Here is a 72,089-nt window from a genome sequence, read left to right as displayed (position 1 = left end):
TTTAAAAAGGAGCAAAATGAGGGAGTTCATTTTGTCATAGAAATTATGGTTAGTGCTGTAGAAAGAACAATTAGGACATGTTTTAAGTGAGCTCTCAAATATCCTTCTGTTATATTTCAACAGGAGCAGCCTGTCAGTTGATGCCTTTGTGTTCTACTGCAGCTTCCCAGAGTGCTCTAAAGAACAACTAGAGAGCAAACAGTCTTACTAATGACACAATTATGGCACACCTGAAGCCTTCTTGAATGAAATAAACTGGTAACACTTAAAACATTTAATTTAAAAAGGAACAAAATGAGGGGGTTCATTTTGCCATGGATATTATGGTTAGTGCCGCAGAAAGAAAATTTAGGGCATGTTTTAAGTGAGATCTCAAATCCTCTTCTATTTCATTAGAAAATTCTGACACGCAGACTGAAACAATCACTTTCAATACCAGTAGTAGATTACCAGTTAACTCCCCAGTGAGCAGTAGTTTTACTACAGTGATCTAATGAACAACTAGAGTGCTAACATTCTGAATTTAAGGCAAATGTGTGACACACCTGAATGCCTTCTTGATGGAATCAAAGTAAAAAACTGAAAGCATTTCCTAATGAGGAGACTGCAGTAAATGAGGAAATTAGGAAACTTCATAACAAATAAGTCTCCCAAGATGGCCACCAGAGCAATAAGAGTCCAAATGTAGCACAAATATCACCCAGATGTAACCCACATATAGCCCAATGACAGAAGTGTGCAAAACACCTTTTATTTTTTGTTTTTCTGCAGTTTTATATAGTGCAGACTGGTCAGGTATTGGAGCGTAACATCTTACTTGGACCCCTCATTGCGTATTTTGCACGAAGTACATGAGATTGATCTTGCGAAACATTGAACTCTGTTAACCTGAAGTTGCTCTGAACCGGGCTTTGTAACACCCGTTTTTACCTACCGGTTTTAATTAATTCTCACTGTATTGTATTAGGAAAGAGGATTTACTGTTTTTATGTACACTTTTTTGATCTATGTTTCTAAATCAGATCGAATAAAGTTTAATGAATTCTATGGCAGGACGGAGGCGAGGATTATGCATATCTTTCCTCACTTTGTTTGCATAGCAGTTCAAAGAAAACATAACACAACAATCAGTAAACAAAAGACTACACAATCCATGGACCATTAGGGGGGTAGTCTCCAAGGCAACTATAGTCCAATCATATCACAGTCCATTGTATATAATATCATGACATCCCTTCCGCTTCCTCTTTCTTCACTGCTCGTCCGTTAAGTGCATTCCTTACATTCTTGGCTTAATCTGACGTTGTTGCTGTTTGTATAGTGGTTTCTTGTGCACGTTATTAGCTTTGTTGCCTTGCTATTGTTTCATAGTCCCTGTGCAGCAGGCTCTTGCCTGAGCGCGTTCTCCCCCTCGCAGTTTCTCCCGCTGTGCACTCTGCCCGCGATGAGATCCTGTCAGGCGAGTCTGGTCCGAGCGAGGCAGCTCTGTCAAGCTCTCCCGCTGGTCTTTACGCACGTTTGGGAATCCGATCACTCCTTTAATGTCCGCTTGATTCCCGATCAACCCTCGCCTAATTTTGACACACATTAGTGACCATCGCCACCCGGTGGTGGTAATTGGTATTGCCCCTCAGTCTATTCTTATAACAGCTTTGGGGAAAGCCCAGCTGTTGGAGCACCCGCGAGGGGGCTGCCTTAAGGATTTTAAGGGCACTTGTTCTGTGCTCACACCCTCTGCTATCATGTCTTTTCCAGAAGATCATTTTTACTCCTCCTACCAGGAAGAGGAGGAGGAATGGCCCCCCAACTTCTTCCTCCAGCAGTGGACCAAGCCCTCTCTCTGGCTATTTCTAGGGCACTGGCTCCTCTTAGGGTTCAGGCTGATAAGCTGGCGAAAAGCATCCCTGGGGTGTTCAGTGACCCAGATCAGGTGGTGGCAGGTCCCAGTAGCTCCCAGATGGGGAATAAAAGGGCCGTTAAGCATAACGCGGGGCACTTGGAAGGATTTGATATATTTACGTACGGAGACCTTCCTCAAGAGTGCGCCCTGCCGGAAGGAGGAGGAGGAGCCCAGAGAAAATTGCCACGCTGTCACCACTATTGTACACCCCGACAGCGGGTTTCCCTTGGAGGGAGAGGGTGTATCGGAGGACAATTTCTCCTCTGATGAGCATAAGGACTCCCTGGCATCCAGAGTCCCACTCCTTTCAGTCCCCGGTTGGGGACGTGGTCCACTTGGACATGTTCGAGCCTACCCAAATTTACCTTCCTAGGTCAGCGGAGTGAACCCCTGATGCCAAAGTTGCAGAGTATGTGGTGGCGAAAATCCATCAACCCCTTGTAAGGGAGGTCAGCCATAGGATGAGGTGAGAATGCCCCAGCCCCTCACTGAAGGGGAAGGTGGCACACAAGCCTGAAATTGATGAGAAACTATGTACCTTTTTCTCCAAGTATATGATCGAACCCAAGAAAGGAATTGATAGGTCTTGGGCGTTGCAGGGTCCTTGACCCAAATTATTCAATTGGCGAAGAGTTCAAAAGAGTCAGGACCCACGGAAATTGTGGCTGGTTGGGTGCACTACCCTAAACCCTAAACACTATCCCCTCCACTACCCAAACAACACTGCACTACCCTAAACCCTAAAACACTACCCCCAGCACGACCCTCTTCACTACACAAACACCACTGCACTGCCTTAAACCTTAAAACACTACCCCCAGCAAGACCTCTTACACTACACAAACACCACTGCACTATCCTAAACTCTAAATACCCACAGCATGACCCCCTACACGACACAAACACCACTGCACTACCCTAAATCCTAAAACACTACCCCCAGCACGACCCCTTCACTACCTAAACACAACTGCACTACCCTAAACCCTAAAACACTACCCCCAGCATGACCCCCTACACTACCCAAACACCACTGCACTACCGTAAACCCCAAACACTGCCCCAGCACTACCCCAGACACTGCTCAAACACAGCTGCACTACCCTAAACCCTAAAACACTACCCCCAGGATGACCCCCTAAACTACACAAAAACCACTGCACTACACTAAACACTAAATCTACCCACAGCATGGCCTCCCACACTCCACAAACACCACTGCACTACCATAAACCCTAAAACACTACCCCCCAGCATGCCCCCTACACTACCCAAACACCACTGCACTACCCTGAACCCTACAACACTAACCCCAGCATGACTCCTACACTACCCAAACACCACTGCACTAACCTATACTGTAGTGTAGTTCCTATATTCCCAATAGGCACTGCGCATTGGAATAATATATCCTATAGATTTGAAGTAGGACTTATGTCTACTAGGTCTCTATTGAATATATTAGACTTAATTGTGAGTGCCAGCTAGCTCAGAAGTCACTAGAAACTTTCTCGAATAAACAAGAAGGGATTAGTTTCTGACAACCGCATAAACATGACAACTTTGTTTCCCCAAGAATAAACGTATCTTCAGAGTTGTGGAAACAATAGATAGATATTTTACTTAGTCAATCGTGCATGCTTAGTTTCATCAGAGGTGCAGAGAAATAGAGAGACGGGCGTTTTCAATAAAAAGATTTATTGAACAGTCTTCTTTCTAATGCAAGTAAAGAGAACTGCTACAATCGTAATACAGGCTGTAAAGTATAATGCGTACATCGTGAAGAGTATTATAAAATAATACTGTAAAAGCATTGTATGGTTTCTAGACCATAGATAAATACATAAATGAACAACAAAGGCTAAAAAGACTCAACTGGTGCTTCTAAAATACGCCTACCCCAATGTACCTAACCTAAGTCTAGTACGAGAGAAGAAGTAAGTGTAGTGTAGCATAGGTTTAGTTTCTTTGCCAAGAATCTATCCAAGATTTCTCTTTAGGGTCTAGTCAGCTCCATACCTTAGTTTACAATGAAGGAGGTCTGGTATCTCTGTCTTGGGACTCGAATTCCCAACAGCTGCTCCAAACCACTGTGTGTTTGCTAGAGCAAGTGAAGGCATATTTATACTTTGAAGGTGCCTAGTTTGACATAAAGTCGGGCATAATAACGTCATTAAAGAACCCCAAGGTAATGGTAGTTCTTTGTAAACTCCATAAGTTGTTGGGCAAATCAATATTCAAGCAAGGGGCACTCCCTGACTGCTTTAGCCGATTTTCCAAGAAATCGTTGTGGCTTTCTGGTACGGGTGGAAGTAGCCATGCCTGTATTTGGACTGCATGGGCTATGTCTAAATATGGGTATGATTTCTATGCCTATATCAGGGCAATGTGAATTGTACCTATATAAGGGCATGAATCGGGAAATTTCGCTCGGATCCTAAAACGCCATACAACACCCACTCCACTTTATTATGTTCGGCATTACTAAATTCTAAGCATTTAAAACATATCTAAAGCATGATGTGTAAAAACCCCACCCAAAATACATAAAATGCATTCGAAATGGTTGTACACGAAAATGAGCATTTGTGCTGTACGTATTTTAAAAGCAATGTTTTCATTTAAAGCATACAGTATGATATTGGAAACGCTAACCAAATGAATCATGAAATTACATTTATGAAATGGCTCTTAAATACAGAAGAAAAAAAGGTTGAGACCATTCCCATGACAGAATATATAAATTGTTTTGGTTGTGGACAAGGTCAAATATTGTCTCTTTGAAGTTTTCACAGAAGTCTTGTTCTCTATGAATAGTTTTACTTTAAGCAGATTACTTTGGGCCAGATGTAGGTAAATCTCTTTTCCCGACTCTTAAATACTGACTCATATCGAATCGGTATTCAAGAATCGGAAAACGTGATGTAGCAAAGAATTCGGTACATTTTACCGATTCGGTATCATTTGGAATATCCAATCGGTATTCACCGAATCGGTATTTACCGATATGGAAAATCCCAAATCGGTAAACCACATTCATTCCTATGGACCTTCTGGCCCATAGGAATGAATGGGATTTACCGAATCTGCACATTCCATTTCGGTAAATACCGAATCAGTAAATACCGAATCGGCAGTTTGAAAAAGGACATGTGAGCCTGCCAACCAATCAGGGACACCCTACACTCCCCACAACCAAGGCCCAGAGTATCCAACCAACCAGAATGAAGCACCCCTCCCCAGTACCTGGGAGTGGCCACACCCATGCAGGTGCACAGCAACTGAACAAACAAATGAGCTGAGGTGAGAGGAGCTGACTATCCAGAGCCAAGCTGTTCAACAGAATGGAGTCTCAGGAAGGGCAAAAGGATGGTGGAGAGCGCAAAAGAAAGATCAAGTTCAGCCCAGCAGAACTGTAGGTGCTTGTAGAAGAAATTGTGAGTCACTACAACCAAATTTTTGGAAAACAGTCTCTGCATGTTGCAGAGTCTGTGAAGGGAAACATATGGCTTGGCATACAGGGAAAAGTCAATGCCATTGGCGTGACGCACAGGAAGATCGATGACATAAAGAAATGATGGTATGACCTGCGCATTATAACAAACAAGAAGATTGCTGCCCAAAAAAAGGAGGCTGGTGTGACAGGAGGTGGTAGGAGCAAAGGATCAAAACTGACTGAGATGGAGGAGCTTGCTGAATCAACCCTGGAGCCAGAATGCAAACATGGGATTGGAGACTTGGACAGTACAGCAAGAGCAACTAAGAAACAAGGTAAGATGCTTGGACCCTAATCCACAACCATTACCCTGAACCCGTACCCCACTGTGTATAATCATTACTCTGCAGAACAGCTCATACTTGGGTCCAGCAATGCATCATGGTAGACGTAGTCATGATTACATACATGCAATGCATACACCACAAGATTCAGCAAGGCATGCCACACACATCTCTAAACACACAATGTACACTGGACAAAGGTGTGTAAACAATTTATTTAAGAACTCCACACAGGTGAACAACACCATTGACCCTATGTCCATATGTTTTCACAGGAGATTCCTCACACAGTACAGCACCAGCAAGGGAGGAGAGGGCACCAGCAACTAACAGAAGAGAAAAAGAGAAACAAAGCAAAGGTCATAGCGCTGTAGAAGGAGGCAACAACACAACCCAGGAAGCCTCAACACCAGAGCAAGCCTCAACACCTGTCCAGCTATCACCTCTATTGTTTGGATCACCTGAATTGGAAAGCACACCGCTTACACCAAAACCAATGTCCAGGTCGTCCATGCAGGGAAGGGCAAGTAGGCCTGATGTGCCCCCTCTGAGGATCCTGCAAACCTCAGATGAGGAGGATGAGGATGTAGAAAATCAAACAATTGCACCTGTGGCTGACAAGGCCAGAACACAGATTTCAGCAGGCGCTGCGCGGACCAGTGTCCTTGGCAGGAGGGCACGTGAGGGTGGCGATGGGCAGGAAGGTGGGAGTGTCTTCTGTGGCCTGGAGGCCACAATGTTAAAAGTACAGCGCATGCAGGCCAAGGCACTGTTGGCCGTGCATAGGCAGGTGCACAGCATGAACTATAAAATGTCACACATAGACAAAGGAATAGGCCACATTGCTTGTAGTTTGGAGGCAATTTCCAAGGGGATGTCAGACATCTCTACATACATGTGTGTACTGTCTGATAAGTTGGACAGGGACCAACTAGAGCGTCGCAGGGAGCTGCAGTATATGCGGCAGCAGTCCAAGGCACTGAACAGATTTGCTACAGCTACATCACTACTGTGCCGCCGCTCAATATCCATGCAGGATGCAATTGTGCACTGCTGCACAGACTTGACACGGGGTATGGGAAGAGAGACTTCTGCGATGGAGCAGATGCTCACCACTCAAACAGGCACTGCTGGTGACACGGGTGTAGAGGAGACAGAGGGGTCCACCAGCAGGAGTGGCTCCAGCACACCTGTACCAGAGGTGCGCAGGAGCGTCAGGCGCAGCAATGCTGAGTCAGGCCCCAGCCAAGATATGGAAACCCAGGCACGTAAATCCCGCAATGTAGTTCGTGGGCGTAAGCATTGAACATTGCCTATAATCCACAGGACTGCTCACAGTCACGGTAACTGAGCAACCGCAGTCATGGACATGGACATTGATGGACAATGGCTTTTGTATTTTAATCATGATGTAGTGAATATTTAACTACACTCATCAAACACTATACCGGTCTGTAAGTCATATATTACCTAGAAATATCGACGTGTAATCTCTGTCCGTCTCAATCTTCCATTTGTTGCTGCTGCTCCTGTTGCTTGGAGGTCTGCATGTTCTTGGTCATCATCAATGTCCTCGTGATGTGTCACCTCCACCTCTGTGCCTTCTTTGGTGGCAAGATTGTGCAACATGGCACAGGTCACTATTATCTTGCAACACAGGATGAGGGTGTACTGTTGTGCACCTCCACTCTTGTGGAGGCAGCGGAACCTGCTCTTGAGGAGTCCAAATGTGCGCTCCACTATGTTGCGAGTTGACTTGTGTGCCACATTATAACGCCTTTTGCCTCTGTTAGTTGGATTGAGGTACGGTGTGAGCACAAAGGAACGCAGGGCATATGCACTATCGCCTAGGAGGGAATGAGAGGTCCTAGAGTTACATACACATGACACATACATCTGCCATTCATATCAGGGTGTGTTACACTTATTTACCTAGCAGATATCCATCACCAAAATCTCCAGCAACAAGCCGTGTGTATATTCTGCTGTTCTGGAAAATGTAGGAGTCGTGCGTGCTCCCAGGAAATTTGGCCACTATGTCTGTGACGATGTTGCCAGCATTGCATATCACCTGCACATTGATGCAGTGCGTCGACTTACGATTTCTGTAGATGTGTTCAGTGGCTGCAGGTGGACATAGTGGAATGTGGGTGCCATCTATGCAGCCTATTACATGCGGGAAGTGTGCCAGTTCATAGAAGTCAGTTTTTGTTTTTGAAAGTTCCGCAAGTGTGTCAGGGAACCGTATGTAATGTTCCATTCTCTGCGTCATGGCATCCAGGAACTTCCTGAAAAAACGGGACAGGCAGCTCTGGGACACACCACCTACTGCAGCAATCACACTCTCGTAGCTACCAGAGGCAAGCTGGTGTAGGCTACACAGCACCTGCACATGGGGTGGGATGGCGTGGGCCCTGGGTGTTGGGTGATCCAGGTATGGGTGGAGGTCCCTAATCAAGTCCAGGATGGTTCTGGGGTGTAGCCTGTACCTCTGCAGTATCTCTGGCTCAGTCAGTTGGAATACGGTGATCCTCTGCCTGTACACCTGCTCCTCCCTTCTCCATACCCTCTCTCCTGCTGCCTGTAGCCTTTGCCGCCTTGCAATCACATAGAATGCAGCCATTCTTGCAACACTGTTGCATTTTGGGCCCTTTTTTATAGCCTGCACCTGGTTACCATCTGCTTTCAGTCCATGGTAAATACCGACTCTTAAATACCGAATTTCGTGGAAATCAGTATTTTTGGCCTTTACTACATCTCAATGGGCCTTTGTTGCCATTTCTTAATTACCGAATCGGAAAATAAAAACTCGGTAAATAAGGAATCGGTAAATACCGATTCAGATTTTTACCGATTTTTATTTGCCGATTCGGTACATTTTTTACACCTACATCTCATTTTCCAAATACCAGTCGGTAACTGCCGAAATTACCGATTTTCGGCCATTACCGACCGGAATTTGCCTACCTACATCGGGCCCTTGGTGCCAAAAAAGAGTTCAAATTTGGATGAAAGTCAAAGCGTAGAAAAATAGTTTTAAAGTTAGAAGTTTGGTTTTTGAAAAAGTGAAGGTCGGATACAGAGTCCCATAGTGCTAATTTCACAAGTCAGTCTCATTGTTTGGAGAAAACATAACATCTTCTAAGCTGGTAAAGAATTTTTCTACCACGTCTAGACCGATTGCACAAAAATGTGATCGCCGTCAGCGTTAGCCGCATTAGCAATGTAAAATGGAGATGATGATGGTACCTGTGTGCCTGTCGATCCACGTATCTCACCGTCAACAGATTGCGAATGTGAGACCTCAATGAATGCTGTCATCAGGATTGGCAGCCGCTGGGGACAACACAATGCATTGCCTGCTACCAAACCCAGCAAAGTATCAACATACATTGGCAGGACTGATGGGAGTGTTAGACAGATGTCCAACACGCATTCTTCTCCACATAGAAGGCATCGTAGGACAGGTAAGATGCAATCTTGGCCTGATTGGTCGGAATGATAGAAACCACGTGGTATTCAGATCTCTTAAACGAGCCAAGCCCAGAATCTGTATCATGTGCTAACGCCAGGAGAGTGTTCTCTATGGTTATCTGGGTATCGCTGGTGACATTACTTGCCATATCGGAGCAGAAGGAACAAGAATATTATTCCTGCCACGAGTCCCAAAATGAGAGGCAGGCTGCCAAACACAGAGTGCACGAAGTTTAGAAATATGCTGAGGACTGCTTCAAAAGGTGCTAACAGTCCCGAAAAAACTGTCTTAAATACATGTACCATACCACTGGTATCAGACATGTTTAAGATACGACCTAACATTTCTACTAAATGTACAGGGCAGTTTGTCGATAAAAGGGCATGTATCTCTGCAGAGGACCTCGCAACTTGTAGTTCATACATCTCTTTGGACGAGGTCAGTGGCACAGTTTTTTGAAAAAGAATAGCTTTCATTCTGCTTAAAGTATCAATTTATATAGAAGAGATGTTCAGTGAAGGCCATGGCGGCGACTCCCTGTCTGTCTTAGTTTTAGGAACCAATACTTGCATACAACAGGTGACCCTGGCTGACACAGTTACGAGATAGGCTATTCCTGGCAACATGCCACAGCAGCTGTGATCATTCAACATAATATATCTTCAGTTAGAAAGCTGCCAAAAAATTGGATCTATCACTGCAGCATGAGAACCTTACAGGTGGCAGGATAAGTTGGTCGAAGAACTGTCGCAGTCTCCATGTAAATTAATACCCTGACATAAAAGTGTACCGCTTAGTGCGCTTTTGCAGTATGTACCACTAAGAAATACTTATTTTCCCCCACTTCAACATCTGTGTGTATATGTGTAAGGAGGTAGGGATACATGCCTCGAGTGACTGGTGGGATCCCTACCCTGCTGACCATGCTCCGACTCCTTCCTTACAGTCAGAACGGTGGAAGGAAGGTCGGAGCGTGCCAGACGACGAGGACAACAACAGTGGCTCCTTTAAATGGGCGTTTTCCAAGGAGGAGGAGGACACGCCCCCGAAGGACGTCAGAGTGACCGGATTGGACAAAAGTCGGGAAGTGATGTACAGCATGTGTGCGAGCACCCCGGAGGAGAGACAGGCGGAAGCAAGCGGACGGAGGAGAGAGGCGAAAACGGAGGAAGCGAGGAGAGAGGCAGCCCGAAGGAACATCACGGAGGAGACGGAGAGACGGAGGACGGAGGAAAGCCAGGAGGCCAATGACCCCGTGGACCGCCGTGCCACACTCCCGAGGGAGGAGTGTGGCTGTCACAGGTACGGCGGCGTTGGGCAGCCTGGGTGGGGAGGCGAAGTGATCGCGTGTAAATAGTGTAAACTAGTCCCTGTTTGTTCCTGACCTTTGTAGTTTTCCCTTCCCATCCATAACCCTTTTCCTTCCCAGTTCCTCACATCCAAACCCCCCCCCTTGTTCACCGAGCACTGTACTTAGAGAAATCACGTATCACTGGGTTGTCCTCACCTCCCCCGGACCCCTTGGTGCAACACCCATTGAGGACTGCAAACTAACGGCTTCCCTCTCTGTTGGTCTCTTGCATGCACCGGAGCCGGAGACAGCTGTAAGAACATCCGATCAACCCCCAACTCCTGAAGGAGAAGACCACAGCCACGGACCCCAGCGTGTTCGCCCGAGAGAGACTGACCCTACGAAACAGAAAGACGTTGATGTCAAAACCCCCTAGAGCTATAAAAATAAAACCTTCTTTAACCCCTCTACTTGGTGTCACGGTCGTCCCTACTCCCACGCCCACAATATGGTAATTCTCAGGTTGACTTAATGTATTCTTTACCCAACCTTTCATACATGCCAGCTGGTATACGTTTCAAACAATATTGAAAATGGAAAATTGTGACAGGCAGAGTGATTGTTCTGTGTATTAACTATTCTGTTGCAGGTTTTTCCGAAACAGTTAATGGTAATCTTTCCAGTTTCTCAATGCTCAGCACCGTATAGCCTGCTCCTCTTTGTGGCAAAGTGATTTGTTTATCTGTAAGGTTAAATACAGAAAACAATGACGTGGTGTTGATTACACGACATTGCACATATCCAGAAGAAGATTTTGTAACGTCCAGCCTAAAAGCATTATAGAACGCAATTGTGACTATCCATGCTGTAGCATGATCAAGTCCTGTTCCATTATGTCTAAGGCAGAGGATACTATGCTGTCCAAAGAAAATAATTCTGGATGACAGAGTTGTTAACCCATTGTCAACTACAGAGAGAGCTTTCTCTAAATTAATACGATCAATTTCTCGTATTCAGTCTGCAGTTTCGGCTTGTGTCGCTTTCCAAGCTTCATTATAAATGGCATATATACTAGCGTATATAAAACGTTTAGGACGCTGTTTCGCAGGACCTTGTAGCTGTTGTCTCTGGACATATATTAGATCTGGCCTAGTGAATGTAAACCCTTGCGTCTTATTCAGGAATCTACCTTGACAGTTGTTTGTGTCTGTGGGCCAGGTTAACCATTTCTTCCAATCAAGATCAGTTCTGTTTTTAAGTAAAATTGTTTTTACATCAACCCCTCCTTCTGTAGTGTTTTTACTATCAGGTGTAGGTGTAGGTATGGATGGTTTGTTCAAATCTTTTATCTTGGCTAAACCAAGACAGGATTTCTGTTGCACAGGGTCATTCAAAAACATTATTTGTTCAGGGATAATGAAGGCTCAAAATAAGCTTCTATTCCCTGCACCTGCCAGTCTTTCGTGCACCAGACAGTTTTTGTTTCAATGTTGTCAATCTAAAAGTCATAACCTAATGACGACAGCTGGGCATGCAGAATACATTTGCTTAGTATTAGTCAACATACTTTTCATTCCTGTCTTATTACCATTTTTAAAGTAAAATGTTTCCGGATTTGAGACATTAAAACCTGAGAAGCATGGACATTTTTCATAAAATGTTTTTGAGCTACCCTTTGGTGGCGTTGGACAATGTTCCCATTGATTATAAATATAAACATTTCTAGGGTTTGCAGATTTGTGCAAATAATGATGACCATAGTGATTATAACAGTACATTTGTTCATAATCTGATGAACCTTCTAAGTATTCATGTTTTGTGAATTTTTCAGACATCTTTAAGTCTGACATCATATCATTAACTGTCTCAAAGTCCCAATCATCAGGAAATGTGCTGGGTGAAACAAAGTCACTCAAGGAAACCTTGAATTGATGTGAAATCTTCAACAGCTCTGCAGGGCCGAAAATCTCATATTCAGTTCTGTCCCATGCTATACCACCAGGTATAGGAACGGCTGTGATGTTCACTGATGTCAAGTTTCTTTGTTCACGATGAGATGATTAGTGTGGCTTGAGGAATAAGTTGATGTTCTACTTGCTGTGTCCATTTTACTATATCTTCCATTTATCAGCAATCCCAAACTTAATACGAGTATTAGCTAAAGTAGGAGAAAAAGTATGCCTAGCACAATCCAAAGTCCAACCCGTGGTGAAACCAGATAAGTTTTTTCAAGTTGATGAAAAAGTTCTGTTGCTTGTTTTTTTAAAGTTCTTTTTGCTGGCGTCATTTCAGACTCACTGGGATCCTCAGAAAACGTATCAAAGTTCATGAAATAGCCAGATGCAGTTCTGTCAATTGTAGGTATTGCATCAGGATTACTTGAAATCACTGGAGGTACTGGATCCCTTGTCATATTAGTATAATCCGATGCTATATCATTGTAGACAGGTGTTTGGGGGGGCGTGGCCAGCAGGGCAACATGGTGGACGCAACACCTTAGAGCTCAGTCATGGGGCCCAGACTTCTCCGTAATTTATCCTCAGAGAGGAAACTGTGATTGTCCACGTCGTGCGGAGCAGATGCGGGCCGACTGGGGAACATACCGACCTGAGGTGCGCCCGCTGAGTCGGCTGCGGGACTGCACAATCAGCCGGCGAACTGAGCCAGCCCAGGGGCGCTGAGGAGGCGCAAACCACATCCGGGATCCGGAAGAGACGACGCGACCGGCGCCGGTGTTGAGCGAGCGGAGAGCGGAGGCGGGGCTGCCTCCGGCTACCGGCCTCCTGAGGGAAACCGCGAAATCCGCCGGTGAGCCCGAATCGGGACTGTGGCGGTGCAATACCGGCGTTGAGCGGAGGAGGCGCCGGGCAGCAGAGTGGGCGCGAAACCCTGACCTGGACCTAGCCGCACGGAGTGAAGCGCTGGCCCGGGCCCTTAGTGGGGGACGGGTGTGCTGGGCCACCCTGACGACACGGACCACCGGTTTGGCCTGGAGAGGCGGGGAGATCACTTGGGTGCACACTGGTGAGCAGCGAGGCAGGGCGGACGCCTGACGAGGAGCAGGCTCGGCAGGCGGGCACAGAGTATACCGGTTCAGGGTATAGGGCCCTTCATGACGTTATCTTCCCCTTTTTTATAGAATTTTAATTGAGAAAAAATCTTTCTACACATTATCGGTGGCTCCCCCAGACAACTTAAAGCTGGCATCAACTTGTTAAAGGTAAAAATGACAAAAATTTTAATAACTAATGGCAATTTTATAAGAGATATTAAGTAAAATTTGACTGCAAAAATACTCTTACACCTTACAGTCCCCTAAATCGATGGGATATGCCAGCAGAACGATCTTATTAAATAAAGAATTAAGAAATAGCGCAACAACTCCAGTACATGACTGAGTCTAATACATCCCCCCTGTTTTTAACATTGAGGTACATACCATATTGGAATTATGGTGAACACATTAGAATAAATAGTGTCTTGTACAGATGGAAGATCTACGTCTTTCTCAAGTACAAAGTTAGAGAGAGAGAGGCATTAAAAGGTATTGAACAAAATGTATGTTGGTGGTAAAAGAACACGAAGGAGCATAGCTGTAGCATTAAATCAAGAAAAGAAAACTGCCCCTCGTAATTAATGCTTACTAGATTAAGCATATTGTATTGTTTTTTTTTAAAAAAGAAAAAGGAATCTCTGTGACCAATTATGGTTTGGTAATTTTGTGTTTTTTTTAACAATGCAGAATCTGTCTTGAAGAAGGTGTTTTATTCACAAAAAGCCGAAACACCGCGTCAACACTTGTTTGTTCCTGATTCTTTTTTATCTTTTTGATACCATTTATGTACTCTATGTAATTATGTATTATGTGATTGATTATTACATTTTGTGAATCGTATATACTTATGTTGATTAGCATATGTTTTTAAATACATTACAAATTGCAAACTGTTTCCAGACAGCTATATGTAATAAATATTCACAATATTTTTTTAACTACATTGACAATAGACTGTTTATTAATTCTGGAGCTAATGTGTTGGTCTGATGCAGATGATTACTATACTAAACTTGTAACAATATACCTTTAGTTCTACCATGCCTTTCTCTTAATCTGTATCTCATGTTTGTGTGATTAACTAAGTTGCACTTTGTTGCATTAAGCTTTACAGTAGTTGATAGGATATTACATTTGTGTTACTTTGGGACACCCGTGTGTTTCTCTACCTATCTCCCCTGGTCCCACAAACCAAGATAGGGGGCCTCCTTATCTTTTTTTACATAGTTATGGATAGCAGGACCAGCACCTAGCGCGCAACACACTGCAGACACATAACCGCGGGGGGGAAGGGTGGGGCGCTTTGCGTGCAAGTCGCCAGGGTGACTCACCCATATCAATTTGACATGCACCACTGCTTGGATGCTTCGTATCCACCTCCGCAACCTTAAGGGCCCTGAGAGGGGGAACACCACGATACACGACCGACTGCGCGCTTCCCCACACACACCCATATTGTGGACACGTTGCCTTGAGGAGTAATTGCCTTACTAAGTTTGGATGCTTGCCCCGTTGGGAAGTCGCCCGTCGAGTTACAATGTTACTGTTAGTTTATAAATTACAGAAGCGACACCCAGCGAACACTCTACAACAGCCTGGCCCCCGACCTGGAGGGGTAACCCCCTCAGCTCCCCAGGTGACTGCATTACACCACACGTCATGGCGTCCACCACTATTATGACATGGAACATCCGCAGCATGCAAACACCGTCGCGTAGGTACTCTATCTTCGCCTACATGCATAGGCACAGGGTGGGGATCGCGCTTCTCCAAGAAACTCATATGTCCCAAGTAGAGCTGGAAAGGCTGCGCAGGAGATGGAGGGGGCAGGTACACGGCACGACTTACTCATCGCAGGCGCGGGGTGCTGAAACTCATATGTCCCAAGTAGAGCTGGAAAGGCTGCGCAGGAGATGGAGGGGGCAGGTACACGGCACGACTTACTCATCGCAGGCGCAGGGCGCCCTGATATGGGTGAGAGCTGGCGTTCCCTTTACTTGTTTAGATGCTCACACAGATGCTGAAGGGAGGTACTCCTAAGCATGGGCGAATTTTGCGAATCTGGCGTTCGCGAATTTTGCGAATTTGCGAACTCGCAATCCGCAAAATACGTGAATTCTCGCGAATTTTTTTTTTGTGTGTTCGCAAGGATTTCTGCCAGTTCGCAAGGATTTCTGCCAGTTCGCGAGGGTTTTGTGTAAGTTCGCAATTGCGAACTTACATGTCGGCTCGCAACGGTCACGATTATGTTGTTTCTACGTCTGGTTCATCATCACAGGTTCCCAGAACCCTCTGTTTCACCCCTGCCACCCTCTGTTTTACCCATGCCATCCTCTGGTGCATCAATACCACCCTCTGGTTCATCATCACTGTAGATTATGGGGGGGAAAAGCAAGCACACCTGCCTGCTTTAACTGACATGAATTAATTTGGGGTTGATTTATTAATGTGTCACTGTTTTAAAATTCCAGTCTGGCACCTGCTTCCTTATCTGTAATTTGCTTTCTGTTGCAGTGCAATTTTTTTTTCCAGGACGTTTGTGGCCTACTTGTAGCTATTCTATGAGCCTGCTGTGAGGGTCAGAGCAGGGTCATATAATTGTTGCAACTAGCAACTGAACTCTGGAGGGGCCCTTGTCAGGAAGCACTACAGGGAATGGTTACTAATGATGAGTTTGAACTTTTTAACCTGCTGAATGCTTTTTTTGTGTTCGCAAGGATTTTTGCCAGTTCGCAAGGATTTCTGCCAGTTCGCGAGGGTTTTGTGTAAGTTCGCAATTGCGAACTTACATGTCGGCTCGCAACAGTCACGATTATGTTGTTTCTACGTCTGGTTCATCATCACAGGTTCCCAGAACCCTCTGTTTCACCCCTGCCACCCTCTGTTGTACCCATGCCATCCTCTGGTGCATCAATGCCACCCTCTGGTTCATCATCACTGTAGATTATGGGGGGGGGGGAAGCAAGCACACCTGCCTGCTTCAATTGACATGAATTAATTTGGGGTTGATTTATTAATGTGTCACTGTTTTAAAATTTCAGTCTGGCACCTGCTTCCTTATCTGTAATTTGCTTTCTGTTGCAGTGCAATTTTTTTTTCCAGGACCTTTGTGGCCTACTTGTAGCTATTCCATGAGCCTGCTTTGAGGGTCAGAGCAGGGTCATATAATTGTTGCAACTAGCAATTGAACTCTGGAGGGGCCCTTGTCAGGAAGCACTACAGGGAATGGTTACTAATGAGGAGTTTGAACTTTTGAACCTGCTGAATGCTTTTTTTGTGTTCGCAAGGATTTCTGCCAGTTCGCAAGGATTTCTGCCAGTTCGCGAGGGTTTTGTGTAAGTTCACAATTGCGAACTTACACCACACGCAGCAAAAAATCCGCTGCGTGCGAATTTGCGGATTTTGCGGGAAATTCGCGGATCTCGCGGATTGCGAATTTACCGAAAATCCGCAAACTCCGCGAGCGTAACGGATTTTCCGCCCATGCTTAGGTACTCCTTTGTTAGGGGGAGGCTTAACGGGCAGGAAATACTGCTGGGTTCCATCTATGCCCCCAACACAGACCAAGCCGCTTTTCTGGCGTCCCTGAATCCCATCCTCCATCGATATGTGGGGCTCCCCTGGTTGTTAGGCGGCGACTTTAACATGGTCCTGGACACGCGCCTGGACCGTTCCTTCCCACCCCTACACGCAGCGGCAACGACATCAGCAGCGCAGGCCTTTAGGAACTGGTTACTGCATTGGGACATACATGATCTTTGGCGCACACAACACCCTGCGGATAAGATTTACTCATATTATTCGGCTGTGCATGACCTCCATGTCCGCCTGGACCGTATAGTGGGCTCCCAGTCTTTGCTCCCGTTGCTGTCCAGGATGGAGTACCTGGGCAGGACGCATTCAGACCATAACCCTCTCTGCTTCCATCTCAGCTGGGAGGCGGATAGGCCTCCGATGCCCACGTGGCGACTACAGACTACAGCATTAGAAGATGCTGAATTCCGGTCATCTCTGGGCACAGCCATCCTATCTTACTTTACAGAAAACGAGGGCACGGCGAGCGACTCAAGGGTGGAATGGGACGCTCACAAGGTGACCATCCGTGGGCACTGCATAGGTGCCACATGGAATATCCGCACGCAGGTGTCCAACTCCCTGACCTGCATAGAGACCGAGCTGCTGCAGCATGAAAGGGAGGGGGAAGGCACGGGTGAGCGTGCACGTAGACTGAGGGAACTCCGAGGCGAGCACGAAGTCCTACTCGAAAGACTGAGGTGCAATAAGTATGCTGCGCACACGGCCAGGACGCACTCGAAGGCAGACAGGGCCGGCTGCTTGCTCGCCTGGTTAATCCGGCAGACAGAGCGCACGACCCCGATCGGTGCCCTCGGCTCCAATGATGGGACAGTGGTGTACACACAGTGCGAAATCCACCGGACGCTGACAGACCACTACCGGGACCTTTACAGGTCGCGGGGCACTGGCTACACACACCTGCTGACGGGGTTTCTCGAGTCGGTCGCTCTGCCTACTGTCACAGACAGTCAAAACGGGGAGCTCATCGCTCCGTTGACATTGGAGGAAGTGGGGGATGCTATCCGTGCGCTAGCATCTGGGAAGACACCGGAACCGGATGGCCTGCCGGCCGAATATTATAAGGTGAACAGGGACATTCCAGCGCCTGAGCTCCTCCGGATGTATAGGACATAAATGGACACTGGCCGGCTCCCACCCTCTCTGAGGGAAGCGTTTTTGGTGTCCCTACCCAAGCCTGACAGAGACCCCATGTCCTTAGGCTCCTGGCGATGCTGAATACCGATTATAAGATATTCGCAAAGATCCTAGCTGAGCGACTGGCGCCAGTGGTTCCGCATTTAGTGCACCCGGATCAGAACGGTTTTGTGCCAGCGAGATCCACATCCCTGAACCTCAGGAAGTTCTTCCGGGTAGCAGCGGAGGCAACGTCGGTCTGGCCCAGGGCGGGATGCCTGGTGCTTGACCTAGAAAAGGCTTTTGATTGCCTGGAGTGGGGATACCTGCTAACAGTGTTGGAGGCGTATGGGATAGATGGCGGCTTCCTGCAGATGGCGGGACTCCTGTACGGTGGCCCTGTGGTCCGCGTCCTACTAGGGCCGTATGTCTCGGAGGCAGTGGAGATTGGTAGAGGCACCCGGCAGGGTTGCCCTCTGTCACCGCTACTATTCGCACTGGCCATGGAGCCCTTGGCTGCGGCTCTGAGGCAACATTTGGCAGATGGCATTATGCTTGGCGACGGGGTTCATCAGGTGTCATTGTACGCAGATGACTTGCTAATCTTCGTTCGAGATGTAAGCCAAATGCCGGAGCAACTGGCCTCCTTGCTGAGCCGATTCGCTGACCTCTCGGGGATCCGAGTCATTGCAGGCAAGTCGCGTCTCTAAGCGTTTGGAAATGGGGTGGCGGACCCGGAGTACAGCCTCCATGGTATGAGAGTCGCTTGGCAGGCGGACACCTTCAAATATCTAGGGATCCAGATATACCGCCAGCAAGCGGATTTATTAGATGGGAACCTGGGCAGAGCGGTGACGGCGCTCAAGGCCCAAATTGGTTTCTGGTCCTCACTCCCGCTCTCGCCCACTGGCAGAGTGGCCCTCGCTAAAATGGTGATGCTCCCTCTCCTCCTCTACTATTTTGTGAACCTGCCACTCTTCCTGCCTGCGTCCTTCTTCTCCAACCTCAACAAGATTCTACATGACTTTATTTGGGGTGCATCTAGGCACCGCCTAGCGCTCAGGAAGATCTTTCTACCCACAGACAGGGGCGGGCTAGCCGCCCCCAGCTTTGAGCAGTACTACTTGGCGGCACAACTCCAATGGGTCGCCCGCTGGCTGGCAGACAGGGGACGGGAGGACACTGCCACGGCTGAGCCAGCGTACACACTAGAGCGGATTACTGCACTATTTCACCCACAAGCGATGCCGGCACGCCCCACTCCATTACTGTTGGCGGTGGCATTCAAGTGCTTCCACAGGGCATTGTACCTCATGAGAAAGGTGCACCCTTACGCACCTGCGGTGTCCCTGGAGGGCTCGCCTGGGGGCGGGGGGACACTCACACATTCCATGCTAGAGCAATGGCACGAGGTTGATGTCCAAACATTGGGCGACTTATACCAGGATGGAGCATTGATACCCTACGAGGCGCTGATTGCGGATGCTGGGCTCCCCCCAGGAGGCTTCCTCATGCATAGGTCCCTAACAGCACACATGGCGGCTAAATGGGGTGATGTGGCGGAAGAGCCATCACAGAATTTGACGGTGCAGTACCTGCACGTATTGGGCAGGGGCAGGCACTTTGTCAAGTGGTTTGCTGCATACGTGCGGACGCATACGGAACTGGACTTAACCCCGTTACGGACGAAGTGGGAGAGAGACATGGGGTGAGAATTGGCAGACAAGGAGTGGGAAAAGGTCCTCAGGGGCCCGGTACGAATCCCTAGGAATATGAGGTTCCGCCAAATCCAGGTATACATATTGCACAGAGCCTATCTCACTCCAGACCTAATAAACAAATATTTTCACAAAACGGACGCGTCTTGCCCGAGATGTGGAAAAGTGAACGCGGACCTCCTTCACACCTTGTGGCGCTGTCCGGGCCTAGGCGCCTACTGGAGGGACATTCATACATTACTCGGGCGAGGCACCGGTCACGTCATCCCCTGTAATTGGCCCGAGTACCTCATACACCATTTCAAAAGGCCACCTAAGGACAAAGCGTCGTCTCGGTTCCTCGATCCTGGGGATGGTGACGGCAGTACGACTTCTTACTAGGAGATGGAAGGAGAGGGACTCACCCAGCACAAGGGCGTGGGTTCTGTCGTTCTCATCCTGGGCACATGCGGAGTGGACTGCCATTCAGAGAGAGGAAACTCTGGGACTCCGCAAGGAGCCTATGGCAGAGAGGTGGAAACACATGCTGAGCACTTTGCAGGCGGAGGCAGACGCTGCAACAGAGGGGGTGGCGGGGCACTAGGCAGACACCACAGAGGAAAGGGAAAGGTGCACAGAGACGGCCGCACTGGAGGCATGCCTTGGCACATTAAGTGACGCAATGGCGGGGCGACATTTATTGCGGAACTGCGCGAGCCACATCAGCGGGAGTAGGGGAGGGGACCTGGGCTGGAGGGGCCGGGAACTGGGGCGAACTGTAATGTAATTTAATGACAGTGTCGCAGTTAGCTGTTTTTGTTTTTGTTCTTGTTCTATTGCACATGGTTATCATCTGGGGTTGGGATGGTGACACAAGCTTGTCCCTTCCTCTGTAGAGAGGTGGAGCGGGTTAACTCCTGTTTATCAACGAGAAGGCATACTTGGGTGCTCATATCCTGTCCACGAACTCTGAGCATGAACTGACAAAGCGCTCTTGATGGATCGTGTTGTTGATGTATTGCCGCCCATGTAGAATGGAAGACGTGCTTTGATTGTGCAGATGTGCTTAAGGTGTTTTTGCATCTATAAATGCCAATAAAAAGATTTACCAAAAAAATCATTGTAGACAGGTGTTGATTGACGAACTGTTATTTCGGTCTCAAGAGGCAAAAGTTCAATGGCTTTATTGTTTAGTCCTTCTTTTCGCACTGCAGATTCCTCAAAGGTGATGAGTCTCTCAGTTTGAACCTCTTGGATAGTAGCAAGAGTTGGTTGTCAGCTACATCTTTGGAGTCCACTGGGCCTACTTCTTATTATTGGCCACATGATGTGGTTTTACCAGGTCGATGCATACGAACCTGTTCTCCTGTCTTCCAGCAATGGGCGGCAGTAACACTGTTCTTGATCCATTGATTGCTAGCACAGGTACTGGTTGTCTGTAAGAAGGCCCAAATTCCTTCTTTTCCCCGATCTTTTCTCTGACTAGTTCCCCAATCTTTGGAATCCAGACAGGCCTTGCTGGGACGGGTGGTTCTCCTTCAGTGGTCGTTGGCTTCTGTAATGTGTTGCTTTGACTTCTTCGTGTTTCATTTAAGTCCTGCAAAACAGCCAAACGGTCTTTGATATCAAAAGTTTTTTGATCTACCACTGAAGTGTGACGATCAAGGTCCTGGACAATCATTCTAGTACCAAAAAGGATTTCATACGGAGTGGATACATCCAGAGAATTTCTTGGCAGATTATTTAGACTACGTTGGACTCTTATTAGATGTTTGACCCACCCCTCACCCGAGCCTAATACCCTAGCTGGTATAGATTGATTTATGTCCCGTTTTTTTCTCTCCACTACATAATTTCCCTCAGTATGGAATGGACAAGAATACCACAATGCAACGCCCAGATTGGCCATGGCCTCCTTGTAAGCTTTAGAGCTAAACGCAGGACCCTGGTCAGAATGTAGCGTGCCGACTGCGTATGTGCCGATAAAGACTCGCAAATCTTTTATAACAGTTCGGGCGTCAGCTGAGCACTGAGGCCACATACAAATGAATCTTGAACATGAATCCACTGTAACCATGATATATTTGTAGTTACCAACCCTCTGTAATGGACTACAGTGGTCCAGGTAAACGCACGCTAATGGTTTATCTGAAATTAAAAGGGGCGTCTGCGCCGGGCGTTATACTGTTGAAACCTTAATTTTTTTACAGATTTCACATTCCAAAACATAGTTTCTGGTCTGTTTCCTCATGCGTGGGCACCAGCATCTTTGTTTTAATAATGACACAGTGGCGGAAACACCTGCCTGTGCAGAGGCGAGTCTTTCATGTGCTGTTAAGATTAGTCCTAATCTTTGTTCCATGTTTGGAATTACTCTATCCCCCACTCCAGTGATTCAAGCAAAAGGAACATTATTTGCATCAGTTATATATGATTATTTGAGTGGAAAGCTTTTTGGTAACGTTTTACCGCAGTCTTTGTTGTAAGTGGCGACAGCCTATATTATTTCACTGTCTATTTTTGTTTACGAACGAGTGATTGTAGCTACGGAAGCCGTTTGCACAGCTGCCTTCGCGGCTTCATCTGCCAATGAATTCCCTTCAACGTGAACGCCATCACGCTGATGACTCAGTGTATGGATCACGTGAGTCTTTTGTAGTTCCTTCTGTTATTGAACTACTTGTTCCAAAAGCAACTTATGCTTGATTGTGCCACCTTTTGCGTCTTTGAAACCTTTTTGAATCCAATTCTGCCAGTATTCATTTTAAGATTGAACACAGTAATATGAATCCCACACTATGAGTGTGGAGAATTTGCGATCAGTATTTTCAAGCGCCATCTTGAATGCTTGTAGTTCAGCTCGCTGAGCTGTACAATCTCCTAGAGGTTGCGTTTTTGTGACCATAGGTCGGAATTTACCATCTCGCCAGCAACCTTTAACAATCGCACACGCAGCACTATAAGCTTGTTTACCCCCAATTGCGGTCTGTGCTGATCCGTCTGTATAAATGATACATTCCCAATAATCTCAGTGGGCAGAGGACATTCTTGTTCGTATTGTAGAAATTCTTGAGTTTTCAAGTAGGGGTCAAAAACGTATTCAACGTCTGTTGCAGCAAGAGAATTAACCCATTGTATCCATCTTGGATGTAAAGCCTTTGCATTCGGAATGCTTGCTTTTGTCACTGCCTCTAAGGCAGGTACAGGAGTTACTTCCAATGATCTTAGACTCTTTTTCCCTCTTCCCTTCTTTCCTTGGTCATTGGGTATCTTTCTGTGAATATTTGTCTTCATAGTTTTTACATGCATTGTGATACACACATGAAGGTCTTGTAAAAATACAAAAACATGTCTTTGTCAATATTGTATGCCACTATAGCCCTGAAGAAGCCCATGTTTGGGTGAAACACGTTGGCTGGTTTCATCATCTGCATACTTTATACAGCTGAAAATAAAAGATGAATAACAGCATCTTAATATGTCGTCTCATTCAGTGCATACACGGTGTTCTATTGATATATGTTGCCTCTCATCCAATTTGTTTGTGATTCTTTTTTTGTGGTCTATAAGCAGCAGGCTACTTGAGGTGGGCAATAGACTTTTGTGACTAGGCCTTGCAGTGCAATCCTCTAGGACCCGGCTGCTCAACTCTTTATTATCCCACCGCTGCACTACCCTAAACCCTAAAACACGATCCAAACACGACTCCCTACACTACCCAAACACCACTGCACTACCCTAAACCCCAAATCTACCCCAGCACGACCCCCTACACTACCCTTACACCACTGCACTACCCTAAGCCATAAAACACAATCCCCAGCATGACCCCCTACACTACACAAACACCACTGCACTACCCTAAACCCTAAAACACTACCACCAGCATGACCCCCTACACTACTCAAACACCACTGCACTACCCTAAACCCTAAAATACTACCCCAAAACGACCGCTACACTACCTACACACCACTGCACTACCCTAAACCCCAAAACACTACCCCGACCACAACCCCCTACACTACTGCACTACCCTAAACCCTAAACAACTACCCCCAGCACAACCCCCTATACTACAAAAACACCACTGCACTACCCTAAACCCTCAAAACACAACCCCCAGCATGACCCCCTACACTACCCAAACACCACTGCACTACCCTAAACCCTAGAAAAGAAACCCCCACCCCATGCCAAATCCCCCTTACCTCTCACATCTCATGCTTTCTCTCTCCTCATGGTTCCTGCTTCACGTCGTCTCTGAGGGCTGGTGCACATCGTTGTGAGGAAACGGAACAGCCTCTGTTTCCTTACAACATCGTGGATTGTCTACATGTGTTTTAGAACGCATGGTCATTTACCATACATACCTTTACAACAAAGTTCGTTGTAAAGGCATGCGTGGTACATGACCATGCGTTCTAAAAAAAAAAAGCGCAGTAATGACTTCGTGATGTACAACGCATGCGCGAAAATCCATGCGTTGTAATGGTATCGCGAAGTAAAAAAGTAGTTGTAACCGCTGTTTACCGATCGAAGCTGGTCCCTGTTCTTCAGTGAGACGTTTATTTGATTAATTAGGAGGAAGGAATGTGATTGTTTTTTTTACCGAAAAGTGCATTCCCGGCTGTTGTATTGTGAAAATGTCCGTGTGGTCTGGTTTCACTTCCGGTCAGAGAGTGGAAGAGTCTTTTTGGATCTAAAGGAATTCTGTTATTGGACGGGGCCGGCGCGACACGTCATCAGAAAACATAGCTAATGGAAAGCGTCCTCCCTGAAGTCTGTTCCACCCATTTTTTCTGTGCCACCAAGGCAAACAGGAGGACCGAGACATTTTCACATGTATAAATAGTATAATAAATATATATATATTCACTGAAAGAACATAGGTTTCAGACACGTTATAGTTAGAAATTAGCATTTAAAAAACCTTAGAAATTCACTGAAAAAACCATAGGTTTCAGGCACGTTATAGTTAGAAATTAGCATTTAAAAAACCTTAGAAATTCACTGAAAAAACGATAGGTTTCAGGGGCGTTATAGTTAGTTGGACATTTCACTCGTACAAAACCATAGAAATTCCCCCGTTATAGTTAGTTCAGCTAACTATAACTCATGCACCCGCAATGCACTGCTGATGACGTCACAAATTACATCACTCATGACATGGTCGGTGACATCACTCATGACATCACTCATGACATCTCAAATGACATCACTGATGAGATCACTGATGACATCATCCAGTGAATGTGTGTTTTTCTGAAAATTAATGTTTTATATATGTATATCTCAAGGTCCACAGAAGAATAAATGTGTATTTAAGTGTCTAAATGGATGATTTTTGTTTTGTAAAATTGATTGTAAAACTGACTGATTAAGTGTATCTTAGTGAATACATAGGCTAGTGAGTAATGTTAAAATATGTAAATATCGGGGGCGTGGTCAGGCCGTGGATCGAGATGGTCGCACGGCGCTGACTCTCTCCCGGCGGATGCAACTAATTGGCCCTTTTCCAGTCTCTACGGTGGCTGAAAACTATGGATGTATGACATTACAACGCATGCTATTACAACGCATGCCTTTACGAAGCAAGTTTTACAACGCAAGTCGTTACAACGACTTGCGTTGGGGGGCGCTGGATAGTCAATAGTTTAATTTACTATTCCAACTCCAGTCCCTGTGGATAGTAGGGAAGGTGCTGGAAACTATTCCCTATCCTAGAGCGCCCCCAGCGCAAGACGTTGTAAAAGTTGCGTTGTAATGGTTGCGTCGTAAAGGTACTTCGTTGTAAAAGTTGCGTTGTAAAGGATGTTCCCCGAAAACTATGCTGCCGCCCAGAGTCAGTGCCTGAAACCCTTCGGCATGTTCATCCGCTGAGCGGTGTCCTGACGGGCTCCTTGCAATCCTTATCAGGCGCCGCCCGGGCCTCTCCGCCAGGCAGACATCTGGGCAAAACTAGATCTGCTCTCCTGTCGCCTAACTGGCTCACCAGTGCCCCGACCTTGAAATCCTTCCTGACTTGAGTCCTACCTCTCACAGCCTGTCCCAGCACAGCTTCACCGGCACTGATGCCCGAGACTGGGGCTCCTTGCAATCCTTATCAGACATGACCCGGGCCTCTCCGCCAGATGGATTTCTAGGCAGAAATAGATCGGCTTTCCTGTCGCCTAACTGGCTCTTGACATCTTTCCTGACTCGAAGCAAGCGGCCATTTCTACAGCCCTTTTATCTACTCTCCTGTGCTGCAGCGGAATGGGCTGCCAAGACCATAAGCAGTGATTTCTCCTGTTGGAGAAAGTTGCAGAGTCCATCGCAGACACCCCCCCAGCGACATGGCGGAGGGTGGGCAGTCCTCCACTATTCCGGATGAAACCTCAGTTCAACTGGGCCCGTTACTACAGAAAATGAGGGTGGGTTTCAATGCCCTAGAGGTGCGCTTTGACACCCTGGATAAACATACGGCGGACCTTGGCTCAAAGATCACGGTGCATGACAGACGCCTTGATGTAGTGGAATCCTGCACTTCGGATCTAGAGGACGGGATGGCGCAATCTCTGAAAAGGCTCGACCGAAAGGACCGTACTCTCAAGGAGGTTGCGATAAAGAATGAGGATTTGGAGGCGCGTAGTCACTGCAATAATGTTCGCATTTTAGGGGTTCCTGAATCTACAGCTGCGGGTCGCATGGACACCCTAGTAGAGACAATCCTGATTGATATGTTTGGAAGAGAAGCCTTCAAGCCGGGATTTGTGGTAGAAGGCGCCCACAGATCGCTAGTGCCTACACCCGACCCAGGCTGCCAGCCTAGACCCATCATCGCTAGAGTAATGAACTTTAGAGACGGAGATACTGCGCTCCGACTGGCTCGCAAGCGTGGCGAAATATTATGGCAGGGCTCCAAACTGTCTCTGTACCCCGACTTTACAGTCATGGTTGAAGAGGAAATATCTAGGAGTAAAGTAAGCGCGGGCGTAAAATCCGTTCCGTTCGCGAAATTTGCGGATTTTTGGCAAATTCGCGGTCCACGAATCGCGCGAATTTGCCCAAAAATCCACAAATTCGCAAGCTGCGAATTATTTTGCTTGGTCGGGCTTGAAAAATACAATATTGCGCGTGGATATTTGTATTTAAGGACTTTTTGCACTTTGGAGTTTGGATCACTTTTGGACTTGAGATTGTACAAGTAAGTTGGTGTTGTTTGTTTGGGGCATTGCAGTTGCTGCAACTACAGTTTTAAAACTTTTTTCACAACTTTAAAAAATATATATTGTGGGTAGCCACAGTATCCAGTAGGCCCAGGGTTAGTCATGGGTGCATGATACAACTGTTTCTGTGATTTTTTTCAACTTAATTCTCATTTATGTCATGGAATTTTAGCTCACTGTTATATGTTCATTTTTTTTTAATTTTAGGGTGACTGTAAATCCTCACTAGCCAGTAGGCCCAGGGGTAGTGAGTGGTGCATGGACCAAGTCTTTATGTGGGGTGTCTTTAATTTGGCCAGCATTGAGGGCATGGATGGCATTGGATTGTGGTGCTTTTTGTGTGTTTTTCGACTTTTTGGGGTGTTGTTGAGGCCTGGCCATGTGGCTGGGGTCAAGGGCCCATTTGGAAGCCAGGCAGTGTGCTCAGGCCTGCACCCAGTTTGCCTTGCTTTCTTCCATTAGGCCCATGGTTACTCAGTGGTGCAAGGACCAAGTCTTTCTGTGGGGCGTCTTGAATTTAAACATCATTGAGGGCATGGATGGCATTGGATTGTGGTGATTTTTGTGTGTTTGTCGACTTTTTGGGATGTTGTTGGGGCCTGGCCATGTGGGTGGGGGCCATTTTGAAGCCTGGTCCAGGCAGGGCCTGGCCATGTGGCTGGGGGTCAAGGGCCCATTTTGAAGCCAGCAGTGTGCTCCGGCCTGCACCCAGTTTGCCTTGCTCTCTTCCATTAGGCCCAGGGGTACTCAGTGGTGCATGGACCAAGTCTTTCTGTGGGGCGTCTTGAATTAAAACATCATTTAGGGCATGGATGGCATTGGATTGTGGTGATTTTTGTGTGTTTTTTGACTTTTTGGGGTGTTTAACTGATGTTCCTCTGGCTTCCATTACTTTTAGGTGCACAAGAGAACCACCAGTGCCAGTAAGAAGTCCTGCAGCGGTGTGTGCAGCACAACATCATGTGACGTCACGTGTGGCCACAGACCAGACAACTCTGCAACTCGTGCAACTGCGGCCTGCTGTTCTGACATCTGAAGAAGATGGACCCAAAGAAAGGTGGCCTTAGCGCCTCAGCAAAAAAAGTTGCTAGTGCCACTGCCAGTAAGAAGGAGCAGAAGAAGCAAGTGGCACCTCCTACCAAGGAGACTGGTGTGCCCACCGACACCTTTTTTGGGAAACAAAACCTACGCCTGCAGCAGCAGCGGTGTCCGCCGGGGACCAAGCTGGAAGCAGTACCTCCACTTCATTGGGCTCAGTGCCACCACTCCAAGTTAGGTCCAAGACCATGAGTGCTGCTGAAGCAGCCACTTTACTTTCTCAATCACCATCGATCAGTGATGTTGGCTCATCACAAGAAAGTACCATCCAATCAACGCCGAGTGTAACTCAGCTGACGAGTGTTCAACAACCACAGCCACAACGACAACCACAGGTGCAACTAGTACAAGCGCAAGTACATGGGCAAGGAGAGGCACAAGGAGAGGCGCAAGGAGTGGCGCAAGGAGTGGCGCAAGGAGAGGCGCATGGAGATGTGCATGGAGAGGTGCAACTAGAGGTTCATGGAGTGGCACAACTGCCTACAACGCTTGTTCCTCCAGAAGTAGGGGCACATCAGGAAATTGATATTCAAGCGTTATCATCCAAGGAAGCCACTCCTCCTGATGATGATCCATTGTCTTCCAGATCATCAGCAAGAAAAAGGTCAAGGAGGGCTACTACTACTACTACAAGTTCTTCTTCAGCCCCCTTCATTCTGATGATCTTGATCTTGATAGGAACCCAGCAATGCAGTCTGACAGTGAGTCAAGCCATGAGCCGACAAAGGTAGCTTAGCCTAAAAGGAAGGTTCCCGCAAGGCTTCGATTTATGGGTGATGACGACGAACAAGAAGTGGTGTCTTCTGCTGCTGATGAACAGTCTGACGATGGCCCAGTCATCACAGTCGTCATTCCAGCCCCAGCAGGCATTCAGCAGACAGACATTTTCACCCTATCCCGAATGGCTGCTGAGCGGGATGTGGGCGGCGTGGCACTGGTACCACCACCAACGCAGTTAACTACAACACCATCACGACCTCCAGCTTCCATATTTTTTAGTCAGAAGGGCCGGCAGGGACCTTCATCCAGCTCGACCTCAAGTAGTGGTGCTGTAAGTAAACAACAGAAACAAATTCTGCCACGCCCATCCTCCAATTCATCTGGCATTGAAAGTCAAAGTAGCACCTCCACCACCAGCAGACATCACCAGTCCCCAGTTTGGGACTTCTTTACTGTCAGCGAAAAGGCGGAAAACATGGTTGTTCGTTCGATTTGTAAAGTATTAGTTAGTCGGGGTAAGCTTGGTGCCAACTATGGTACCGGAGGCCAGAGAGGTCATCTCAAAAAACACCACACTATTCAGTGGGATGGGCACCTAAGAAACATCTGGGAAGCCCAAAGTAGAACTGATCCAAATGTATCCCATTCACATTGCATCTTATGCTGACGAGGGGCTGATTGTGCAGGGGGGAAGTCAACAACCGACCAACATTTTTTCTGGTACACCCAGTACCCCTGGCAGCAGCACTGCAGTGGTAGCGCCCACACCCTCTACCCCTGCAACATGTATGAGGCACACTAAGAGTCTGGGAGAGACACCAATGCGAAAAAGTACATCACTGGGCCTAACTGGTTTGAAGAAGTCATCATCATCATCACGTAAAATGGTCCAGCCCACCATTAGCAGAATGTTTTGGTCGGAGGCGCCATTTGAACGCAACCACCCAACGATACGTCTGTATAACGCAAAGCTGGCTAAAATGCTAGCGCTGGACCTTCTCCCTTTTTCTTTCGTGGAAAGGGTGGGTTTTCTAGAATTTGTCGCAACAGTCTGCCCTAAATGGAAGGTTCCTAGCCTGTCCTATTTTGCCAGAGTTGCGGTTCCAGCACTACATCAAGATGTGCTCAAGGTGATTGGGGCAGCTTTGCAGAAGAGTGCTGTTCACACTATCCACTTGACAACAGACATGGGGACCAGTTGCCAAGCCCTTGATTACATGTGCATCACTGCACACTGGGTCTCTTTTGCAGGGGTTAGAGAAAAGACAAATGCAGATGTTGACCCGGACACAGTTTTTCAAGCTACTCGGAAACATGCAACAGTAGCCATGTTTGCCATGGAGAATACTCATACTGCACCTAACCTTTTGGATGAGTTTGATAGGAAAGTCTCTGAATGGCTTCATTCAAGAAATCGCATGGTTGGTTATGTTTCCACGGATAATGGCAGTAATATAGTTAAGGCCATGCAGCAAGGTGGCTATTTCAGAGTGCCGTATTTGGCACACAGTATTAACATCGTGGTGAAAGATTTCTTGAAAATAGAAAACACAGTCAGCAAGTTACTGACCACCTGCCGAAGAATCTGCACACATTTCAGCCATTCTTTTAGGGCCCGGAAGGAGCTGAGGAGCATTCAGCATGAACGTAGACTGCCAGTCAAAGGACTCATCCAGGAGGTGGCAACACATTGGAACTCAACCTTTTACATGCTTGAGCGTCTGTCTGAGCAGTGTAGGGTAATAAATGATTATGTCTATAAACTGGGTTCTACTATGAAATACATGAGGCTAGAGTTGGAGGAATGGAAGCTAGTTGCAAGCCTGACAGACATGCTTCGTCCTTTTGAGGTCTTCACGCGTGAAGTCAGCAAGCAGGACTGTTCTTTGGGCAAAGCTATCCCATTTTTGGTCATGATAGAGCACCAACTGAAGGAGGTGTCTTCAACTTTCCGAGATGATGCTGAAAAGCAAGACGCATATCAGTTGGCGGAGAGGTTATTAAGCCGCCTAGTTGCTAATGAAAGGCTTCAAAACATACATACAGAACAACATTACATTTGTGCCACTATTCTGGATCCACGGTACAAAAAGGCAGTGGCCAGCAAAGCATTCATTCATTTTGATGAAGCAGATGTTTCAAAGTACAAACATTGGCTAGCTGTGTCAGCCACTCGGTTCGAAAAAGAGCGGCAGAAAATTCAAGGAGCCGGCAGAAGTACAACTGAATCAGCAAGCCATCCGGCGTCAAGTTCCACTTCTAAATCTGTGGCCGAAGGGAGTCACTATCCCTCACAGCCGTTAACGACACCAGCAGCAACCGTATCATCATCCTCACCTGCACCAGGCCCAGCCATAATATTGTCAGAACCGGATTGGCTAACTCATCAAGGGTTTGCTCGTTCCAGTGCTGCAAAGGCCACAGATGGTACGCAAAGTGGAGCAACCGTGGAGAACCTTGAGTTGATGTTGCAGGCCTATCTGGATGACCCAACAGAGGTCTTTGGTAATCAGAACCCATTGCTGTATTGGTATAGGAAAAGGCCTCTATGGCCACTGATCACCAACCTGGCTCTACATTATTTTTCTTGCCCACTCGCAAGCGTGTCTTTTGAACGTGTTTTCAGTGCTGCTGGTGCCATTGTAACTTTAAAAAGGGTCCGCCTCTCACCCAAAAACGTGGAGAGATTAACACTGATCAAGATGAATCAGCACTTCATACCACCAGATTACAAAATACGTGAATGCACGCAGGAAGAAGAGGACACCGACTTAGGTGATGGAAGTTCTTCTCTGTTAGCTGACCTACTCCCGTCTCAATTCATAGAGTTTGAGGACGAGCTCTACTTCCCCGACACCGAGGCCTGAAAATGACTTCCTTTTTTTTCGTCCTTATTCACTTTTATTCCTGTATGCTCAGACGTGAGTCCCATGCTCTCCACACCACTGGAGTCAAGCTATCCTGGCTGAAGACGCCGGATAGCCAGAAACTGGTCCTAGGATGCTTGATTACGGACCAGGAAAGACATGGCTTGGCTGTTCGGGCTGGACTGTTCCCATGAGGCATAGGGTCAAGGCTGATTTGCATATGGCCATGTCTGAACTGGGGTGATGTGGAGTGCAAAAAAACGATGGATTTAGGCCCAGATCTCTGTACTGGGGTGAATGTATGACATTGTTCTGCATTCTGTTCATCAATTGTTGTTTTTGCGATTGTTACCCCGAGTGGGATGGGTATGCTCAGACGTGAGTCCCATGCTCTCCACACCACTGGAGTCACGCTATCCTGGCTGAAGGCGGCTGATAGCCAGAAACCGGTCCTAGAATGCTTGATTCCGGTCCAGGAAAGACATGGCTTGGCAGTTCGGGCTGGACTGTTCCCATGAGGCACAGGGTCAAGGCTGATTTGCATATGGCCATGTCTGAACTGGGGTGGTGTGGAGTGCAAAAAAACGATGGATTTAGGCCCCGATCTCTGTACTGGGGTGAATGTATGACATTGTTCTGCATTCTGTCCATCAATTGGTTTTGCATTTGTCACTCCGAGTGGGATGGGTATGCTCAGACGTGAGTCCCATGCTCTCCACACCACTAGAGTCAAGCTATCCTGGCTGAAGAGGGCTGATAGCCAGAAACCGGACCTAGGATGCTTGATTCTGGTCCAGGGAAGACATGGCTTGGCAGTTCAGGCTGGACTGTTCCCATGAGGCACAGGGTCAAGGCTGATTTGCATATGGCCATGTCTGAACTGGGGTGATGTGGAGTGCAAAAAAACGATGGATTTAGGTCCAGATCTCTGTACTGGGGTGAATGTATGACATTGTTCTGCATTCTGTCCATCAATTGTTGTTTTTGTACGAATCTGAGGCGGCACCGAATCGACACCAGATTGAGTCTGACAATTCGAAGTCGAAATCCTCAGCCCGGAAACTGTCAAGATGGAGCCGACTGGGTTGCCGTTGCACTCAATTCAACAGTATACAGATTGTTATGTAACAATATAACACAAAGTACAGACATCAAAGTGACAAAAGTTTTTTTCAGAAACTCCAGTGGAAGGGTAATTCGTGCAGTCCTTTAATGAATCATACAGCCAGCCGACACGTGTTTCATCGCATTCGCGAATCCTCAGGGCTGAAACAGATAGATAAGTAACAATAGAGCATGTATCATGTATGAGTATGGTTACAATTAGACCATTTAATCTGGTCTGTACACACTTGATTTCACGTGTCCAAACAGGAACACAGCCCGGAGAGAGGACGCGCTACACGCCACTCACGCTTCAATACAGGTAAGAGTCTTAAAGCCGCGCAATAGACTGGTTTCAATCTTTAACTGGCGAAGAATTTGATCGCACAGAGTCGGTAATCTGACCACAATCTCACCTCTATTAATATTCTAGCCTGGGGTATCCCGTGGTCCAACCAAGTCGCACCCTACATATACCCGTATAAGAATACTTATAAAGGTAAGTCCACTAAGAAACCTCGCATGTTAGATAGTCGTGAAATGCTCAGGTGATTGTGGTATATTCTAAATGGGACACCTATTTATTCCAGAACAGTGCCATGTTCAACATTACCGATACTTCTGAAGCGTCAAACTTATGATCTCCGGGCACCACAGCACCAGTTATTCATAATATTGGTAAGCCAATAGAAATATACGACGCTTTTACAGTGAACTCCAGTGTTGCGCGCTTTAGTAACTATAGATGGAATATTTAGTCTGGGGTCTCAGATTCACAAATGTGGAATACAATAATTTGAGACATAGAACATAACCTATTATGACCAGACTATCTTACAATGAAACTCTCTCCATTTTACATACATTATGTGAAAACGGTGATTGTTGTCACTAGTTGGCATCCACCGATCAGGAAACTTAATACGATGTTCCCACTAAGGTCACCAGATCCAACATAAAAAAATGTGTGCCCCAACTCAAAGGGCTCACATAAGCCATTGTTAATCGAAGAAATTTTACAATGGATGTTCTTATTGAATCATTTATGATGTATTGACCCACATCATTTGGTTCATTTTCAATACAGAGAACATTACCCTGTTGTCTCAATCGCTTGGAAACCAACGGTCTCGGGCCCGGCTGGGTCGGAATTATCACCAGCTGTGCGGTGAGCCTCTATGTTCTTTTCTCTCTATTTAGCCTCACTATTTTTGCGGTTTTTGCCCAGCTACCAAGAATGTGGCACAATAGTGATGAGTTCTTTCCTTTTCTATTTTGGGGCTTTTCTCTTGAATATACAGACCTTCTGATCGTGACACAGCAATCTAGGTATGTGCCCTCTTGTACATGCAGTCACATTTGTCTGTGACTTTCTCACACATCAATTTAGCATGTAGTATGAATAAATCGCGCACGGATAAGAGCACCTTCGCCTTTTTGTATATCTTGCAGTACATGTCGATTGACTGCAAATAATGATATCTAGGTTCCCTCAACGGGTTATCACAAACTCACTGGTCACCAGCACGTCGATTAGAGAACGGCATTAAAGCACTTTCGACACAAATGTGTTCGGGTTGCACTTAGATATAAGCAGGTGACTGAATGTTCATCCACTGTAGTGGAAGCTAAATCAAGTGTGTACAGACCAGATTAAATGTCTAACTGTAACCATACTCATACATGATACATGCTCTATTGTTACTTATCTATCTGTTTCAGCCCTGAGGATTCGCGAATGCGATGAAACACGTGTCGGCTGGCTGTATGATTCATTAAAGGACTCCACGAATTACCCTTCCACTGGAGTTTCTGAGAAAAACTTTTGTCACTTTGATGTCTGTACTTTGTGTTATATTGTTACATAACAATCTGTATACTGTTGAATTGAGTGCATCTGCAACCCAGTCAGTTAGTCAATTGGTAGTTTATCTACTCAATCGGAGTGGTTCTAAGGCCTTACCACTCGCCGGCTTACACCTTATAAATCTTGTGTTCTTTAAATTTTGTGCGTATAAACAGGCAGTGCACCCAGTGCTTTACTGACCAAAAAGCCTTGCAGGATCCCTGTCAAGATGGAGCCGTCTGCATAAAAGGCACAAAGGGCGCCTGGGCGTACTGCTGGAGGACACCCAAGTTAAAGGCAAGCGGACCCACGGGCCAGAAGGTGTTCCGGTAAGGTAGGATGCCCTGGAAAATGCCATACATACCATTTAATAAAATGCATGGGATCCATTCCGGGTCCTGGAAAGGGAGGGTAAAGATCCATACCTCCTTGATTAGGATCCATCTGAGGTCGAACTGGAGGCTGAGGTTGCGGAGCGGGTGAGGACGGCGCCCACTCAGGAGAAGCCACAGAAATGAAATGAAATGAAATTTGATTTGTAGAGCGCATGGCTGCCCGAAAGCGTCCCAGCGCTTGCTTAGGGAACCCGTCCTGGTATTCCCCTGCGAGATAACCCATTACTGGGCATCCCCAAGGTGAAAGCCAGGCATCCCGCTGCGAGGGGCCATTGTGGAGATTAAGCAAGCTATTGCCCAGAGTTACAGAGTGGGACTCGATGATTGGAGTAGGCACCGAGGCGAGATTTGTCAGGTCTGGGGAAATTTGAGCCCAAGACCCGCCGAGGCGGGGAATTGAACCCTGGTCCGGACCAGACCTCTGCATCAGGGTCTGCCGCACAGGCACTGGAGAAGACTTTCTGGGCACCAGAGAACCTCCGGGGTCAGGAGACCTTCTTGGCGCCGGAGAACCTCTGGGCGTCGAAGAGCCTCTTGATGCCAGCAAACCCCTCGGAGTCGGTGAGTGCATCAGAGTCATCTGCGGAGAAGGAGAAGCTGATGGAGAAACAAAGTCCTTTCCCTGGCGCCGCTGAACAAGTGAAGCCAACCTCAAACCCATGCCCTTCGAAGAGCGACGCCGAGAACTGTGTCTCTTCTTCACCTTCTTATGCTGCTAAGATTTAGAAGTATGCGAGGTCGACAACTTCGAACACTTACGACCCCTCTTTTCTTTTTTCGCCTTTGCCATAAAGAGTTTTGCCTCTTGCCCTTGCAACGCCTTAGGAGTTATCTTTCTGCAACATGAACACCCATCGACGTCATGATCAGAAGAAAGACACCAGAGACAGTCGTCGTGAGGGTCCATAATCGACATATGACCACCACACTTCCTGTGGGGCTTAAAACCAGACTTCTTTGAAGTAGCCATTTTTACAGGAAATCGAAGGAAATACGGAGAAACAAAGTAATCTCGTAGAAAATGGAGAGTCCCAGAAAAAAACGTTACGCGTCAATGGCGCGGAAAAAAAGGGAACTGACGTAGGCACGCCGACAAGGTCTTTTTATGGCTCCGATGACGTCATATGGAGTCGCGAGCAGGGGTGTGCTATTGTGATGCCCTCATCAACGTGGGAGAGCTAGGAAAAGAAATTCTAGGGAAATGCTGGCGCAGGGGGTATTCAAAATCGACAGGTAAATGTATCCACCAGAAAGAACTTTATAAAAAGTTTTCAAAGCAACCATTAACTGTGGTAGGTATCAATGCTTGTTTGGATTTTGAGTGAAAATCAGTGCTTTATGATTTCCTTAAAAATTCATATCTCTGGAACCCTCCAGTGAGATTTTCTAATTTTGGTGTCTAAAAATTCCTAAAAATAGGATCTATTTTTATAAATGGGTGTTATGTTTCCTTTTCGTCAAGTTCCTTTCTTATTCAATTATTTTTGTACTTCTAAATGCTTTGCACTACTGCCTTTGTTAAGCCCGACTGCTCGAAGCCACAGCAACCAAGGGTTGAGCTTAAGTTTATAGTGAGCCTGACTGGACCAAAGACAGGTTTGGAAGCTTATCAATTAGATAGAAATGGGGACCCCCTCTCAAAATACTTTCAGGTCAAGGAGTAGAGGGGAAAGAAACAAGTAGAAGCAAGAAAAAACTCCCTCAAGACCTATAAACACTTTACCACTGGGAATGATCTCTATCATGGGCATACACAAGGCACATATTCAACATATTGGTTTACTCATTTATTATTATGTTGGACAATTTTTTCCATTATTTGAGTCATTTTTCTCTTTTTAAAATACAGGTAATCATTCACTGCACGTTGCAAATAAATTTTCTTCTTTTTACTTTTAAATACATATACAAAAATTATTTTTCATTTTTTTTAAAATACAAAGATGAAAAAAGACAATTATTTTGTAAACACGAGACAACTACAATATACAGGTCGAGAACCACACTCATTCACTCTTATTCACACATACTGACCATTCATAACTCAAATACAACCAAAAGAAAAAACAAAATCCTGTTGTTTTGCACCAGTTGTCCACTATACAACCAACGGGTTGGATCTAAATTAGGAAAAAATGGCCGACGCGTTTCGGTGAAAAAACAGCAATAGGGACCACCTTCCTCAGGACCAGCCAGGGGCAATTCAACAGTGGATCTCGCAACCTGAAGAATAGTCTCTCTAAAAAAATACTGTGATATTGTGATAGCTCAAGTCTTCTACGTCAAAACACAATTGATTTTTCATCCAGGGGCTAGGGACTTTTCAATTTGGCAGATGGCAGCAGGTACTAACAACCATCCTCTAAATGCTTCCTATCAAAGGAAGAAGACAGTCAGATAGTTCTCAGTTGATGCGATATTTATTCTATCATTCTGTCAGCAGGGAGAACTGGTTAGTTAATATGACGGGTCTTTTCATAAAAATTAGTTTCATATCCCAGACGGTAGAACCCAGATTCCTTCCTTTTTTTCCTTCCCCTTGATTTCAAAGAATCATATGCATCCTCTAATCCTTTTGGTTCGCCTCATCAAATGCGGTTGCTCTGGTATATTAAACGGTTCTATCAGCTGATTGATACCAAAATCATGTAGGTGGCGTACGCCCCAGAGCTCCGCCAAGTGTCACAGCCTGGATTGGAAGCTTATTACACAGTGAGGTTGAATAACTACACCACATAATAAACCGCAATATTACACTTCTGTGACCAAAAATGCTACAGACATACTAGAGGCAATTATATTGCATGCTGTATACATAGCATTCCTTGCAGAAACATGGGCACCATAAAGTGGCTATATTGCTTGCTATCACATGGTGCTGGGATTGCTGTCATTCATCTGAACTCCGTCCATTATCTCTTCGTCCCTCCCTCGCTTCCCTTACTTACGCAATGAGGCATCCCTGCCTCACCCGACACCCATACCCACGTGATTTATCATGTGGGTACTATAAGAAGCCCCCAGCCCCCCCACACCTCCTGTTTTTTCTTGTCTCACATGAGACGCGCGTCCCACGCGCTGGCCGTTTGCAGTGCTGCGGTCATTCTACTTTTTACTTCGGAGGGCTTCGCCCTCGCTTTCTGCTGCCTTCTGGGTCTGGCGGTGCCGGCCTGGAGTACGCAAGCCTTTCCTCACCGCGTCACAGAGTAGCGGTGCACTCTTCGGCGGCTGGGCGGACGGGGTCCGGGTGACGGAGTCACCATCCATGAGTGGCTGGGGCTGTGTTTCCGGTTCAGGAGGCCGGAATGGGAGACGGCTGCTGTCGGGAGGGCTGGTGATCCTCGGCTGGCTGTTTCTGGTGCCCCATTACAGTAAGGGCCTCGTGTGAGGTCATTTTTGTTTCTTTCTTGTTGTTTTCTGTTTGGTTAAACCCTTTTCTTGCTTGTCACTGCTGTGCTTCCAACTGAAAATTTCATTATGGCTGTGCGGACTTCCATGCGCTTCCGTGTTTTGTCCTTCTCTTCAGAGGATGTATTGATTGTCCCGGCTCGCCGGACTGGGTCCCTGTGTCCGGAGGATTCTTCGGCCCTCCTGTCTGATTCTGAGGTGCAGGCCATGATTGGAGCTGCTGTGGCTCGCGCTCTGGTAGGCAGGGTTCCTACGAAGCGCAGGTCTTCTCTTGCTGCGGTGGGTCCGGTGGACACTCCCTCTGAGGACTCTTCTTCTTTTTTGGACGCTGCCAGGCCTTTTTCCTCTTCGGGGAAGTTTGTGCGTGGGGGAGAGGTTCCTCCAATTCTCCAATGCAAGTCAAGTCAAGTTAACAACAAGCTTTATTTGGTTAAAAAAATATTAAAACCATCAAAGCATAGTGCCACACAAAATTCATGAAGAAGATTCACTACATACATAGGATAAGATTAATACCAACATACATATTTTATAGTTATTAGAAAAAGACCGTTTAAAATAACTTGGCCCCTACAGACACAATACTTGGCATTCGATATACAAATAAAAAGATTGTCACCCGCTGAATATACATTTTAAAAATTCCATAACAATAACATTTTCATACCAATAAAAATTCCTTAATCATAAAGTCACCACAAGTGCAAAGGTAGAACGCTCATATCATAGTAACTGCATCTTATTTATTCTTCTAATTGCCACTGTGATATAGCTGGCCACTCCAAAACATACCATCGGGGACCTCAAACATTGTAGATATATAAGGGCTGACCTGTTTAAAGTCACAGTCCTTTAATAATGGCAATATGATTTTTTGTGTATTAAGACATAAAAATCGCAAAATAAAATCATATGTAAGGTGTTCTGGTCTGAAAAGTTGTCACAGGGGCATGGACCAAGGGCCCCCTCCTTCGAGAAGCCTTTTGGGAAAGAAAGTAGCCATGGGAGCATATTATACTTAAATCTTGTCAATACAAACAAATGAAATGGTTTGTTTATATACATTAAGTATGGCTGAATTCCTCTCCCAGTACTTAAAATTACAAAGCTTCTAACTGAGGGTTTGACCAGCTCACCTTGTTCCCTCGTTGACATAGACCTGTTTAGGAACTGGAGTTTAATGGCTTTAATAGCCCCCTTGCTCAGCGCCCTTTGGTTTGTAAACAAGTCAGGGCTGCCCAGAATGTCCATTTGGGTTTTAACATATCTGAGCCAAGGGATGTCAAGGGCTCTGTCTAAGGACATACAATCCTGGATTATTTCTTGATTCAGATTGGGCAGATGCTTAGCCCAAATTCTTAGCCAGCCTTATAATGGAGCCACATCAATCTGGTCTTGGATATAGCCAACTCCTAAGTCCTCATGTACATTAAAGTTAGCAGCAGAAACTGGGAGCGACAATAATTTCCGTAAAAATATATTTTCTGCTACTTGTATTTCTCTAGCATCTGTGTAGCCCAATACCTCACTCCCATATAAAGCCATGGGGACACACTTTGCATTGTAAATTTTCATAAGGGCTGGGAGTGGCTTAGAGCCTATCCGCTTAGCGAACCCCAGGACAGCCCCGTAGACCTGGCTAGACCATTCTTTTTTAACGTTCGCTGCGTCACCCATGATCTTCTATGATCAAAAACTATTCCTAAATAAGGAAATGTTGGAACTTTGGTCAGCTCCAGGCCTTTACAGAAATATGTTGCCTTTTTTGCCTTCTTCCCACCGATCGTCATTGAGTGGGACTTCTTAAAATTAGTTATAAGATCAAGGGGTGTCCATAAAACGAATAAAACGATCTAAAAGCAATTGCAGTCCTCTCGCAGTTCTAGCCACCAAGACAGCGTCGTCAGCATATGACAGTGCTGGAATTCTTTTGGAGCCTACCCTTGGGATGTCTTCACAAGATGTTATTAATGCATCGCCCAAATTATTTATATAAAGTGAAAACAGTAGAGGGGCAAGGATACATCCTTGCCTTACTCCACAATTAATGGGCCATGCTTCAGTTAAGCTCCCATTTTAATTGTAACGAACTGCAGCTGTGTTATTCTCATGTATTTCAGCCAGGAAGGATATCAAGGCGGGATCAAGCCCAATGTCGGAAAGAGAGGCCCATTACTTTTGCCTATTTACAAAGTCGAAAGCATTTGAGAGATCCATAAAAGCTAAATGGATATCCCCCTGCCTTGCGACAGTGTACTTTCCTATAACCAAATGTAAATTAAGACATTGGCCCACCGTGCTTTTCCCCTGCCTGAAACCATACTGCAAGTCAGAGATAATGTCATTATTGTCCAGCCATTCTGTCAACCGTGCTAAAACAACTTTCCCCATTATTTTCGCAGCAGAGTCCAAGAGTGAGATTGGCCTGTAACAGGACGAATCTTCTCTTGAGCCCTTTTAAAATATTGGGACTATGACTGCTTTGCCCCACGTTCTTGGGAACCCTGCCTTGGTGGAAGCTTTAAAAATTCTAGTTAAAATCTTTGCCCACACATTTGGGTCAGCCCTAATCACATCCGCCGGAACCCCATCCAGGCTCGGTGCTTTCCCTTTAGAAGTTGATTGAATTGCTTCCATAACTTCCTCCTCTTGAAAGATAATTTTTGATACAAGATTAAGGTCCCTATAGCAGTTAGACGATGGTTGAGTACTCCCAGAATATAGACCACTGAAGTGTTCCACCCATCTTTCTGGGAGGATGAGGCAGTCCTTGTTGGTATTATCTGCCTCATCCAAAACTGGACTATTTATGACATTCCAGAAGTGGGTACTACTGTTCAGGGTACTAGCTTGACTTAATTCCTCCAAAGCCATATCTTTAAGCTCAGTTTTCCGTGACTTGATTGCGTTTTTGTAGTTCCTCCTAGCTTTGGCGATACTAGTTAGATCCCTTGCAGGGGCCTTCAAGACCACCTTTAAGGTGTTATGTGCAGTAATGCACATTTGGTCAAACCAGTTTTTGAGTTTCTTTGGCCGTGGTTTGCCTCACCGAGTCAAGTTAGCCGCTATTTGGTTTGTGATGAGGTCAAAGGTGCTTAGGATTTCTGTAGATTCCACTCCCGGATCTGAACAGAGACTAAAGTCTTCTCGGTTACTATCATATAGGCTACCAAGAAAGTCAGCCGGAGTAATAACCTCCCATCTCAACCTTCGTCCTTGGGAGTTAGTAACTATATTAGTATTTGTGATAGGGGCCAAAGGTATCTCAAATATGAGGGCCTCGATTTCGAGTGCCATCTTGAGGGGGTTATGGTCACTCATCCCAGCCTGCCTAACTTCAAGATCACCAATACGGTCCATTAAGGGGCATGACACTAAAATATAATCAATAATGCTGTTGTGTCCTTGACCTATATAAGTTGGGGACGGATTTAAGGAGTCCGATTGTTCAGTGCAAGACAAATAATGGGCAGCTAAAAGACTCTCCAAGTACAGACCGCTTCTCGTGTGCTCAAAATGGATGAGCCCCTGCGAGGCAAGTTCTTGCTCCGTGCTTTGCAGGCAGTTTAAGTGACAACCATGAATATTAAAATCACCAAGGATTATAGCATAATAAGGAGCTTCATTACTTATTTCAAAATCATCTAAAAAAGCACTCAGTGATTTCAGGTGCTCTAATTTGTCTTCCCTAGTAAAAGAGTTACAAAAATGTATAACCAATAAGGTTGGAAGGCTATTTTTACTCTCCAACTTAACAGCTAGGAAATGAGGAGTATTGGACACAACCAGCGCTGGGCTGTATAATAGTTTTAAGCTAAACAATAGCAAAAGACCACCCCTTGGTCTTCCCATTTGCGACGGTTGGGCGAACTTGTTAAAGGAAAGATAACCATCTAAATAGTAGGGGTCTCTCACCTCCCATGTTTCCTGCAGCGCAATAATATGACTTGTGGATAGAAGATCCTCCCAAGTTTTATTCCCTCTTTTGGACCACAGCCCGGCAATATTCCAAGAGAGTATCTCTATCTTGTTCATGGTAGCAGCCTTGCCTAATATATTCTCTCCCATAATCATGGTACTCACTGGATTAGAAGGGACCGGCTCAGTGGTGGTATGCACCTCTGAGCCAGCTGTGATAAGCATTACGCTTCCCTCCAATGTTTTGGTAATATCAGGCTGTGGCATTTCGGGCCCCTGTCTGTTCAGCAGTCAGCCTTGTTCATCCAAGCCTGATAAGACCTCGTATCGGTTTGAAATCGGGGTGTCCAAATTAATCCCTCCTTCCAATCTCGCTTGAGGTTTATAAAAATAGCCCAATGGTAGGGTAGCTATACATGTAGTGGTAAAAGAGTAGTCCTGTGGCTCTAACACAGTTCAAACAAAGTCACATCTATCAAAATTTATGATGACACAATCGCCCCTTATTTTTTTTAGACGACTTCCCAAGCCAAGCCACTCTCCGAACCATCAGAATGTGGTTTGCAAGGAAGGGTTTAAAGCCTTTGTGCCTAATCAACCAGTCCACTGTTTTGTTTTTCAACTCTGCCCAGGTCTCAGGTTGATCTTCCCTTAACGAGGGAACGCTGGCTAAAACTACCACCAAGGGGCTCAATGCTGGTAAATCTATAAACTTAATTAAACGCCACTTACCCAATTGATCTAAGTGGACACACTTTTCATTAAGTATTTTTACTTGCTTAGTTTTTCATTTTTACAAAAATATTCATATATGTCTGAAATTCGAGACTAAAGAACGGACAGTGGATATAAGCACCAAGATATAGCACCAATCTCGTATCAACCAAAAAAAGTGATTAATTCACAAATATGTTCAGTGTGCCACTTGCAAAACCGGTACCCTCTGTCCTAGGGCACCACACGTGAAACGTGAGTCCAAAATGTTTATCATCAAGTTTCAGGGCACCACTCCAATCAAATACAGTCAATTCCAATTTTTCAGAGTCCTCATCCAATTAAGAAGTCTTGATATTTTCCCAATTTGTGTTTATTTTCTTATACCAATTTGTCAAAAGAATCATCAGCCAACGCGTTTCGTTCTGAACACCAGAACTTCTTCAGGGCTGGAATAATCAAACATACATAAAGACAAACTGTCACATGGATATATATATATAAAAACACATATAAAAATATACATACAACCATATAAATACATATAAAAACATATAACATGTGTGTATATTTAAAACACACAACCATAACATTACATACAGGACTCTTCATGGGTTGGTGGGAAAAGGAACCTGCCTGGGGTAAATATGCCTCCCCCTGGAGGGACATGATTGTCTTCTGGGGGAGGTATATTGATGACATCATCATAATATGGAAGGGGACCCCCGACCAACTCAAGGATTATCATAGATACTTGAATGATAATCCACATATTGTCCATTTGACCATGAAATATAGTAGGGAAAGCATTGAATTTTTGGACATCTTATTTCATATCAGAGAGGGTAAAATACAGAGTGCACTCTACCGCAAAACTACAGCCTGTAATAGCACACTGCATGCTATGAGCGCACATCCCAGCTCTGTTATTAAGAACATACCCTTTGGCGAGATGGTGCGGGTACGCCGCATCTGCAGCACAGATGATACCTTTAGGGAAACATCAATGGTGTCAAAGAGAGGTTTAGAGCAAGGGGTTACAGTGAAGATATTTTGACAAATGCAGATATAAGAATACAAAAGGTAACCAGACAGAGCACGTTAGACAGAGGTAAATACCCCAAATGACAAAAGAAGGAAACTGCTAGATTGACATTTATAACACAGTACACTAATAACAGCACAAATCTATTTAGGATTTTGAAAAAACATTGGGCACTATTGTATGAAACGCCCAGTTTGAGAGATTTAGTTACACCCACACCGAAGGTTACATTCAGAAGGGGTAAAACTTTACGGAACTTTTTGTGCCCTAGTTACCCTCGCAGTAAAGTTATCAAAACTTGGTTTCCGGGTGCTCCTAATGGATTTTACACCTGTACTGGGTGCAATGTATGTCCCTATGGTAAGGACAAGACCAGGGGCTTCAGGTACAATACCACAAAGGACTATGACATAAGGCATTACATAAACTGTAACACCACTCACGTAATTTATGTAATAGGCTGTGGATGTGATAAGATTTATGTGGGGAGTACCGTCCGGCCTTTAAAACTTAGAATACAGGAGCATGTCAGAGCACTTAAAAAGTATGACTTGAAGTATCCTATGGCCTATCATATGCGGGAGAATCATGCAAATGACAATAAAATTTGGTTCCACGGCATTGACCACATTCCCCCTAACCCACGAGGGGGCAATAGGGAACTGAGCCTCAGAAAGAGGGAAGCCATGTGGATTTGTCGACTTAAATGCATAGAAATGGGCCATAATACCGATGATGAGATGCATTATTTTTTGTGATCTAGTATGATGTTTGCCGGTTAGTTATATACCCTTTCAGATCTGCGGTTGTAGCACTGTTTTCTCTTCTAGAGTATAAATATCACCTATATTTTTTATTCTCGCTTAGTTGTCAATGTAACAGTATCCGTTAGGGAGTCCCCTTGTAAAGAGAGACTAGACGTTACATTTTGCCTATTACAGGTTTTTATTACGTAGGGGGCACTGGACAAACCCTCATTTCATGCCCAACATATTGCATTGGGCTCAATGCAAATTTGGTGTAGTATCCATATTGCTGCTCTTTACCTTTTGTGGCATGAATCCTGAATTACTATATGGTCATTCCTAGGGGGTTTCTTCCTTGAACCCTTAACCTCACCCCTTTTCCATTTTCTCCTTTAATATAAAATTATTCTTTACAGTGTTTTCTCCTATTTGAAGTTGATCCACGAATTATTTGTACATTGTCGTTCTATATCCATTTTCTTCTGTTATTATTCCTCTTTTTAATTTTATTATTGTATGTGTTGCTCCACACCTTATTGTAATTGTGTTTATTTGTTGTCTCGTATTGCTTTAATGGTATGTTTAGTTATTTTCTTTTGCATTGAACATGTTCCAATATGGCCGCTACGCGTGCACTGTGGACCATGTTTTGAGCCACACAGTACGCGCGGGTGTTGACGCGAGAGTACGTGCGGGCGGAATGTAAAAATATGGTGGTTCCGCCCAGGACGTTTGACACGCGATTCAAACAGGTCCCGGACGGAGAGGCATTTTGTTGCTTGGGCGTATATGGCTGAGCTGCAGTGGTAAGCGTTCTAATACACTGTTTTCGGGAGGTTACACCGTTGTAGAAACCCACGTGTTATTACCCGTTTTAGATTCATTGAGCTTGGACTTTACTTGGTTTCCGAGTTTTGCGGGAGGGTTCTTGTGAGTTCTATGTTCGCTTGGCTGGTTCCCTGTTGAACTAATGCAGGGTTTTTGGGTTCAATAGTTCCGTTATGGTCGCTATTTCTTTTGAGATATTTGTAGCTTTATTGTATACTACTAGACTATGCGCATTAATATCGGGTTTTCCCTTTCTTTTATTATTTCCTGGTATCACGTTTAGGTAGTGATTACTACCACGAACTCGATTAGCATTACAGTTTTGGATTATATTCTGTTGAATTATCGATTGGAATACCAAGGAGGATATATATTTACGAACCTCGATAAGGTATGACGGTTTCTGTTTCCAGTCTTTCATTGTGCTAGTTCTAGATGCTTAATACAAATAATAGGCAATTACGCCAAGTGTCTTATATGATTTTGAAATGGCCCATTTTGGTTATTTATAGGCTTTCTACTGGGACAACAATATTTGACTTTTGGACTATCATATTCTTTAACCCATACTCGCAATAAACTGTTTGAGAAAAACCCACTCAGGTAGGAAAAGTCCTTTAAATTATTATGTGATATTTAGCTACTTAGTTATTAGGACTGTGCTATTGTTTATATGTGTGCACTATGTCCAGGGCCAAGACCATATGGAACCTATATATATGTTCTCGGTCTCCTTACTAGTAAATTTTGATATTTTCTCTGACCTTGCACCAGATATAGGTGCACACGGGTATTTGGAACCCTTTTGTTGCTAATGTAGTATTATCATATTTGGAAATGTATTCACTTCATAGTCGCCCGCTTTGGGATCAACAATGAATTCTACCCATGGGGATTGCACTATGGGGTTTTTAATTTTAATTTAATTTACTGCTAACCAAATGTCAGTGGAGCACTTATTCTGCGTCAACACTTATGGCCATTGGCACTATGTCCTTTGTGATTCATTTTATATATTTCCTTTTTTCAGTTATGCTTATCCAGATACTTTAATCAGAATAATTTTGTTGTTTGGAAGGATCCAATATACATCTGTGGAAATCACTGCATATGTTGCCTACAATTACACACGGTATGCAGAGACTCCTCTTTTCCCATTCTTTACCTTCTAGTGTTTCTCCGTTTATTGTAATGTTGCCTTGTTATTTCTGTAGTAATACTTTGAGTCTTAAATTGTCAATTCAGGTTGTAAGAGTCCATTGTCTTATGAACAAACATTGAGAGTTTTTTATGATAAATGAGAAATGAGGTTGCAATCCTCTAAAAATTACACACACAGCAAATCTATTATCATGTAATGTTATGGTTGTGTGTTTTAAATATACACACATGTTATATGTTTTTATATGTATTTATATGGTTGTATGTATATTTTTATATGTGTTTTTATACATATCCATGTGACAGTTTGTCTTTATGTATGCTTGATTATTCCAGCCCTGAAGAAGTTCTGGTGTTCAGAACGAAACGCGTTCGCTGATGATTCTTTTGACAAATTGGTATAAGAAAATAAACACGAATTGAGAGAATATCAAGACTTCTTAATTGGATGAGGACTCTGAAAAATTGAAATTGATTGTATTTGATTGAAGTGGTGCCCTGAAACTTGATGATAAACATGTCTGAAATTCGACACCATCTCAATAGCAAAATTCACGTATAATGCAAGATTCACAACACAAATTTTTACAGACACTTTAAATGGAACATATTTACAATTACACCATATATACAGAAACACAGACAGAAGATGCCTATCTTCACTCAATGTTTGAGGCACCAGTCCTGATAACAAAAGAGCTAGCAAGGGGCCGTTCAACATTTTAGCTGGCCTGCTTGCTTGCATGTGCTGGAACCTTCTATGTACAAGGGTCACAAACTCAGGTAGACTTTATCTAGGTTTATAGTCCTGATGTGCCCTTCCTAAACCTTGTTCCAACACACAGTCAACGCGTTTCAAACCTGTATGTTTGTTATAGGGTTCTCCTCAGGACCTGGACTGGAAACTGTCCTGTACTGTGAATGTAAAAAATAATAAGAACTGCTAATCCCTTTCATTTATACACTGACTCATCACCTCAACCTCTGCTTAAAGTACCTGAAATGGAGCCTTAGCGGGACGGCTGTGTAATTTCTTTCAGGGGCCGTGTAGTTCTGTATTACTGTGAATACACAAAGAATGTATGAGAGATTCACAGTGTATCTAATGAGGAGCTCGGTCAACAACAAAAACCGCTGTGTGTAATTTAGGGTCCTACCTTGCGGTGGCAGTGTCCTCACATAGTTGTGATTTTATGATGGTATTGGTGCCCGGTGCTGTGGATTACAAGTGTGGTACAAAAGGGGGTGGTAATGGACGGAGCATCTGAATCAATCAAACACTCACACCCAGTCAAGAGATCTGGGTTTAATCCATCACCGTTCTTTAGCCCACTCTGCCACCCCAGTTCAGACATGGCTATATGCAAATCAGTCTGACCCTGTGCCTCATGGGAACAGTCCAGCCTGAACTGCCAAGCCATGTCTTCCCTGGACCGGAAACAAGCTTCAGAGGACCGGTTTCTGGCATTCCAGCCGTCTTTAGCCCGGCTTGCTTGAACCAAGTGGCAAAGTGAGCAAGGGACTCACGTCTGAGTATACCCTGCCACACTTATGGCGGCCAAAAGCGGTACAAAAGGGGGTGGTAATGGACGGAGCATCTGAATCAATCAAACACTCACACCCAGTCAAAATATCTGGGTTTAATCCATCACCGTTCTTTAGCCCACTCTGCCACCCCAGTTCAGACATGGCTATATGCAAATCAGTCTGACCCTGTGCCTCATGGGAACAGACCAGCCCGAACTGCCAAGCCATGTCTTCCCTGGACCGGAAACAAGCTTCCGAGGACCGGTTTCTGGCATTCCAGACGTCTTCAGCCCGGCTTGTTTGAATGCAGTGGCAAAGTGAGCAAGGGACTCACGTCTGAGTATACCCTGCCACACTTATGGCGGCCAAAAGCGGTACAAAAGGGGGTGGTAATGGACGGAGCATCTGAATCAATCAAACACTCACACTCAGTCAAAAGATCTGGGTTTAATCCATCACCGTTCTTTAGCCCACTCTGCCACCCCAGTTCAGACATGGCTATATGCAAATCAGTCTGACCCTGTGCCTCATGGGAACAGTCCAGCCCGAACTGCCAAGCCATGTCTTCCCTGGACCGGAAACAAGCTTCCGAGGACCAGTTTCTGGCATTCCAGCCGTCTTCAGCCCGGCTTGATTGAATCCAGTGGCAAAGTGAGCAAGGGACTCACGTCTGAGTATACCCTGCCACACTTATGGCGGCCAAAAGTGGTACAAAAGGGGGTGGTAACGGACGGAGCATCCGAATCAATCAAACACTCACACCCAGTCAAAAGATCTGGGTTTAATCCATCACCGTTCTTTAGCCCACTCTGCCACCCCAGTTCAGACATGGCTATATGGATTACAAGTGGGCATAAATAAATAAAAAGTCCTGTGTGCAATGTGCAGCTAGTTTGTAACTGTGCAATAACATGGCAGCGTCATGCCTTGCAGGCGGGGCTTGCGAGATGAAATCAATGTTTATCAGTTTGATGTTGAATAAAAAATCAGCCTGCCGGGTCTGTGAACATGACAAGACACACACGTTGAGGCATTTGTTCCACCAGCTTTCTCAGTTTATGCGCTCTGTTCCATGAATTACGAGCCTGTCACTTACGTCTGACGGGTATCTAGCACTCGCTGTAGCTCTCCGTTCTCGGCTTCCTCGTCTGACGTCAGCATCAGAGGCGGGGCGTGTCCATCTTTTGAAGAGTCCGATCGGACGGCAGTACTGCCCAAGGGTGCTTGGTATTTGTAGTGCTGATATCAAAGTCACCTGGTTTTGTATTGAACGAAACCCAGGCAGATGATGGAGAGTGTGTGAGCACTCAGACCTGGCCCCGGGGTGAGCCTTTATCTTAGGTTGCTCAGTTCAGACAAATCATCCAGACCCATATTAGTTGTATGAAACTTCAGAATCAAGAAAGCTTCTCTCCGTGATAATTGCAAGTCGGGGTCTCATCCGGATCATGGGGCGATCATGATTGCTGATATAATGGTCCATTTAAATTTGTTTGGGCCATGGTTCTTTTCTAAAAAATGAGTCACGAGTGGAGCTGACATTGTCAGGATTCCCCGGCCGCTGGTAGATCACTGCCTGCAGCTCGAGTCTGTAACGGGCATGAAAACTACAATACCCATGATTCCTAGCGCGGCGTGTAGGAATGACGCTATGCGACCGGAAATGGGATATTACGGCGCTTGCGGAAAGACGCACTGCCGATTATTCCTCCCGGCGAGCAAGAGTGATTGCTCGAGTGACCTGTTCTTCTTCGGTACTGTTTACGGTGGGCTGTGGTAAGCTCACCCCGTTTTGTTCTTTGGACCCGTTGGATACCTAGGTGGGGCTTAGGAAGCCCCCGTATATCGGTATTTGTGATCACGATTTTCGGAACTCCATTTCAACTCTACCGGTGTTTCACCGTATCTTGGATTACTTGGGAGGGGCTTAGGAAGCGCCCACATCGCATGTTGAGAGCTTCGTATTCAGGTTTCCTTCGTTCAAGGGGGTTCTCGTATTGTACTTACTTACAAAACTACATTCTCTGTTATCCAACTTGAGGTTGGGTTCTATCCCTGTCGGACACTTAGGCTAAGTGTCCTTGAACTTGTGGGGAAGTTTGTCCCTGCTTTCTCTTGCAGAGACGTATCTGCATGGAAGTCGAGTTCTTCACCATTTTGATTTATGCTGTGCTGTTTTCTTTTGTTATTTGTTCTCTGAAACGTACATTACAGACTCCTAATTTAGGTGGTTGTGAAAACGTAAAGGGTGTTAGACACATTTGAGCCTCTGGTTCTGACCCCTTGACTGTGCAGTTCATAAATCCACCTCGGAGGGGACTTTAACTCCTTTTTCTGGACTGAGTGATAGGTGTTATTATTTCTCCTAGGGCTTCAGGTCCTCCTCATTTCCCATTTGGGTAGGTGTACATATATATACATATAACCTGTTCTTTTGAACCCTGTCAATAGAGGTGGGCAGGAAGGGGCATATTTATGGTCTTCTTTGTGTATTTAAGCAGGAAAATCTGGGAATTGAGAAGACGCCCATTCTATTACTCTTCGTTTCAGCATACCTGTATGATATTTCAGGTGAGGAAAAGTATAGCATATTGGGTAGAGAGGTTATAGGTCTAGAGTTACTTTCCACTTATCCCATGCTTTATATATTTACAGGTTTCCAGTTCCAGCCGCCCAGCTGTTCCCCTCCGGACTTATCTATTTTCCCCCGCTTGATCTCCTTAATAGTCTGTGCTACTGATAGCCAGACTTGGGATGATCTAGAGGTGGGCCCCCTTTATAGCATCAATCCAATCCTGAGGAGCAACAACGAAAGGCCTGACAGAATAATCGGCCCACGAGTTCTTATCCTCCTGGTTGTGTTGATTAAAGGGATGGCCACCTTAGATGACGTCCTGGCAGCGTTAAGCTTAGTACAAACGGAATTAGCCACCTCTCGTCAGGAAACCGCAGCGCTGCAAGCTCGGTTTGACGCCTTACAGCGAAACCCTTTAGACGTAGGTGCCCCTCAACCTGCCTCGGTAGTGGTAGAAATGCCTTCCCCTGTTCCATTGGCCCCTCCTGAACGATTTCTGGGAGATAGGAAAAAGGTGCAAGTATTTATGACCCAGGTACTGTTACACTTCACATGTAAACCCAAGTGTTTCCTAACCAACCAAGCCAGGGTTTCTTTTCTGATTTCATACCTGGGTGGAGAGGCAGCTCAGTGGGCGGTCCCCATAGTCAAGAGTAATGACGCAATCCTTTATGATTGGGATCTGTTTAGAACAGAATTCGAAAAGACCTTTGACCGGAGGGCTGAAACTTTTTCCGCAGATAAGGAATTGCTTGTCCTCAAACAGGGCACTTCCGACTTAGTCACATACTTGAATCATTTTAGGAGGTTGATAGTGGAAACTGATTGGCCTGAGGCAAAGCAAATGGTCCTGTTCTACCAGGGACTCACAGAAAATCTAAAAGATGTCATAGCCCAGGTTGAACCCCAACCTACGACATGTGCTGCGTTTATTGATTTGGCCTTACGTCTGGACCACAGATTACGTGAAAGAAAAGGAGAGCAAGGAAGAAAAGACAGACCGCTACTCGTGGGTGAAAAACCGGCCAGTGGGGAGAAGCATGAGGGAAAAACAGAACCAATGGAAATCGGAGTTGTACAAGCATCCCTAACCCCGAGTGAAAGAGATCATCGCCGTAAATTTGGGCTCTGCCTTTATTGTGGGAAAAAAGGACACTTCTTACGCGAATGCCCAGTGAAGCCTAAGGGTGGTCGCTACTGTTCAGGACAAGTAGCAGTGTCCACAGTTGAAAAGGGGTCGGAAAACTCCAACGCTTGAGTTTCCAGGAAGGGAGGAACTCGAGCACTCATTTCATCCCTTCAGTGACAGAAGAGGACTTCGTGGGAAACCACCTATTCTTTCTGGACATGGAATTGTGGATAGACCAAACCCCCATGAATATCAGAGCTATGGTAGACTCAGGAGCCACAGGCTGTTTTATGGATTTAGCGGAAGCACGTCGATTGGGGGTGACTCCTGTCACCAAACCTGTCCCTGAAGCTGTCTTTGCTGTAGACGGACATGAACTGGAATCTGGCCCTATCAACCAACATACGCCTGAATACGAGATGTGGTATGGGGGTTATCATACAGAACGTCTATCATTCAACCTTATCCATGCCCCTAATTACGGGGTGATATTGGGACTCCCATGGTTGAAGAAACATGAACCCACCATTAGTTGGACGGATCAGTCTTTGGATTTCATCTCCTCTTATTGTCAAGAACACTGCCTCAGAGAGAATCCCCAACCTTCCATCGTTCTGGCCACTACACATTACATTTCCACGGCAGCAGAAAAGGATGTAGCATTACCTTGTTGCTACCAGGAATATGGGGAGGTGTTCAGTAAAACAAAGGCCGAGGTGCTCCCTCCTCATCGTGAATACGACTGCCGTATCGACTTAACACCAGGGTCTGTGATTCCCTGTGGCAGGATCTACGCTCTATCGCAACCCGAAACTGAACATCTCCGGGAATACTTGGACAACCTCCTTAAATTGGGATTCATTCGACCTTCCAGGTCCCCAGCGGCTTCCCCGCTTTTCTTTATCCCTAAAGTTAATGGGGAATTATGCTGTTGCATAGATTACAGGGCATTAAATGTCATAACTATAAAGAACCAGTACTCGCTCCACTTGATACCCGTGTTATTGGAGCAAGTGAGATCAGCCAACATCTACACCAAATTGGACCTTAGAGGGGCCTATCATTTAGTAAGAATGCGAAGTGGCGACGAGTGGAAGACCGCCTTTAAGACGCGGTATGGGCTCTTCGAGTACCTGGTGATGCCCTTTGGGCTCTGTAACGCCCCAGCCTCTTTCCAATTTTTCTTGAATGAGGTGTTAAGAGACTTCTTAGACATATTTGTAGTAGTCTACATAGATGATATCCTGATCTATTCCAACGATGAATTAGAACATCAAAGACATGTATGTCAAGTACTTCACGCCTTACAACAGAACCATCTGTACTGCAAATTAACAAAGTGCGAGTTCCATGTTACCACTGTTGAATTCTTAGGAGTCATGCTCACTCCCTCAGGTCAAGTGATGGCAGAACGAAAAATACGTGCAATTGTGGAGTGGCCTAGACCCCACAGCGTCAAGGACATTCAAAGACTCCTTGGATCCGCAAACTTCTATAGGAGATTCATCGCACACTTCTCTGACATGGTAACTCCACTCACTAAGTTGACCAGGAAGAACACTCCCTTTGTGTGGGGCTTAGCCGAACAGACCGCTTTTGAACGTTTGAAAACCGCGTTCACTTCTGCACCGGTACTAACCCATGCCGATCCGAAACTCCCCTTTGTGGTGGAAGCAGATGCGTCAGAGCTGGCAGTCGGGGCGGTCCTCTCCCAAAGGAACAAGAGTACAGGTCATCTTCATCCCATTGCCTTCATGTCTCGCAAATTGAACATCGCGGAGCGCAACTACACCATTGCGGAAAAAGAACTGCTAGTAATCAAAGACGCCTTCACTGAATGGAGACATTGGTTGATGGGCGCCTCTCAGCAAATCACGGTGTACACCGACCATCGTAACCTGCAGTTTATGCGAGCAGCTCGTCACCTCACCCCTAGACAATTACGATGGATGCTGTTTTTTGCTGAATTTCATTTCATGGTTACATTTCGTCCAGGATGTGACAACCGGAAGACAGATGCTCCCACGCGTCAGGAAAATAACCCAGTGATAACGGTAACACCGGAGAAAAGCATCATTGAACCTAAGAAAGTGGTGGGAGTGATACACACGGAGGAGTTTCTTCACAAGGTCAAGAGAGGTATACAAACCTTTGCTTGGAAAACATGGATCCGTTTACATCCAGATTGGAGAATCCGACAAGGGTTGCCAAGAAAAGGCCCACAGCTGCTCCTTCCTACGCTAGCCTTGAGACAACTGGATTTCAAATGGTGTCACGATCTGCCGTGTGCGGGACACACTGGAGGAAAGAAAACCCTAGAGAAGATGCTACGCACTTACTGGTGGCCTACCATCCGCCCTGATGTATTTGCATGGGTACAACGGTGTGCCACTTGTTCTCAGGCCAAGAGCGATCATCGTCCGGCGCAAGGGCTTCTGCAAAGTATGCCCACTCCTGTGAGTCCTTGGGAGAGGTTTTCTGTGGACTTTGTAGTGGGTCTCCCTAAAGATCAGGGCATGACAGCTATTGTGGTAATAGTGGACTACTTGACTAACATGGGACACTTCATTGCTTGTAAAGGGGTTCCAACAGCTATCCAGCTTGCCCATTTATTGCTCCTTCATGTAGTCAGGTTACACGGACTTCCAAAAGTCATTGTTTCAGACAGGGGAGCCCAGTTCACCGCTAAGTTTTGGAAGGTCTGGTGTGACAGGTTAGGCATTGCTTCTTCCTTATCCACCAGCTTTCATCCCCAAACAGACGGTCAAACCGAAAGGTTAAATCAAACTCTCAAACAATACCTGAGATGTTTTGTAGATACTACTACTGAGGCATGGGTTGACTGGTTGTGGACTGCTGAAGTGTCATATAATGATGCTACACATTCCTCTACTTCATACACCCCGTTTTTCTGCACCTACGGGTTTCACCCTAGGTTTGCCCCTTTGAGTGTCCCATCCACAGAAGTTCAGATTCCTCAGTTACAGTCTCGATTGGTGCAGTTACGGAAAACCGTACTGCTAGCAAGAAAGAACCTTGAGAAAGCTAAATAGAAATATAAGACACAGGCTGATAAACATTGCAGGTCTTGTCCTGAATATAGCAAAGGAGATTGGGTATGGTTGTCCACTAGAAACATCCGCTTCCGCGAGTATAGTGTCTTCAACCCTAGGTTTATTGGCCCATACCAAGTGATTCGCCACATCAACCCTGTGGCTGTGAAGCTGAGTCTTCCTGCACATTTCAGAATACATCCAGTGTTCCATGTATCACTGCTCAAACCGGCGAAGTGTCCCCGTTCACAAACCCCGGCGCCTGTGAGAGTACAACAGGATGTGGAGTACGAAGTTAGGTGCATCCTGGATGCACGCAGAGTGCGAGGCAAACTCCAGTACTTGGTGTCATGGAAAGGATATGGACCTGAGGAAGACTCCTGGGAGCCGGTTGGTGCTGTACATCCCCCAGATTGGTGCGGAAATTCCACCTTTCTCATCCGGGCAAACCTGGTGGCAGTCAGTGAATTTTGCAAGGGGGGGGTGTCCTGTCAGGATTCCCCGGCCGCTGGTAGATCACTGCCTGCAGCTTGAGTCTGTAACGGGCATGAAAACTACGATACCCATGATTCCTAGCGCGGCGCGTAGGAATGACGCTATGCGACCGGAAATGGGATATTACGGCGCTTGCGGAGAGACGCACCGCCGATTATTCCTCCCGGCGAGCAAGAGTGATTGCTCGAGTGACCTGTTCATCTTCGGTACTGTTTACGGTGGGCTGTGGTAAGCTCACCCCGTTTTGTTCTTTGGACCCGTTGGATACCTAGGTGGGGCTTAGGAAGCGCCCGTATATCGGTATTTGTGATCACGATTTTCTGAACTCCGTTTCACCTCTACCGGTGTTTCACCGTATCTTGGATTACTTGGGAGGGGCTTAGGAAGCGCCCACATCGCGTGTTGAGAGCTTCGTATTCAGGTTTCCTCCGTTCAAGGGGGTGCTCGTATTGTACATACTTACAAAACTACATTCTCTGTTATCCAACTTGAGGTTGGGTTCTATCCCTGTCGGACACTTAGGCTAAGTGTCCTTGAACTTGTGGGGAAGTTTGTCCCTGCTTTCTCTTGCAGAGACGTATCTGCATGGAAGTCGAGTTCTTCACCATTTTGATTTATGCTGGGCTGTTTTCTTTTGTTATTTGTTCTCTGAAACGTACATTACAGACTCCTAATTTAGGTGGTTGTGAAAACGTAAAGGGTGTTAGACACATTTGAGCCTCTGGTTCTGACCCCTTGACTGTGCAGTTCATAAATCCACCTCGGAGGGGACTTTAACTCCTTTTTCTGGACTGAGTGATAGGTGTTATTATTTCTCCTAGGGCTTCAGGTCCTCCTCATTTCCCATTTGGGTAGGTGTACATATATATACATATAACCTGTTCTTTTGAACCCTGTCAATAGAGGTGGGCAGGAAGGGGCATATTTATGGTCTTCTTTGTGTATTTAAGCAGGAAAATCTGGGAATTGAGAAGACGCCCATTCTATTACTCTTCGTTTCAGCATACCTGTATGATATTTCAGGTGAGGAAAAGTATAGCATATTGGGTAGAGAGGTTATAGGTCTAGAGTTACTTTCCACTTATCCCATGCTTTATATATTTACAGGTTTCCAGTTCCAGCCGCCCAGCTGTTCCCCTCCGGACTTATCTATTTTCCCCCGCTTGATCTCCTTAATAGTCTGTGTTACTGATAGCCAGACTTGGGATGATCTAGAGGTGGGCCCCCTTTATAGCATCAATCCAATCCTGAGGAGCAACAACGAAAGGCCTGACAGACATCACCTTATTTTTTAGCCTGGACCGGTGCTGGATGATCCTTTGTCGCACCTCCTGTGTAGTTTTGCCAATGTAAATCAATCGGCAAGGGCATGTGATGGCATAAATCATATATTTAGATATACAATTTGTGAACACATTGTGTTTCCAGAATGTTTTGCCATCGCTAAATAGTGTACCTTCTTCAGTGGTATCACATGCCGAGCAGGTCCCACATTTGTGATGACCTTTGACCGGGCCAGACGAAAAAATTGTACTCTGAGTAGTTTTCTTGATTAAAGGACGTGTTGACATGATTTGTTGCCCAATGCTGCGGTTCTTCTTTAGTGCAAACAGGGGTTTGCCCACCCTGGGGATGGCGTTCTCGACCAAGTGCCAATGGTTGCGAATGATTTTCTGCACCGATTACGTATAGGGTCCAAATGTAGAGACACACACCATCCGTTCTGTGGGTGGTTTGTACTTCTTTAGTAGCAAGTGTTCCCTCTGTGTCCAACGGGCCCTCTTCATCGAGTGTTTTACCAACTTCCGTGGGTACCCTCTTTCTTGTAGCTTTTGACACAGTGCTTCTCCATGTGTCTCAAAGTCTTCAACCCTTGAACAATTTCGTCTCACCCTAAGGAATTGTCCATAGGGGAGGTTGTTTTTCAGATTTCTTGGGTGATAACTGCGAAAGTGCAAAGTGTTGTTTTTATCCGTTTTCTTCAGATAGAGAGGACATCAAGCCCTCAGGGGTGTGTTTGACTTCGACATCCAGAAAAGGGAGAGATTTTCAATCATACGTCAAGCTGAATTTAATATCGGGGCTACGATTGTTCAGCCATTGGTGGAACTCCTCCAAAGACGTGGGTGATCCTTCCAGATACACCACACGTCGTCTATGTACCTTAGCCACTGTTTTATGTGCTGGTTATATGGGTTGTCATTATATACATACTTGTCTTCATATTGCGCCATGTACAGTATCGCCATTTCTGGCGCAAAAGGACACCCCATCGCGGTCCCTTTAATCTGAAGAAACAATTTGTCCTAAAATTGAAAAAAGTTTCTTTTTAGTGCCAGTGCAGCCAGGCGTACGATTAACTCCGTTGGCACTCGATGTGGGCGAGGTCTTCTTTCAAGAAAAGTCTCCATTGTATCCAAACCGTCCTGTTGGGGAATCTGAGTATATAAGGACGTTACGTCCATGGTTACCAGAAGCTGAGTTGTGGGGTCAAATTGGAAACCCTCGACCTTATTTATAAATTCCATTGTATCCCGTAGGTGTGACGGAACCTCTAAAACACACAGTTTTAAAAACACATCTACGAATTTGGACACTGGTTCCAAGATTGAGTCGCACCCGGAGACGAACGGTCGGCCGGGTGGGGTTGTGGCATCCTTCTGGACCTTTGGCAAGAAGTATAAGTGCGGAGTCCGGGGATGTTTTTTTACCAGATATTCTGCTTCCTTTTTTCCAAGTATGCCTCTATCCTTGGCATCCTCCACAATAGATGTAATGTCTTGTAGTATCTGCATTGTGGGATCAGAGAAAATAGGTCGATACCATTCCAAGTTTCGTACATGTTTAGTTCCTTCAGATTTATACAGATCTTTGGACCAAAGGACCACCGCTCCGCCTTTGTCTGCAGGTCGAATGACTACTTCTAGCTGGTTCCTCAGATTATCAATGGCCTCCTTGTGTTTTCTGGTGATGTTTGCTGGAACGAAGGTACGCTTTTTCTCCGTTGCATTGAGTGCAGACAGTACTGTGTGTTCAAAGGTGATTATTTCTTTTGACATGTTAAAATTGGAAGGACAGAACACAGACTTATTTCTCAGTCCTGATGCTTCAGTGGAGGTTATCTCCATGGAGTCTCGGAAAAACCACTTCAGGCGAATCTTTCTGAAGAATTCAATAACTTCCATCTTGACTTTTGTGAAGTCCATCATGGTACCGGGGACAAAGGATAATCCTAATTCAAGGACCTCCATTTCAGCTTTTGTGAGCACCATATCAGATATGTTGATTATTGGAGATTTATTCAAGATTTGTAATGTTGTTTGCGCGTTGTCATCTCCCATTGGAGTTTGAACCTCGTGCGTGCTTGTTGCTGGCCTTGGCCTAAAAAAGGCCTCTTTTGTTGTTGGTTTCTGTTGGACGACCCTTCTCCTGGGTCTGAGTCACTTGTGGCTTCGGAGGAAGAAGTATCCGAGAACGTGAGAAACTTTTTCTTAGATCTCCCTTGGTATGTATTCAAATACCTAGTTGAGTCTGATCGTGTGTAGAACTCGTCTTTTAAATATGGGTACACTGTCTCGAGGTTGCAGGTTTTCTTGTCTTTCTCAAACTTGATGGTTTTGAAATTAATCGTATGATCTTTAAATGTTGCAAGTTCTTTATCGATTCTATCCAAAAGTACTTTGGCTTCCGACTCTGTGTGACTCTCCTTGATTGCTTTTAGTTGTTCTTCAATCTCTTCCTGTTCTTTCTTACAAATACGTTGGGCGGTTTCAATGGTGTGCACCATCAAGTCCCTGCTGCACTTGGTGCTTATACAACTGAACCCCTTTCTATACACCGGGTCATCAGTGAAAATCACCGGCACATTCTTCACCTAGAGGCCCCAGGGGATAACACCAGCTCTGAGGCTTGCTAGTAAAAAATGACCGTGTAATTCGGTTCTCATGTTTTTCTTTTGTAACCTGATTAGCTTATCGCTAATATTTTGTTGCTTGGCCGAGCTGCTCAAATTAAGAGAGGGAAAAAGTGTAGAGTCAGATATAAGTTTTTGTATGTGATCCTCACTAAATGATAATGTGTCTTTTTCGGACATATCAGATACCGGGGTCGGATGACCTACCCCGACTCCAGTTATTGTTACACACTATTTGGTCAGTTTTAACCAATAAGAAGACTTGCGAGCCAACACTCGCACTACTAACCAGTGCCAGAAAGTACTGTCCCTCCAAGTTATTCAGACCCATTTTAGTTGTATTAAACTTCAGAATCAAGAAAGCTTCCCTCCGTGATAATTGCAAGTCGGGGTCTCCTCCGGATCCCGGGGCGATCCTGATTGCTGATAGAATGGTCCATTTAAATTAGTTTGGGCCATGGTTCTTTTCTAAAAAATTAGTCACAAGTGGAGCGGACATCACCTTATTTTTTAGCCTGGACCGGTGCTGGATGATCCTTTGTCGCACCTCCTGTGTAGTTTTGCCAATGTAAATCAATTGGCAAGGGCATGTGATGGCATAAATCACATATTTAGATCTACAATTTGTGAACACATTGTGTTTCCAGAATGTTTTGCCATCGCTAAATAGTGTACCTTCTTCAGTGGTATCACATGCCGAGCAGGTCCCACATTTGTGATGACCTTTGACCGGGCCAGACGAAAAAATTGTACTCTGAGTAGTTTTCTTGATTAAAGGACGTGTTGACATGATTTGTTGCCCAATGCTGCGGTTCTTCTTTAGTGCAAACAGGGGTTTGCCCACCCTGGGGATGGCGTTCTCGACCAAGTGCCAATGGTTGCGAATGATTTTCTGCACCGATTGCGTATAGGGTCCAAATGTAGAGGCACACACCATCCGTTCCCAGATCGCCCCGGGATCCGGAGGAGACCCCCGACTTGCAATTATCACGGAGGGAAGCTTTCTTGATTCTGAAGTTTAATACAACTATTATGGGAATTAATGATTTGTCTGAACTGAGCAACCTAAGATAAAGGCTCACCCCGGGGCCAAGTCTGAGTGCTCACACAATCTCCATCATCTGCCTGGGCTTCGTTCAATACAAAACCAGGTGACTTTGACATAAGCACTACAAATACCAAGCGCCCTTGGGCAGTACTGCCGCCGGATCGGACTCTTCAAAAGATGGACACGCCCCGCCTCTGATGCTGACGTCAGACGCGGAAGCCGAGAGCGGAGAGCTACAGCGAGTGCTAGATACCCGTCAGACGTAAGTGACAGGCTCGTAATTCATGGAACAGAGCGCATAAACTGAGAAAGCTGGTGGAACAAATGCCTCAACGTGTGTGTCTTGTCATGTTCACAGACCCGGCAGGCTGATTTTTGATTCAACATCAAACTGATAAACATTGATTTCATCTCGCCAGCCCCGCCTGCAAGGTATGCGCTGCCATGTTATTGCACAGTTACGAACTAGCTGCACATTGCGCACAGGACATTTTATTTATTTATGCCCACTTGTAATCCACAGCACCGGGCACCAATACCATCATAAAATCACAACTATGTGAGGACACTGCCACCGCAAGGTAGGACGCTAAATTACACACAGCGATTTTTGTTGTTGACCGAGCTCCTCATTAGATACAATGTGAATCTCTCATACATTCTTTGTGTATTCACAATAATACAGAACTACACGCCCCTGAAAGAAATTAAACAGCCGTCCCGCTAAGGCTCCAATTCAGGTACTTTAAGCAGAGGTTGAGGTGATGAGTCAGTGTATAAATGAAAGGGATTAGCAGTTCTCACACCACTTTTTATTATTTTTTATATTCACAGTACAGGACAGTTTCCAGTCGAGGTCCAGAGGAGAACCCTATAACAAACATACGGGTTCGAAACGCGTTGACTGTGTGTTGGAACAAGGTTTAGGAAGGGCACATCAGGACTATAAACCTAGATAAAGTCTACCTGAGTTTGTGACCCTTGTACGTAGAAGGTTCCAGCACATGCAAGCAAGCAGGCCAGCTAAAATGTCGAACGGCCCCTTGCTAGCTCTTTTGTTATCAGGACTGGTGCCTCAAACATTGAGTGAAGATAGGCATCTTCTGTCTGTGTTTTTGTATATATGGTGTAAGTGTAAATATGTTCCATTTAGAGTGTCTGTAAAAATTTGTGGTGTGAATATTGCATTATATGTGAATTTTGCTATTGAGATGGTGTCGAATTTCAGACATATATGAATGTTTTTGTAAAAATGAAAAACTAAGCAAGTAAAAATACTTAATGAAAAGTGTGTCGGCTTAGATCAATTGGGTAAGTGGCGTTTAATTAAGTTTATACAAACAGTCTACCGGGCCATTTGTGTTGTTGATGTACTTGATAGTGGTCTAGGCCAGTTAGTATACAGACCCAAGCCTTTTTCTGGTTTCTCTGGGGGTAAATCTATGACATCTACTGCTGGTTTAAACCCACAGGCTTGCTTTTGATTATCTGCTCCACGATGAAGCACTTTTTAAAAACCGACTGGATTATTCATAGGTTGCGTTTGCATCACAACTGCGTGCTGAGCATTACTCTGCTGTGGTCGACTAACTGGGCTACTTGGAGGGACAGTCCTTTCTGGCACTGGTACTTTTGAAATAACTTTACTAACAATCTTAGAGGGAAGAGGGTTTGTGGTCATAATATTAGACTGCATAACCGTGGTCCAACTCTCGAGCAGATTCCCTGTAGCCATAGCAAATGTGCCTGCTCCCCTCTCTTTTTCTTTATATAGTATTGATCCTTCTTTGAACTCTTTGGCTAAGCTACTAATCTTGTTCTCCAAAACTTCTAACATAGACCAAAAAGGAGCTAGAGACGAGAATATCATAGACTCCATGCGCTCCCAGAAAGTCTGAGAGCCTCCTGGTTCCCCTGTGTCGCTGATAATGGAATTAACCATTTCCTCACGCTCATCCCTAGAATCGAATATACTTGTCCTTTTAGCTTTATTGGCTTTGCTTTTCCCTTTAATCTTGTTTTGCGACCTCGTTGCTGGCCCACCCCTTGTGCGATTTGCCAAATGCTCAGCTCTCCTTCTATTTATTCCAATGCTTTCACTGGCTGGCCTTTTTGGCCTGGTTGATCGAGTATCTGGAGCTTCCCTTACATTGGAGATAACATGTGTGTTGGTTTCGGGAGGGATCTCGTTAGAGCCACTCCACGTTAATAGACAATTTGGGGGTATTACACTCTTATCGTGAGCGACCATGGGAACAATGTTTGCTCGTCAGTGATGCGTTCCACAGATGATTTATGAAGCCCAGCCCTTACTTCAATTATTGGGCTTAGGGCAATGCCTCCCGTCGCCCCCTGTGAATTATCTAAGATGTCAACATCAATTAACGGTAGGGCTGTGGATTCCGGGGACTCGACATGTTGGATGTTGCCCATAGAAGATCTTTTTTGGGCAGCATAAATTCCCAATGAGAGCCTATTCTCAGTTAGCACTATCTCCTGCTGTAGCATATTGCCTGCTCTAACCAAGAAGGCATCCATGGTACCAGTAAAACTACCCCCAACCCCTGATTTCATCCGTGCCCTGCTATGCTTGGAGGTCATGGTCTCTCAATAACACTACACACCTTGCAAGATTTTAGATACCCAGTTGTGCTCAGAGCTTCTGAATCAATCAAACACTCACACCCAGTCAACAGATCTGGGTTTAATCCATCACCGTTCTTTAGCCCACTCTTCCACCCCAGTTCAGACATGGCCATATGCAAATCAGTCTGACCCTGTGCCTCATGGGAACAGTCCAGACCGAACTGCCAAGCCATGTCTTCCCTGGACCGGAAACAAGCTTCCGAGGACCGGTTTCTGGCGTTCCAGCCATCTTCAGCCCGGCTTGCTTGAATCCAGTGGCAAAGTGAGCAAGGGACTCACGTCTGAGCATACCCTGCTACACTTATGGCGGCATGTCCCGCACGCGTTCCCGCGACGCGGGGGTTGATCACAATATAAAGCGCATCTGGGCGCGGGAATTGTCGTGGGCGGCTTCAGTCGCTAGGCAGCCTGGGGGGCGTAGTCGTCCTCTCGGCGGTCGCGGGGATTGTATGCAGCGGCAGGAGGACGAGAGGGCAACTGGACGGCCAGCGTCAGCAAAATGACCCAGCATGGACCGGCAGGAAAGAGAACAAAAGCCCCAGAGAGTTCGCAGCACCACCCGCTCCACCGGGGGTGATCACAATTTAAAGCGCCTCCGGGCGCGGGAATTGTTGTGGGCGGCTTCAGCCGCTAGGCAGCCTGGGGGGCGTAGTCCTCTCGGTGGCCGCGGGGAAGTTATGCGACGGCGGGAGGACGAGAGGGCAACGGGACGACCAGCGTCAGCAAAATGACCCAGCATGGACTGGCAGGAAAGAGAACAAAAGCCCCAGAGAGTTTGCAGCACCATCCGCTCCACCGGGGGTGATCACAATTTAAAGGGCCTCCGGGCGCAGGAATTGTCGTGGGCGGCTTCAGCTGCTAGGCAGCCTGGGGGCGTAGTCCTCCTCTCGCCTCCGGGCGCGGGAATTGGCGTGGGCGACCGCGGGGATTGTATGCGGCGGCGGGAGGATGAGAGGGCAACAGGACGACCAGCGTCAGCTAAATGGGGACCGGCAGGTAAGAGAACAAAAGCCCCAGAGAGTTCGCATTGGGGAGGACTTGGGGTTTTCACCTTTCTCTGCTCCCGTGGGGTCAGATGACTTCTTTACGCAGTATGTTAGGCTCGGGTGCTCGCTGTGCCCTTTCATGGTCGCTTCAAGGGCTTCCTTTCGGGGGAGTGGCGGGATCTGGAGCGCTCCTCAGTTCCTCGCTTTTTGCAGATACTTAGTTCCCTGGAGGAGGGGGTGGTCTCTCTTCCTCACTCTGTCGAGGTGAATGCCATGTTGGCCACTCTTTTTGGTTGTACGTCTGTCAATCTGGGTGTTTGTTCTCCTGCTGATGTTGTGGATGCGAAGGTGGATGGAGCGCTGAATAAGGCATTTTCTGCTGGTGACATGTCTTTGCGAGCTGGCGTTTACTCTGCTTATGCCGCACAATCCTTGGTGTCTGACTTTGGGTAGCTGGCCACGGCTATTCAGGAAGGGTCAGCCTGCTCTGGCTTGCTTGTCCACGTGGGGCAGCAGGCTGAACACTTGGCTGACGTCTCTTCGGATGTGCTTCGGTCTTCGGCCTTGGCCTCTAGCTCCTTGGTTTTGGCTTGTGGGTCTTTGTGTATGCTTGACTGGATGGCTCATTCTTCGGAGTAGTCCTCGCTCCTTGATATTCCCTATGATGGCAAGATGCTTTTTGGTGAATTGCTGGACAGTATGTTCACTACGGTCTTCAGGGTTCGTAAGCATGCTCTGCCTTGCTAGAACAGGGAGTCTGCCTCTGGTTCTCACCATTTCTGGAATCCGGCTCCTTCCTCCGCTTCTTCCTTCCAATCTTCCCGGCAGTCCTCTAGAAACTTTTGGCCCCTCAGCGCAAGTTCCAGCCCAGGAAGTCTGCTACCTTGGCTGGTCCCATGACTCCGGCGGATGCCTTTAAGAGGAAGTCCTGTCGTCGACAGCGTTTCAGCCGCGAGTCCTGTGGGCGGGAGACTGTTGTCTTTCCTGGTGGCTTGGCGGCTGGATGTAAGAGATCTCTGGGCATTGACTATTATCATGTTATTTTAGTTATGTTAAAAATAATTTATTAAGCGCACTGCCACTGATTGGTTTCCTGGCGCTGAGGAGAGGTTATCTTGTCGACTTTGTCCCCGTTCCACCCAACTGCGGCTCCATCGGTACTCCTATCCCCAGGTCTCCGGCCAAGCGGGAGTCTCTTCTGGAGGGAGTTCGGGATCTTCTGTCGAAGAAGGCAATCGTTCCGGTCCCTCTGGCGCAGCGGGGTCAGGGATGGTATTCTATTTTGTTTCTGATCCAGAAGGTGACAGGGGGTTTCCTGACGGTTCTGGACCTCATGAGGGTGAATCGTTCGGTTTGGACCGTTCACTTCAAGATGGTGACCTTGCAGTCCATCATTCCGTTGGTGGGGGTCCAGGACTTCATGGGGTCTATCGATTTGCAGGACGCCTACCTTCATGTTCCAGTGGCTCAGGCTCATCAGCAGGTTCTGCGTTTTGCGGTTGGCGACTCCCACTTCCAGTTTTACCTTTCGAGCTGAAGTCCGCTCCTCGAGTCTTCACCAAGCTTTTGGCTCCAGGGGTGGCCCTGGTCCACTATCAGGGGATGTTTCTTCATCCTTATCTGGACGATTGGTTGATTCATGCTCCCTCGTTCCGGTTGGCTATCAGTCACGTGGAGGTGGTTCTGGCCATTTTGAGGGTGCACAGCTTTCTTATCAATGTGGGAAAGTCATTCCTTGTTCCGTCCCAAGATAGTCTCTTCATTGGGGCTCGGTTTCGGACTGATTTGGGGGTTGTTACTCTGCCCGAGGCTCGGGTGGACAAGATTCATTCTCACATCCTGTCTCTTCTGTCCGGCCCGGTTCAGGTGGCTGCTCGTTGGCTCCAGGTTCGGGGGATATGGCAGCCACGGTTTTCTTGGTTCCGTGGGCCAGGTTTCATTTGCACACTTTGATGGCTCATGTTCTGGCGCATTGGTCTCCCCGCTGTCTCCCCCTCTCTTCTGATCCCGGTATCCCCTCACATCAGGATGGCTCTTGGTTGGTGGCTGGTTCGGGGTCATCTGCTGAAGGGTTTCTCTCTCTCCTCCGGCTCCGGTTACCGCGGATGCCAGCCTCTCAGGGCAGGATGTCGTCGGCAATCCGTTTGGCTCCGTTGGCCTTCTTCCGGTTTCTGCAGGGTTCCGTTGTTCTGGTCAGGACGTACAACGTCACTGCCATGGCTTGAGTGAACGGGCAGGGGGGACCAGGTCCTACTCTCTGGCACTAGTGGCGAGCCGGTTGTTTGTTTGGGCGGAATCTCATCTTTTGGCGCTCTCAGCAATCCATATTCAGGGGGGTGTCCTATTCCCTTGCAGATGCCCTCAGCAGGGCCATTCCATCCTCTGTGGATTTCTGTCTCCGTCGGGAGTTGTTTGTGGTTCTGACGATACGTTAGGGTGTTCTGGTGGTGGTCCTCTTTGCGGAGTGGGCGAGGCCATGGTGGCCCGGTTTGTGTCCCGCAGTCGGGAGGGGTCGGCCTGGGCGGTGGATGCTCTCTCCTGCCCTTGGCCCCGCGGGCTTCTGTATGCCTTTCCTCCTTTCCCCCTTCTTCTCTGCTTCCTGCTGCGGGTCCTCTCCTTAGGGGCTTCTGTGATTCTGGTGGCCCCGGCTTGGCCTAGAGCCTCCTGGTTTCCTCTCCTGGTGGAGATGTGGACGGGGGTGGAGTGGTTGCTACCTCTGTCTCTACCCCCTTTGATCTTCCCGGTATTGCAACAGGATGTTCTGGCCCGGATGCTCTTGGCGGCTTGGAGGTTGAGCGCTTAGGTCTGCTGCGTCAAGGGGTTCCGGCTGGCTTGCCCTCTGCTCTGCAGGCAGCTAGGTGCGGGTCGACCAGCAAGTCTTCCCTGCGGCACTGGCGTTCCATCAGTCGGTAGTGTCTTGTCAAGGCTTTGGGCCCTTCTTCCTCTTCTTTGTTTGAGGTGATGCTGTTTCTCCAGGATGATGCTGCCTTGGGCTTGTAGGTTTCTTCCCTTCGTTTGCAATGGGCTGCGTTTAAGGCATTTCAAAGCTCTTGGGGCAATCTCTCGGATTCTGAGGGGTTGGTTGGTCGCCTTTTTAAGGGGTTGGGTACTGTTCTTTCTGCCCCTCGGCAGCATTTTCCCACCTGGGATCTGTCTCTTGTCTTGGACGCTTTGATGTCCCCTCTCTTTGAGCCCTTACTTTCTGTGGATCTGCGCCTTTTGTCCTTCTCGACTTTCTTTTTGGTGGTCATTTCCTCTGCTCGCCGCCTGGGTGAACTGGGTGCTCTTTCTTCCAAACGCCCTTTTTGTCGAGTTTTTGAGGACAGCATCGTGTTGCGGCCGATTCTTTCCTTTTGTCCTAGGGTGGATCCTCGGTTCCACAGGGATCAGGAGTTGGTCCTTCCTTCCTTTTTTGATTCCCCTTCCTCGGAGCCTGTGGTGCGGCTGCACTCTTCGGATGTTCGGAGGGCTCTACTGGTCTTTTTGAACCGGGTCACTCCTTTCCGTCTCTCGGATTCCCATTTTGTTATATTTGGGCCTGTGTATCAGGGTTTGCGTCCTTCTACTCCTTCCTTGAGTCGTTGGGTTTGGTCTCTGATTTCTTTGGCGTACAAGGAGGCAGGGCACCTTTCTCCTTTGGGGGTTCGGGGTTGTTCCACTCGGTCCATGGCTGCGTCCTGTGCGGAGGTCCAAGGGGCTTCCATTTCTGAGGTTTGCCGGACTGCCACCTGGGCTTCACCGTTGACCTTTGCCTCTCATTACAGGATTGGCCAGGATGTTGACTGTGCTGATGTCTTTGGACGCAGGATTCTTTCCACTATGGTTCCTGTATAGTGGTTTTTTCCTTGTTTTCTGTGTTTTTTTAATAAGCCTGTTTTTGCATACCTTCTTTGGTTGTCCTGCAGGGCTTTGTACATCTCATTGCGTAAGGAAGGGAAGCGAGGAAGGGACGATGAGGTAATGCCTCAATTACTTACTGGTAATTGCATTACTCTGAGTCCTACTCCCTCGCTTCCCTAACTTACATCCCTCCCTCCCTCCCTGATTGTCCAGGCCAACCTTTTGGTATGGTTTCGGTCTATGTGGTATTACAGGAGGTGTGTGGGGGCTGGGGGCTTCTTATAGTCCCCACGTGATAAATCACGTGGGTATGGGTGTCTGGTGAGGCAGGGATGCCTCATTGCGTAAGTAAGGGAAGCGAGGGAGTAGGACTCAGAGTAATGCAATTACCGGTAAGTAATTGAGGCATATTCATCCATTCCCTGTAGAATATTTGCCTTCTTTTGAATGTATGGTAGCTTAATTTCTCACAGCAAACAGGTCACTAGCAAAACGACACATCATATACCACCCACCAGGAAATAACGAGGATTTCCTCGAACAAAATAAAGGAAACAATGACAGTACAGTCCTTACTAAATCCACATGCGATCTTTCTAAGGGATTTCAACCGCCACTGGAACAACGAGGATGACCTGCAAGTTTACACCCTAAAAAAACATTCCTCACTGATCATACCCTAGTGTAAGTATGCACAGAACCAACACACACTGGGTTTCATAATATCCAAGGAAGGAGTTCCGTTACATCGAATCCATCACCCCTATAAAATGGTCGGACCAGCACCAGACCGTATCCAACCTCAGATTCCTTACCTTAAAATATTCTCCAAGCATCAGACTAGAGACGGAAAATCTTGGGTCATGCCTATGTGTGCCGGTAGGTGGCGCTGATGGCTCCACATCAATGTGGTCTACACCGGATGATATGTGCGATGCCTATATTGGCGTCACTCCAGTGTACGCAAATCAGTTTCTTTCGTCATACATTCCACGTCGGCAGACGCAGAGCAACGTCAGAATGATTGCGGCCAGTGGGCTGTAGCTAAGCTAAAGAGAACCTACAAGGAGAGATACTTTAAGCTGACAGAGCCGGGATAAAGAGAGGGTTGGTGAGGAATCTGTGGTTAAAGTCTCTACCAGAAAAAAGTGTTCCTGGTAAGTAACTTTATCTTCTGGAAGACACTTCTAATCGCAGATTTGTTATACCAGATTAGATCCACACAATAGCCTCTCTGGAGGAGGGGCTGTGAACTGTTTTAAACCACAAAGTCATGCAGGACTGCACAGGCAAAATGGCCCTCTCAATGGACCTGACTGTCCAGGCAATAGTGCTTTGTGAATGCATGGAGCAATGCCCACGGAGCCGCCTGACAGATGTCAAGGACAGGCACCCCCGTGCTAACACAGTAGTCACAGCCTTGGCTCTAGTGGTATGAGGTCTCAAGTCTTCTGGAGGTTGCTTCTTTGGGACTACGCAGCAGGTTTTATTGCAGAGTACAATCCATCAACAGATGGTAATTTTCTACATAGCCTTGCCCTTCCTTGCGCCTGTGAATCCAATGAAAAGCTGCTCATCCAGTCTGTGTTCCTTGGTACCTCTTAATAGGGGTGAAGGGGAGAAAATAATATCAGAAGGGGGATTGTCTGACTGATGTGAAATGCGGTCACCAACTTAGGCAGAAATTAGGTACGCTTACATAGAACCAGTTTGTTTTGGTTGAAGGTAGTATACGGTGGGTGAACCGAAAGGGCCTGAAGATGGCTCAACCTTCGGGCTGATCCAATGGCCACTAAGAAGACCGCCTTAAGACTCAAAATCCCGAGAGGACAAGTAGACATGAATTCATAGGGAGAACACATCAGACTGGTCAAAAACAAATTTAGATTACATTGGGCATGATGAAGGAAGAAGGCGAAAACGTGCTATAAACCTTTCAAAAAATGAGCCAAAACAGGTTACTTGAATATGGAGGGCTGATCTGGTAATCGCCTGCAGAAACACCAGCATAGCTGACAAATACCACTTAACAGTGCCTCGAATTAAGCCTGGCTGGCCCAAAAATAACACAAACTGTAACATCACAGACAATGACGTGGGTCAATATGGTTGTCTGAACACCAAGTAACAAACTTCTCCCAATGGCAGGCATATACAGATTTTGTTGTTGAGATGCCTGACTGCCAGAATAACATCAACAACCTCGGGAGGAAGATTGAAAAGGCTCAGCTGCCGCCACTCAATGTCCAAGCTTGTGAGAGGAGCATGCCCGCCTTTAACAGCCAGTCGTTAATTTATGGGAAAACTGGGACCCTGACCTCCACAGATAAGCAGTAACCACTGCTGACACATTAGTGAACACCCGACAGGCACTGGTGAGACCAAAGAGGAGCACAGCAAAATGGAAATGCTCCAGGCCAACTGTGAACCTCAGGTAAGGTCTGCGGACCTGAGAATAAGCATCCTGCTACTATTCAGTCCCCAGGATATAGGGCAGACAGGACCTGGGCAAGAGTGAGGCTCGTGAACCTGTCTTATCTCAGGATGCTTTGAGAGAGCACAGGTCTAGAATAGCTCAGAGACCTCCATCGTTCTGTGGAAAGAAAAGTCATTGAAGGGTCTGTCTATGAGGCTCGCCTGATCATCCCTTCTAAAAGGAAATGGACCACAACCAAGCATGGACTCTAAGAGCCACTGTGGAGCCCATTACTCCACTAATGGACTCAGTGCTGTCCAACCCATTCCTTATGACCCGGACTTTCTCAGAAACCATGGGTAGCACCGGTGCCACAGAGCGTGGGAGTAGTGGCCCAGAAAGCAAGCCGTATTAACTACATGCAATGCCAGGCTGGTGAAAGAGAAAATCTTCATCCAAATGTGTCCAATCTTTTGGACTTCCGAACCGTGGGTCACAGTGGGAAAAGCCCCTAAATTGACTCTGGCTGCTGAAGCCTGACCCACCAATTTCTCGGGCGGGGTGCTTGGTGAGGAATGAACAGGGTATGAGCCAAGTTCTTAGGTGGACATCCGTGAAGGCCTCAGCTACCATTCTCATGACCATCATGAACAACAAAGTCTCCCCTGTGGTAGGACGAGGAGGAAAAACCAACCCTGATCCTAGGCAGGTGTCAAGCCCACTGGCATCACTCAACCCCTCATACCAGTTCTCCTCAGGGAAAGAATGAGCAATGCCATCAGTGGGATCAAGTGCCACAAACTCAGCCTCGTCCTCAAACTGAGTGCCGAAAGACAGGGGAACTGTGTCTGAACCTGATGGCTGCTGTATCCCGGGTAGTGCCAGTATCTGACTCCGACAGGGCTGATGCAGCGCAGTCTCAAAGTTGCACAGAACAATAGTCTCCTTATGTGCCATTAGTGACGCTAGAAACAGCATTAAGGGACTAAACTCCGGCAAGGGTCTTGGGGCAAGGGATTGGAGTTAGTTAAGATCCGGGGATGGATCCAGAGGGTCCAAATATCACAACAAGGTATCCTAAGAGAAAAACAGACTATTAGTTGTCACAAGTCCACAACCTTTTTTGTTTGTTTGTCAGATCCTCACACACTGTATTGGTGTCATGCTTCATCATCGGATCTCATACTGGTCCCTAGAAACCATGATGTTTTCAACCATATTCCAGGGAGCACGTTAGCTAATTTCCTTCTTGGTCTCTACAGTAAAAATACCTCGGAACTCCTGGGAATCCCTTTATTCTTTGTGGAGCTGGTATGATTAAAAAAGTAACGGAGGGATGCCTGTGGAAGTAACGCTCCTGCGCCACTATTTTGCTTATGTTGTAGAGACAATGGCCTTTTCTTTGTATAATAATAAATATTTATAATAAAATAAATAAAAAATAAAGATCAGTGGTTGACTAGTTTCTGGGTGTTTAACAAACCAAAGAATA

This window comes from Lissotriton vulgaris, chromosome 4_1, assembly GCF_964263255.1.
Source record: "Lissotriton vulgaris chromosome 4_1, aLisVul1.2, whole genome shotgun sequence".
In the NCBI taxonomy this organism is placed as follows: Eukaryota; Metazoa; Chordata; class Amphibia; order Caudata; family Salamandridae; genus Lissotriton; species Lissotriton vulgaris.
Note: the sequence above shows the minus strand (reverse complement) of the source record.